The sequence below is a fragment of the Humulus lupulus genome, chromosome 1 (genome assembly GCF_963169125.1).
Source record: "Humulus lupulus chromosome 1, drHumLupu1.1, whole genome shotgun sequence".
Lineage (NCBI taxonomy): Eukaryota > Viridiplantae > Streptophyta > Magnoliopsida > Rosales > Cannabaceae > Humulus > Humulus lupulus.
The window spans coordinates 10,135,790-10,207,878 of NC_084793.1; the positions used below are offsets into that span (position 1 = coordinate 10,135,790).

Sequence of the window (72,089 nt, forward strand, 5' to 3'; positions counted from 1 at the left end):
TCATGGGGACTTGACTGAAACTGTTTATATGCAACAACCACAAGGTTACGTAGATGCTACTGCTCCCTCACACGTGTGCCAACTTTCTAAGTCGATCTATGGGCTGAAACAATCGCCTCGGGCCTGGTTTCTCAAATTTAGTACCGCTCTTCTTGCTTGGGATTTTATTGCTTCTAAGGCTGACTGCTCTATGTTCCTATACAAATCTGCCACGGCCATGATTATTGTGTTAGTTTATGTAGACGACATCATCATCACGGGTTCTTGTTCATCTACTATCTCTCGCCTAATGGATTATCTCAATACTCAGTTTGTTGTGAAGGATCTCGGTCCCTTGCATTTCTTTCTTGGTATCCAGGTCTCTCGGTCCACCTCCAGTCTTCATCTCTCCCAGGCGAAATATATTCGGGATCTCTTAACAAAAACAGGTATGATGGATTCGAAACCCGTGGCTACTCCGCTTGCACTTGGCACTCTTTCTCTACATGATGGTATACCTTTGCCCAACAGCACTGAATTTCGAAGTCTTATGGGTGCTCTTCAGTATTGCACTTTCACTAGACCCGACATTGCATACCCAGTGAACAAGCTCTGTCAGTTTATGCATGCCCCCACCGATACTCATCTTCAAGCTGCCAAACGCATCCTTCGATATCTGAAGGGTACCGCACATCTTGGGCTTCTATTACACTCCGATCCTCAATTTCACCTTCGCTGTTATACAGATGCCGATTGGGCCTCCTGTCCGGACGACCGCCGTAGCACAAGCGCCTATTGTATATTCCTTGGTATGAATCTCATTTCCTGGTCCTCTGCCAAACAGAAAATTGTATCTCGGTCTAGCACCGAATCGGAGTACCGTGCTCTCGCCAATGGAGCCTCGGAAGTGTCCTGGATTGAATCCCTTCTCTCAGAGATTGGTGTTCCCCTCTCCGCTGCACCATCGTTGCATTGTGACAATCTTAGCACTCTGCATGTTGCATCCAACCCAGTTCTTCATGCTCGCACCAAGCATGTTGAACTGGACTATCACTTTGTTCGTGAACGTGTTGCCCGTGGTTCTCTTTCTCTGGTCTTCACCCCCTCCTCTGATCAAATTGCTGACTGTCTCACCAAATCTCTGGTGGCTTCTCGGTTTCAAGAGCTCCGGACCAAACTCTCGGTGCTTCCTAGCCCCTTGAGTTTGCGGGGGGATAATAAACTATAATATGATATATACTTAATATTTTTGCTATGCCTTTTTGCATGTATGGACAGCTGTCCGTGTAGCCTCTTTTGGTTATATATACTCTGTAATGGACTCTGTACCACTTTGAGGAATATACACATTTTTGGTCATAACATTTCTGTCAGTACATGTACATATACATATATATTCTTATTTGTATGATATATTAAAGGTGCCTTTCTTTTGTCAATTTTGGTTTAATTTTTTTTCTTTCTGGTTTTAGATCATTTATTCGTTAATGACGACCATCACTTTATTGTAATATCTTTAACAACATAACTCATTTGTGAAGTAACAATTGGAGCAAAATGCTACAAGTGTTTCTCCTACATAATCATTGACTTTTCAGAAAGATGCTTTAACTAATTATAGATCAATTTCAACCAATAATTAATAAGTACATGTGCAAATAAAGGAGAGCAACAAAATTATTATAAACACACTTCTTTTTTCTTATTGTATATCATAATACTTATAGGAAACTTATAGCAATTAATAGCATACATTACAATAAAATAATGCAAGTAAAAAGAAAAAGAAAAAGAAAAGAAGCAAAATGAGTTTACTCCAAAAGCGAAATGAGAATGATAAAAGGACATAGATTTGCTATGGCCTCCATTGCAAAGTTTCTTTCGTCCAACTTCAATAGAGTTTCAGATGGTCTTCCTTCGATTAAAGTTCAATTGGATTGGGTGAAGGAGAATAGTTTCCCCCAACCAATGTGGAGTCCAAGAATACTTTAACAAGTCACACAAGAAAAATATTATATATCTAAGTTTTGGAAATTAATTTATTATCTTTATATATATATTTGCATGCATGAATCACGAGTTAATATATTTGCATATTATATAGTTATAGTGGGCGATCGACGTCCGTACGCCACTAATTGGATTATGAATATTTCTCCCTGCATGTATACATGGATCCGATTCAATTGGATTTTTTTTTATAAATATTTATTGCAATTGAAAATAAATTTATAAAATTAATTTATCATGATTATTAAACAAAAAATTAAATTATCAAAATTGATGTCCATATTGATATTAATAATAAAATATTTGTTTATAATGGTACCGTTTCAAATTACGTACTTTATTATTATTCCGCTCCGTACCATTTTCTATAGGTATTCGGCGAATAAGTATGTTTTTCGAGGAACATGTGTAGTATGCACTCGTATATGTACATATTATTATATGATATATTAAATGTGACATATATATATATATGTAGTTTTCAAAATAAATGATTAAGAGTTGATCTCCAACATGTTACGTACATAAGAGAAGTAGTCTTTTCCTACATGATCATCATTAAATTTTCAGAGATCGATTTCCACCAAAATCGGCGTAATTGTCATATATATACAACCATCTATGAAGGTAATTAGCCTAAAATCAGTATAATTGTGACTGAATTTGCCTAAAATCTCAAGGTAATTAGCGGCGGCCTAGGAGGCTGCACCGCTAATAATATTTAAATTAAAATATATATATATAAAATATTATTGGCAGATTTATAACTATTAGAGGTTGATTGTCTGCCGTTAATATTAAGGACTAAATACTCAAGAAAATTTCTAGGCTTTATTATTTAGAATTATTTGCGGCGGATGATTAATATTATTAGAGGCAGACTATCCGCCGCTAATAATATTAGCCGCAGATAATTAATATTATTAGAGGCAAACTGTTTACCACTAATAATCACTGCAAGAAAAAACATTTAGAATAACTCTGAAAAAGTGCAATAAAAAATAGTTTATAATACTTTATCAAATGCTAACATAAATCATGTTATTAAAATCTAGACTCTTTTATAATAATTTTTAAATATGTTATCAATAGGGCTATAATTAACTATTATATAACAATTTTTCTATGTTATAATATATATAATATCTATTTATCAGGCGCAAAAAATTATGCATACTTCATGACATTAAGAGTTATAAAAAATATTATTATAGATTCTTTTATAATATTTTATGCTTGTTATATTATATTAATGATAATGTTTGGTTATAGTTGTAATTTTCTAAACAAAACACTATAATATGTTGGTTGTGTTTGGTAAAAAAAAATTTAAATTTTTTAAACACAAAAATAGAAATATTATTTTTATTTTTGTTTTTTATTTTAAAAAAAATAAAAACATGTTTGATAACTACTTTTCTTTTTTGTTTTTAAAAATAAAAAATAATCAATACGTTTGATAACTTTTATTTTTATGTTTTGCTTAGCAATATAAAATGAGGTGATGATTTGAAGAAGAGAATAAAAAGAAAATTAAAAGTTAAAAACAATTTAAAATAATTTTGAAAGTGAAAATTTTCTATTTTCAAAATTTAATAAATTTAGTTTAAAATTTAAAAAAATAATAAATAAAAATAAAGTTACCAATCACTATTTTATGTTAAATTGTCAAATATTTATTTAATTAAATAAAAAACTGTTTTTTTAAAGGTTAGCAATCAGCACCCTTATAACTGATAAATTTATAACAATTTCTGTTTGTTATATTATAAATGTAATAGCATTTATTGTTGTCATATATTTTAAAACAAATTATCATTTTTTATTTATATCATATTTTAATAAATTTTATTATATATTTTGATAAAATATATTACCAAAACAAATATTGACAAAATATTAATATCATTACATTAGTAATTAAGTGCAGTACAAAACATTTCTAAAATAAAAACACTTCTAAAATTTTGTAGTCGAACTCGAATCTTTCATCACTGGATCATGTGGTATACTCTGAAGACAGTACCTCACCAAATTTAGAACACAAACTTAAAACCAATAAACATGTCTCAAGTAAAAAAAGTTTAGCATATAATTTTCTTTAAAAAAAAAATGTAAGGAGAAGACATGGTGAGCAATTCTCACAGAATTATAGATTGGTTTGTCTGTCCTGCATCAACCAGAAGGCAAAGGGAAAAAATTAAATAACAAGCTTAAAAAATATTAAACATTGATAAAAATCTTAGAGCATGAATATGTTCTAAACAACTTACCATAATTGTAGTCTCAGACAAAACCCTTGAGATCAATAAAGTTTGACTTTCATATAGGCACATCAAGCCAAGATTATTTACTGTTTCTAAAAGATTTTGCATAAACTGCTAAGGATTTCTACTGCCTTAATTTGATCGGACCTGAAATGCTTTAATTAAAACTGCTGAGGATTAGCCAAAGCATGCACATTCGGAGAATAATTAAAGCAGTAAAAATAATCCAAGCAAGAGGATATATAATACTATCCAAGCAAAAATAGACTCTCAAAACTGCATGGAAGAATTTATGTAACATAAGGATCTGTTGATATGATTCTAAAATTTCGAAAGAAACTTTTATATAAATACACACATGAAAACTATGAGTGAAAAACAGGGTGCACTTTCACCTATCATAACACAAAACAAATAACAACTGAGAAAGAACTTAATCCTAAGCTTACCTTCTCTTGGAAAAGCTTTGCTATTTACTTAGATTTAGAAACCATGAAAATCCCAGAACAACTCCTCCTGAACAGGGATGGGATGGTTGGTGGACTGTGAATGGTGATAATAGTGTCTCTTGCATAGCTTTGTCAAATAAAAAAAAAAACACACTGTCAAGAAGAATTGGAAAAAAATAAATCATTTAAAGTACTAAAGTTTCAAGAAAACAGGGCAGCAGCTACTTACATTATTCAAATACAATTAAGCCAATTGTAAATTTGGAATCTGAAATTTGTATGCGGTGGCAAGAGTTCAAATTTAGAGCATAAAGATAAACTTACCATAATTGTAGTCTCAATGCAGCTCTTGAGGCCAATCGAGTTTAACTTTCATATGTGCACATCAAGCAAAGACTATCTAATGTTTCTAAGATTATGCAGAAACTGCTAAGGATTTCTACTGCCTTAATTTGATCAGACCTGAAATGTTTTTAATTGAATGACACAGCATAAAGCATTGATCTAGAATAAGAACATTATATACTCTATAACACCAAGAAAAAAATATCTACTTATCCAATGCCTCCCTCAAGGTACTTTTGCTTTCAAATTTCAAAGTAGATGTTCATAAAATATGTTGACATCCATTCTGGTGAGCCCAGAAAGATACTTTTCAATCCAACTGGTCACAACTCTTCAAAATTCTTAAAGTTGAAGAAAAATTGATTCTCGCTCAAGCTCCAAAGTGAGATTTAAAGATAAAAAGCTTCTTTAAGTCTTCAAATAGACCAAGAAAAGAGAGAATAAAAACAAAGAAATATTTATTTATTTATTTATTATTTTGAGCTTAAAAAATATAACAATAATCAGAAATAGGCGGTATGACCATGTGAGTTCTTATACTATCGAAAAGATAAATCTGACCAGTGTTTTTCATGAGCATATAATGGCATTTTTACTCTTCTAAAAGTGAGATGTCACATTACCTTAATTGAAAGGCTTTAGCTTTAGCCCTATTCCTCTAAAACTACCCAAGCCAAAAAGACTTTCAAAGCTGCATAGAAGACTTTAAGTAGCATAAGAATCTGTCAGTACAGAATCTCAAATTCTGCAATAAATTTTGTATCCCACAGTGTTCAAATTTAGAAAAATCACCAATGAAGAGCCTGAATAAAGCTAACTATCATAAATGCTTGTCAAGGACCCAAAATCAAGTACAAGAACTCCTAAGTCTTTCTTCTCTGCTTCGACAAAGTATGATAAACCTTCAGAAGCATAAATTTATAAGCCATTTCTATGTATTATTATTGTTCAAAACAACATTTCAAATGCTGTAATATAATTAAAAAGTACCTAAACTTATAATTGATTCTCTTATAACCTATTATGCTATCATGCAATCACAACTCATCAAAGCAGTTCCTTATACAGATTGGTTTGAGGATTCTGACCTGATGGTTGATGTTATGCTTCTTCCAAGCAATTATCCCTCTCTGTTGCACAAAGTGAAAAATACTTGCAATAATGCAAACTATATAAAATAATTTAGAGACAATTAAGTGGTAAAATACAACCTCATCTTTTCTCATCATCATTTATTAATTTAAGAGACAAACACATTCAAAAGGTCTTCTCAATTACTATAAATATTTCACTTATGTCAATTGTGACCTCACACTCTCACCTCAAGTGTTGTGTTCTTTAATAACTCTTCTTCCTAAAGAAGTAGCGTAATATTACAGTGACAAATATCAGTGAGAAACACTACAAAACGAGCACTAGCTACATAAAGAAAATCACATCAGCAGTTAAGGTGGATACACCTCATTGTAATTGTCAATGACTTTATTTCAATCATTTTTGGCTTGATCCATCATTTCAAGCTCATCTCAAAAAATTACAGCAACAATATAATGAAAACAAAACCTAGAGGAAGAGAAAGAAACATACTTAGATGACTACATAAGAAAGTAGTAGCAATGATGAGGAAAAGGTTACAAGGAGAATACGAAAGCAGATCGGCGGCGAGGTCACCACTGGCAGGAAGAAGACCAGCCAAAGAAGCTAATTTTTCGTTCAGAGACAGAGGGAAAGTTTTTTTTTTATTTTGACAGAAGGTCTCATTTACTTTCCCTAAAGTGAAGAACTTATCATATTCATAGGCCCAATATTTATGAACCGGTGGAGTTAGTTACTAGCCCAATTCCTCAACAATGAAACTTTTTGAAAACCCTAAAATGTTGTAGTAGTGAATATTATTTCCGGCGGGAGAATGATAACAGCGGCTGCTCCGCCGCTAATACTCGTGTATATAGAAAAAAATATGCAGAGCCCCTCATTTGATCCGCCTCTTCTCTTTTCTTCTCCAAAATACGTTTTTGCAGCCGTCTGAGAAAGAAGGTAACTCATCCATTCTATTTCTCTACCTTTTTCTTTCTTCTTCTTCTTCTTCCTTTGTACGAAACTCACCGTTCGTTATCATTCTCAACAACCACGTCTGGGGAATCAGATCGTGCAATCCCAAGAAGCCAAGTGAGTAAACCCAAACCCTATTATTATTATTTTTTCTTTCAGAAAAATAAAAAAAAAGATTGGGAGAGAACTTGGAATCTTTCGACTGGGTATTTGAGGGGGAAGACCCTTTTCTCAGATTCCAAAGTTATGGGCTTTTTCAGTGACCAAGGGTCTGTGGTGAGGTTGGTTGTTGTTTCTGACGTTGAATTTTGTGATGACCAGGTTGATCTGTTGGTCTTCATTGACTGGTCACTCTCTCGCTAACGCTCTCAAGCAGGTAAATTAATTTGACTCCCTTCTCGGTGTTTGTGTTTTGTATTGTATATATAATTTATGGGCCTTGATCTGCATAACTCTCTTGGGTTTTTATTGAAATACTTTCAAGAACCATAAAGTTGAAAAATCCAAGGTGTATCTGCTTCTTTTTTAGCTATGTGGGGTCGCTTATTTAGGCTTTTTATTCTATTTCAATGTTTCAAAACCTGTATTTGATATTTATTACCAAAGTATTTTGGTGGTCTTGTTGTGGTTGGGGGAAGATCTCTTTGTTTTTGTAATTGTTTCCCTTTTTTGAGTGCTTGCTTTGTGATAGAAAATATGCTATTCTGGAATTAGAATCCGAGTTAGCATTTTTAAACTTTTTTTCCCACAAGAATCAGATAAATTAGAACAACAAAGGCTTCTTTACAGATAGTAATAAGTCAAAACTAGTTTCTATATATTATGGACATTTATGGTTTATGTTATTTGTGTTAAATATTTCGTATTTTTTGGACAGTATTTGTTTTGATTTGTAGGTTTAAGATTTTTGGGTATGTATAATATAGTCGTTATGCTGTTGAAATGTCGGTAGAAGTTTTATACATTTTAATAAAATTTAATTACAAATTAAAAGTTTGTAAGAAATGTTAAAATGGATAAAAATAATTTAAATTTAATAATGGTTATATTACATTAAATTAATAATTAGTTTAATATTTGAAAAACAAACTAAATTTAATTATAGTAATAAAATTAATAATAATAAAAAATGCTGGTATTTATTAAAATTATTAAAAATAGATAAATTATGGTAGTTTAATATAAATGTAATCATTATAAATAAATTTCGTTTATTTTACAATTATTAAATTATATTTATTAATTTGGTAATTATAAATTAAAAAACAATTTAAGTTTGTTTAAAATTAACTATAGTAATAATTAAGGATAACTTAATTAATTTTATTATTGCAAAATTAATGAATTAGGAAATAAATGTGTAAAATTTAAAAAGGTTTTATAATAAATTATCATAAATAATTTGTGAAAAATGAAGTCATTATAAAATAACACAAGTTATCATAAAATAACATGAGATAAATTTATATAAATTTTACCATGAATAAAAAAAAAATATTTGTTAACTATAGTAATAATTAAGTAATAAGATATCATAAAACTCAAGTTTGTCCAGGAATAGCACTTCTCATAAGACGTCATAAAACTTTTTAAAATGATAGGATTATGACACTTGCTCTTTTTTCTTTCCTTTCTTATACTCTCTTATATCACTGTAGATGGCAATTGATAAGTCTTGGACAACATTGAGAAATCGTGGTTGTCAAGAATATTGGAATGGTCTACAAGCTTTTTTGAGGATGGCGTCGGAACATAAGGATTCTGATGGAAGAATTAGGTGCCCGTGTGTCAGATGCATAAATAATAGATTGGAATCTTTGGATGTTGTGCAAGCACACGTATTCGATAAGGGTTTTCATCAAGCTTATGAGAAGTGGATTTATCATGGCGAGGAGGAAGAAATTGTTGCCAATGAGGTGGCTGATGAGAATGAAGACGATGAGATGATTCATGTTGTGGAAGACTCCCTTTTACCGACAACTGAGGAAGTAGAAACGGATCCCGGCACGAGTCAATCTCAACATCAGAGTGAAGGGTCTGGTAATGAATCTAGCATTGATTCGTCCCCGGCCGATCAACACGAGACACTAAATAAAGTACTCGTGGAGAAATCTGACTACCGAAAAGGTGTGGGTTATAGGGTGAAAGGGAAAGGGAGAATGTCAACCTCCAGCTCTACAAATCAAAGTCAGTCCCCAGCACATACTGCTCCTACGCTTCATGAAGATATGACTACAATGGCTCTGATGATGAAGGCAATGCGTGAGACGATTCAGATGAGGACACCCCAGCAATCCAGTAGTCTGTATAACCCACGGTTTGACAGCTTTCTGCAGAGGTATTTGCCATCACAATCTAAAGATGGTACGTCTTCTCAGAGTAACACCGCCCATCCTGACCTTCATACACCGCCACAACAACAGTACCAGCCTCCTCCACAGTATCCTCCATATATGTCGTCGCAACAACCTCTGCAATATCAAAATCAATACATGTTTGGACGCTCTTCCCAGTCTCATCCACTCTATTGTAACTTTACCGACTTTACAGGAGGATCGATGCAGCATCCGCAGCCTAATCTTAGGTATGGTGAGGTTGGAGGTCCGTCGCAGCAGCAGCCATTTTCTAGGTATGGTGAACTTGGGGGCTCCTCGCAGCAGCAGACATTTTTTAGATATGGTGAGTTTGGGGGCGGGTCGCAACAACAGGAGCAACCTTTTTTATCCACCCCGATACACCCACGACCACGGGATCAGTTTGGGGACCTCGCGCTTGGACAATCTTCACAGCAACATTTTATTCCTTCACTACCACAACCACTACCACAGCCACAGCCACCGCCACCGCCACCGCCACAGCCACAGCCACAGTCACCACCACATCAGAATGTTGAAGATGATGATAATTAGCAAATTAACCTTAATGATTATATTTAGTTATTAGTTTATGTATTTTGACTAAATTAACAGTGTAATTATTTATTATGACAATATTGGTATTAGTTAGTTTGTTTGATAAATATTAAAATTATGTATTAATTTTAATGTTAGTTATGTTTAAATTAATTAATTGTTTATTTTATTAAAAATTATTATGAATTAGTTTTTAAAATATTTAAATTTAATGATTCAAAAAAAAATATTTAAATTTAATTAATATTAATTTATATTGAAAAGTATAATAAAAAATAAAATTTTAAAAATCATAAGTAGCGGACCCCGCAACTAATAACTACCGCTAATTAACTTTATTAATCGGTTCTGACACATACATTAGCGGCAGGTTGTCAGTCTGCCGCTAATAACTCTTATTAGCGTCAACTTATTACCGACGGGAAAGTAGCGGCAGATTCTCGCCAATAATTGTTAATTACGACGGAGGGGTGGCTTAGTAGCGGTGGAGCTTACCACCGCTAATGCCATTAATAAATGTTGTAGTGTTATATATTTACTTAATTAAGTATAACATTTTAGACTAATTAATTATTGACTTTTGGCCAAAAAAAAAATTAATGAATTAAGTATAACTTTTTCATATTAGTTATTAACTTTGGGCAGAATTTTTTTTTTCATATGAATAATGTGATTATCTATATGATATAATAATTGTCCGATTTTCCAAAATGTCCCAAACAAAATATTGGACATGCATATGTTTAAATCTAATAATTAATACTTCTTATCCTATAGAATGAGAAGTTGTTTTGATCAGAGTTAAGGCTGCCCAATACTAATTTAATTGTTTTGGCAATAAGAAAACTTGTTTTGTTCAAGTATCTTCTGAAATTATAAGCGAGACATTATTTGAGCATAGGCGTTTCCTTCATTACATAAGAATATATGATTTCGAATAAAGGATATATATACAATATTTTTACTTTCAATTTTTATAAATGGAGTCTAATTATAGTCAGTTCATCAGTTTATTAATAATTCACCCGAAAAGAAAAAGAGTCATTCAAAAAAAAAAAAAAACTTAATAATTTATTTATAGATTTATAATTTAAACATTTTAAGTTTGGCGGTAGGTTTTGAATAAGATATCAGAAATTTATGTGTGCTACGGTGATAACCATAAGTCCATAGTTTGAAGTAACATTATCACGCCTTTTGATTGAGTAATGTTACTTTGAACTACGGGACTTATGAATACTGTCAAAATTCAAGGTAAACATTCAAGATGGAAAATGGATTAACATGAGTTATTGTACAATTGGAGACTAAGCTTTGCTTTTGGTATGAGGTCTCCTTTCAATTTCTGATAAACTTGACATGATTATGCTTATTTACTCTATGAACTGTTACAAATTTTCGTTGTAAATAGAATGTCAACAAGTTTGGGTTGTCATATTTATAGGGGAAATCCTGCTAAATTTTTTTTAAAAATATTTAATACTTAAGAAATTTCAATATTTAAAATAATTACTTAGGTGAACTTCAGATATTTAGTTATATGAACACTTGTAGATGTTTATGTGGTACTTAGCTTTTATTTATGTATGAATGTGTATATATACATAGGACAATTTTTTTATAGGGGCTTCACTTTAAGCCCTACCGGTAGGGCTCTCAGTGTTTCTCGACCCATGAACAGTTTTTGGCGCGACTTTTTTTTATGGCCGTGTATATTGTAGCTATTTATAGCATCCTGCAAATTTTCAGAAAATTTCGAATAGTTTACAATACCGAAAACTAGGTTCAAACATGTTGTTTTCCACTCGCATAAAAAAAATTAGTCACGCGTGCAACAACATATTTGAACCTAGTATTTGGTACTGTAAACTATTTGGAATTTTCTGAAAATTTGCAGGATGCTATAAATAGCTACAATATACACGGTCATAAAAAAAATCGCGTTGAAAACTATTCACGTGTTGTAAACACTGAGAACCCTATCGGTAGGGCTTAAAGTGAAACACCTATAGAAGAATTCTCCTATATATATATATATACACATTAAGTCTATATAGTTTGTAAATTTTATTTTATTTTAAGTTTATTGAAATATTCAAATATATTTATTAATATTAAAATAATTGCAAATTAGAATTAAAAAAATAATTATCAAAATATTTTATAAAAAACCAAAATTATAATACAAATAAAGTAAATATATATTTTTGTAAAGAAAAATACCTTTAACTTCGGTTTTTAAATACTTTTAACTTCGTTTGGATTAATTTCAGTTAATATTTCAGCGAGATCCAAATAATAACAAGCGAAAAAATTGAAATTAAAGTATATTTTTATAGTAGTATAGTGGCAAAAAGAAAAATTTACAGCAATATGGTACAATTGTTAGTCACTCTCCATTAAATTTAATGGAGTACTTATGAACTTGTGCATGACCAAATTAGTTTAAAATGTAACTTATCCAGCCAAAAAAATTATAAGTTAACTTAATTAAGTATATAATATTTCAGACTGACTTTTGTCAGAAAAAAATTATTTAATGACTTAATGAGTTAACTTTTTTAGATTACTTACTAATTTTCGCTCTAATTATTTTTCATATAAATAATGTGATTATTCTAATTGACTAAATTTTGGGAAGAGGTGGTGATATAATAATTGTCCAATTCTCCAAATTTCCTTAACAAAATATTGGACATGCATATTTGCTAAAATTAATCTCAATTTATGTATATTATTCAAATTGTAGTCCCTAAATATATACAAATTACAATATCAAAAATAGGAAACCCAAAGATTAATCACCCCTGATCATGCACCCCAAGACTCTCCTATAATAACTATACATAAAATTAGAAATAATTATAAATTACAATAATTACTGAATATTATTTCCTAATACCCCCTCAAGTTGGAGCGTGAAGGTCGCGAACACCCAACTTGCACAACGAAAATTCAAATTGTGATTGACCCAAAGCTTTAGTAAAAATGTCTCCCAATTGTTGCTTTGTAGGCACATACGAAGGAATAATTAAGCCATCTGTAATCGAATCTCGTACAAAATGACAGTCTGCCTCAATATGTTTTTTCCTCTCATAAAAAACATGACTTTGTGCTATATATAGCGCAGACTGACTATCACAATAGAGTCTCATTCCCTTATCATGTTGTGTGCCCAACTCCCCAAGCAACTGTTTGAGCCAATTCAATTAGCAGGTAATAGATGCCATCGATCTATATTCTACCTCTGCTGAGGAACGTGAAACAGTTGGTTGCTTCTTGGTTTTCTAGGAAATATGAGAATAACCAAGTAAAACAAACCAACCACTCAATGATCGCCTCAATAATGGAAAACTTGCCCAATCAGAATCACACCATCCTTCCAAGTTTAATTTGATATCAACACGTAATAATATTCCTTGGCCAAGATTCTTTTTCAAATAGCGAACAACTCGTAATGTCACTTCCCAATGCTCTTCCCAAGGCTGTTGCATAAATTGGGAAAGAATATGAACTGAATAAGCCAAATCAAAATGCGTAACACCCAAATAAATCAAACGCCTAACTAGTCGACGATATTGCTCCGAATCATCAAGGAATCGTTCTGCTGCCAATGACAAACGATGGTTTTGCTCCATAGGAAATTCGGTAGGTTCTGCTGCCAATGACAAATGATGTTAGTTATGATTTATGTTATTTGTGTTAAACATTATGTATTTTTTGAACATGTTATAATATAGTTGCTATGCAGTCAAAATGTTGGTAGAAATTTTATACATTTTAATAAAATTTAATCACTAATAAAAAGTTTGTAAGAAATGTTAAAATGGATAAAAATAATTTAAATTTAATAATGGTTATATTATATTAAATTAATAATTAGTTTAATATTTGAAAAACTAAACTAAATTTAATTATAGTAATAAATTAATAATAATAAAAAATGCTGGTATTTATTAAAATTATTAAAAATAAATAAATTATGGGTGTTTAATATAAATGTAATCATTATAAATAAATTTCATTTATTTTACAAATATTAAATTATATTTATTAATTTGGTAATTATATTTAGTATTTGTTAACTATAGTAATAATTAAGTAATAAGAAATCATAAAACTCAAGTTTGTCCAGGAATAACACTTCTTATAAGGCATCATAAAACATTTAAAATAATAAAACTTTTTAAAATGATAGGATTATGAGACTTGCTCTTTTATCTTTCCTTTCTTATACTCTCTTATATCACCGTAGATGGCGATTGATAAGTCTTGGACAACATTGAGAAATCGTGGTTGTCAAGAATATTGGAATGGTCTACAAGCTTTTTTGAGGATGGCGTCGGAACATAAGGATTCTGATGGAAGAATTAGGTGCCCATGTGTCAGATGCATAAATAATAGATTGGAATCTTTGGATGTTGTGCAAGCACATGTATTCGATAGGGGTTTTCATCAATCTTATGATAAGTGGATTTATCATGGCGAGGAGGAGGAAATTGTTGCCAATGAGGTGGTTGATGAGAATGAAGATGATGAGATGATTCATGTTGTGGAAGACTCCCTTTTACCGACAACTGAGGAAGTAGAAACGGATCCCATCGCGAGTCAGTCTCAACATCAGAGTGAAGGGTCTGGTAATGAATCTCGCATTGATTCGTCCCCGGCCGGTCAATACTAGATACTAAATAAAGTACTCGTGGAGAAATCTGACTACCAAAAAGGTGTGGGTTATAGGGTGAAAGGGAAAGGGAGAATGTCAACCTCCAGCTCTACAAATCAAAGTCAGTCCCCAGCACATACTGCTTCTACGCCTCATGAAGATATGACTACTATGGCTCTGATGATGAAGGCATTGCGTGAGACGATTCAGATGATGACACCCCAGCAATCCGGTAGTCTGTATAACCCACGGTTTGACAGTTTTCTGCAGAGGTATTTGCCATCACAATCTGAAGATGGTACGTCTTCTCGGAGTAACACCGCCCATCCTGACCTTCATACACCGCCACAACAACAGTACCAGCCTCCTCCACAGTATCCGCCATATATGTCATCGCAACAACCTCCGCAATATCAAAATCAATACATGTTTGGACGCTCTTCCCAGTCTCATCCACTATATTGTAACTTTACCGACTTTACAGGAGGATCGATGCAGCATCCGCAGCCTAATCTTAGGTATGGTGAGGTTGGAGGTCCGTCGCAGCAGCAGCCATTTTCTAGGTATGGTGAACTTGGGGGCTCCTCGCAGCAGCAGCCATTTTTTAGATATGGTGAGTTTGGGGGCGGGTCGCAACAACAGGAGCAACCTTTTTTATCCACCCCGATACACCCACGACCACGGGATCAGTTTGGGGACCTCACGCTTGGACAATCTTCACAGCAACATTATATTCCTTCACTACCACAACCACTGCCACAAACACAGCCACCGCCACCGCCACCGCCACCGCCACATCAGAATGTTGAAGATAAAGATAATTAGCAAATTAACCTTAATGATTATATTTAGTTATTAGTTTATGTATTTTGACTAAATTAACAATGTAATTATTTATTATGACAATATTGGTATTAGTTAGTTTGTTTGATAAATATTAAAATTATGTATTAATTTTAATGTTGGTTATGTTTAAATTAATTAATTGTTTATTTTATTAAAAATTATTATGAATTGGTTTTTAAAATATTTAAATTTAAAGATTCAAAAAAAATATTTAAATTTAATTAATATTAATTTATATTGAAAAGTATAATAAAAAATAAAATTTTAAAAATCATAAGTAGCGGACCCTGCAACTAATAACTGTCGCTAATTAATTTTATTAATCGGTTTTGACACATACATTAGCGGCGGGTTGTCAGTCTGCCGCTAATAACTCTTATTAGCGTCAACTTATTACCGACGAGAATCTAGCGGCGGATTCCCGCCAATAATTGTTAATTACGACTGAGGGGTGGCTTAGTAGCGGTGGAGCTTACCACCGCTAATGCCATTAATAAATGTTGTAGTGTTATATATTTACTTAATTAAGTATAACATTTTAGACTAATTAATTATTGAATTTTGGCCAAAAAAAATATTAATGAATTAAGTATAACTTTTTCAGATTAGTTATTGACTTTGGGCAGAATTTTTTTTTTCATATGAATAATGTGATTATCCATATGATATAATAATTGTCCGATTTTCCAAATGTACCCAAACAAAATATTGGACATGCATATGTTTAAATCTAATAATTAATACTTCTTATCCTATAGAATGAGAAGTTGGATTGATCAGAGTTAAGGCTGCCCAATACTAATTTAATTGTTTTGGCAACATGTTAAGAAAAGTTGTTTTGTTCAAGTATCTTCTGAAATTATAAGCGAGACATTATTTGAGCGTAGGCGTTTCCTTCATTACATAAGAATATATGATTTCGAATAAAGGATATATATACAATATTTTTACTTTCAATTTTTATAAATTGAGTCTAATTATAGTCAGTTCATCAGTTTATTAATAATTCACCAGAAAAGAAAAAGAGTCATTCAAAAAAAAAAAACACTTAATAGTTTATTTATAGATTTATAATTTAAACATTTTAAGTTTGGCGGTAGGTTTTGAATAAGATATCGAAAATTTATGTGTGCTGCGGTGATAACCATAAGTCCATAGTTTGAAGTAACTTTATCACGCCTCTTGACTGAATAATGTTACTTTGAACTGCGGGGCTTATGGTTACTGTCAAAATTCAAGGTAAACATTCAAGATGGAAAATGGATGAACATGAGTTATTGTAAAATTGGAGAGTAAGCTTTGCTTTTGGTATGAGGTCTCCCTTCAATTTCTGATAAACTTGACATGATTATGCTTATCTGCTCTATGAATTGTTACGAATTTTAGTTGTAAATTGAATGTCAACAGGTTTGGGTAGTCATATTTATAGGGGAAATTCTGCTAAATTTTAAAAAAAAAATTTAATACTTAAAAAATTTCAATAATTAAAATAATTACTTAAGTGAACTTCACATATTTAGTTATATGAACACTTGTAGATGTTTATGTGGTACTTAGCTTTTATTTATGTATGAATATGTATATATATATGTACATTAAGTCTATATAGTTTGTAAATTTTATTTTATTTTAAGTTTATTGGAATGTTCAAATATATTTATTAATATTAAAATAATTGCAAATTAGAATTAAAAAAATAATTATTAAAATATTTTATAAAAAACCAAAATTATAATACAAATAAAGTAAATATATATTTTTGTATAGAAAAATACATTTAACTTCGGTTTTTAAATACTTTTAACTTTGTTTGGATTAATTTCGGTTAATATTTCCGCAAGATCCAAATAATAACAAGCGAAAAAACTGAAATTAAAGTGTATTTTTATAGTAGTGCAGTGGCAAAAAGGAAAATTTACAACAAAATGGTACAATTGTTAGTCACCCTCCATTAAATTTAATAGAGTACTTATGAACTTTTGTCAGAAAAAAATTATTTAATGACTTAATAAGTTAACTTTTTTAGATTACTTACTAATTTTCGCTCTAATTATTTTTCATATAAATAATGTGATTATTCTAATTGCCTAAATTTTGGGAAGAGGTGGTGATATAATAATTGTCCAATTCTCCAAATGTCCTTAACAAAATATTGGACATGCATATTTGCTAAAATTAATCTCAATTTATGTATATCATTCAAATCGTAGTCCCTAAATATATACAAATTACAATATCAAAAATAGGAAACCCAAAGATTAATCACCCCTGATCATGCACCCCAAGACTCTCCTATAATAACTATACATAAAATTAGAAATAATTATAAATTACAATAATTACTGAATATTATTTCCTAATACCCCCTCAAGTTGGAGCGTGAAGGTCGCGAACACCCAACTTGCGCAACAAAAATTCAAATTGTGATTGACCCAAAGCTTTAGTAAAAATGCCTGCCAATTGTTGCTTTGTAGGCACATACGAAGGAACAATTAAACCATCTGTAATTGAATCTCGTACTAAATGACAGTCTGCCTCAATAGGTTTTGTCCTCTCATGAAAAACATGATTTTGTGCTATATGTAATGCACACTGACTATCACAATAGAGTCTCCCTTATCATGTTGTGTGCCCAACTCCCCAAGCAACTGTTTGAGCCAATTCAATTCGCAGGTAATAGATGCCATCGATCTATATTCCACCTCTGCTGAGGAATGTGAAACAGTTGGTTGCTTCTTGGTTTTCCAGGAAACAGGAGAATAACCAAGTAAAACAAACCAACCACTCAATGATTGCCTCAATAATGGAAAACTTTCCCAATCAGAATCACACCATCCTTCCAAGTTTAATTCGCTATCAACACATAATAATATTCCTTGGCCAAGATTCTTTTTCAAATAGCGAACAACTCGTAATGTCGCTTCCCAATGCTCTTCCCAAGGATGTTGCATAAACTTGGAAAGAATATGAACTGAATAAGCCAAATCAGGACGCGTAACACTCAAATAAATCAAACGCCCAACTAGTCGACGATATTGCTCCGAATCATCAAGGAATCGTTCGGCTGCCAATGCCAAATGATGGTTTTGCTCCATAGGAAATTTGGCAGGTTTAGCACCTAGTAATCTTGTCTCAGAAATAATGTCCAATGCATATTTCCTATGACAAATGAAAATGCCTTCCAAACTGCGAGCAACTTCTAGCCCAAGAAAATATTTCAATACTCCCAGATCTTTCATTTTGAAACATTTTCCAAGATAGTCTTTAAAGATTGCCAAGGCCATCGTATCATACTGGCAATAATCATATCATCCACATATACAAGCACATTAATCTGAATTGTTCCCTTTGTCAAGGTGAATAAAGAATAATCCGAATATGATTGTTGAAAACCACAATTTTGCAATGTCGTTGTAAGTTTGGCAAACTGTAACGCCCTGGTTACCCCAGAACAGTTACGGTGAACGGTGGATTGGAAATTTGACTCGCTACCCGAGTCCTTTGGTAAAAAACGTGCTCTAAGTGTAATTAACAGGCTAAGGTATAAAACCAATAAAAAGGAAATGGAGATTTTTATTACAAACTGCTCTGCAGAGCTAAGCAAAACATTTACAAGTGGTTCTCAGTTCAAAATAGTCATTACAGTTTAAGATTTACAATCCCACCGACCTAAGCGGCAAAAATAGGGTAAACCCCCTAGTTCCTCTGAGAACACCTTGGCCGTGGTGGTCAAGCGGCCGCATATGTACACATCACCACATCAGCTCTCCACTTAAGGCTAGGCGAGCTTTTCTTTCCCTTTACCTGCACCACATAGCACCCATGAGCCAAAGCCCAACAAGAAAACATAATACTTTTCATAACATTATCAAATGATTATCATTATAATCACACTGAACATAAAGCTTTCGAACAAACGAGTGAGCATCACATGATCTCAGCGGGGAAGAGTGGCTGCTAGGTAAGCCACTAGCCTCTAAGCGCTTATTTCAAGCATCGACCCTCGGGGTCGGTCTGGCATTAATGATCTTTGAGCCATTCAATGCCAATAGTAGATTAGATCTAATCTCTACTGGCTTGCGTGATCCACGCTAAGGCCGTCCTGACTAATGAGTCAGCGCTATGTGACCAGTGTCCAGTATCACTGCTGAACCTGACTAATAAGTCATAGCTTCACAGCTGATACTAACACCTTTGCCAATTCTGACTGATGAGTCAGTGCAACGTGACCAGTGCCCAGTACCACTGTCGAACCTGACTAATGAGTCACAGCTTCACAGTTGATACTAACACCTTTGCCAAATCTGACTAACAAGTTAGTGCTATGCATAAGTGTACAACATATTCTAAGCATTCCATATTCAATTCATGTCCATATTACTCAACCAACATGCCTCACAAATATCCATGCATGTCACACTCGGGGTGCAGTTTTCTTACCTTCGATTCGAGCTAGAATGAACAAAAGAAGGACCCTTGAGAATGGTTTAGCTTTTAGTCCTTTAGCGGTTACCTAATCACAACACATATGGGATACCATTAATAATCAAGATAATCAAGGGTTCTCAAACCATTATCTAGCCTCCAAGAGATCAATCCAAACTAATCCAAGTAGTAAGGATACTCCCGAGGCCTAAAACTAGGTTCCCGGGGTCAAAACGAGCAAACGGGGCGAAAACAGGGCAAGGGCTGCGGCCCTAGCACCTTGGGCCGCGGCCCCCAGGGTTCCCAGAGGCAAGGGCCGTGGCGCCCAGCAAGCACAAATTCCTGACACCTGCTTCATCAAACTAGGGCCACGGCGCTCAAGAACAGGGCCGCGGCCCTCAACCCTGGGCCATTCCCAACCGCGTTTTTAACACTCCAAAGCCTCCAAAATCATACCTAAACATTCCCCAATCATCAAAATAAAGTTCCCAAGCTTCCCCATGCATCAAAACCCTCAAAACTCAAGGTTCAAGCGAATCGAAACTCAACAATTCACAAAATCAATTCAAAGCTTAGAAACTCGGAAAAACTCAAAACTTAAACTTCGATTACCTTCAATTGGGTTGTTTTCCGTCGAATCCTTCGGTTAAGAAGCTTCTAATATTTCCTAGGATCACTATGCCTCGATCCTCACTTGATTTCGACTCCTAGAACTCAAGATTTCGTCAAATATGCTCCAGGTGGCAAAAATGAACTAACGAAGGGGAACGAGAGGTTTTCTATCGTATGTTCTATCTGATAAGCTACTTCAACCTTAAGTAACCTCAAATAAAACCTAATGCTCGGGGTCCCGAAAACACCCCCGGGGACATTATAGTCAAAACCTCCAGAATTTCACCCTGATCTCAAATATTCCCAATTTATCACCAAATGAACATTTCTATTACCCCAAAATTGACCCCGTTATGACAAAACCGCTAATCCACTAAAAATAACCGTCTCATGCCGAATAACTCGAGTATATCTCCATAATAATGGAATCTCATTCACAAATCACATCATGCACCCAAATACACAAATTACCCTCAACGGGCCAAATTATCATCACACCCCTGTAATAAGAAATATGAACTCACATGCATGCATTTCACATCATATCATAATATAATCAACATATACATGCATTTTATCAATTAATAACATAATTAAGCAAGTATGGCCCTCTCGGCCTACTATTCACGCCGTTAAACACATCGGAGAATTCGGGGCATTACACAAACTGTAATGCCCCGGATTCCCTAATGTGGTTTAACGGCTGGATTTGTAGGCCGGGAGGGCCATAATTGTTTAATTATGCCATTAAACGTGTTTATGTATGTTTATGAGAATTATATTATAATATAATGTTAATTGTATGCATGTCGGTGATATATGTTGAGACCACATTATGATGTGGGTTTGTTCGAGCTGTTCGACATGAGACGATCGTAGATGATTGATTAGCGGTTTAGTCACAACGGGATTAAGTGTTGGGACTTGGTTTGAGTCTCGGGGTGATTTTGATGATTAGAGCGTTACCGAGAAATAAAGGGTAGCGGGATGTGAATTATTGGTGTTTGAGATTATTGAGAATACCGGGAATTGGAGAGCGTTAATTATGATTAACGAGTTAGGAGGAAAGTACCAAAAATGCCCTTGGGAGTCTTTAGAAACCATTAATTGACCTAGGGGTAAAATGTTCATTTCACCCCTAGGATAGATATAACCTTATTTAGCTGAAAAGGTGATGGAAAAACAGAGCATCTTTGAGAGTTCTCCCGTACCTTCTTTTTCTCTCTGTTCTTTGTGGTTTTTGAGCCAATTTTGAGGATTCTAGCTTGGGAAGCAAGCCTTGGGAGGTTGGGAGTGTGTTCCATCATTGAAGAGCTTCATAAGCCAAGCTTTGGGTAAGTTTCTAACCATAGTTTCTCTGGTTTGCTCTGTTTTAGTTTTGTTTTGCAGCTGAGTTTTCTAGGGTGAATTCATGGGTTTTGTTGGGAGTTTTGGCTAGGGTTCCCATGCTTGTGATGTTTGGGATGTGTTGGGATGGTTTTTGGGTTAATTTGGCATCAATAATAGGCTTTGGAAGCTTGGGAATCGAGTTAGAATCGAAGGAGATGAAGAAGGTCGGTTCAGGGGTGTTCTGGGCTGGAGGTAGCGCTACAGCGCCCACCCTAGGGCGCTATAGCGCTCCTCAGGAGAGTTTCTGGCACTTGGGCGGTTCTGAGTATAGCGCTGTAGCGCTAGGGGTTGAGCGCTGTAGCGCTACCCTGTTCCTTCCAAACCCCGTTTTGAGTGTTTTTAAGGGTTTTTGACTTGGGGTTTCAATCCTTAAGGCCCGGGATCGAATCTACTCACCGTGTGGGCATGTTTCGAGGTCCCGAGGATGGTGCTTAGGTTAAGACCCTATTATTGTGGATTCTCATTAATGGAGGTTATAATTGGTTGTGATTAGGTAACCGCTAAGGAACTAAAAGACCGATCGTTCTCAGGGGTCGTCTTTATCATACTTCTCGCTCGAACTTGAGGTAAGAAAACAGTGTATGGACACAGTTGCACTCTGTACAGGTATATGACATGCATGGTTTGATATTGAGGCATGTTGTTTGTTATATGTGAACGTGGATTGCATATCAAATGCTAATGATTGCTAATCACCTGTTTAAGACACTGACTAGTCAGGGACCGACTCTAAAGTCGATGATTATGCATTGAGTGGCTCTATGGCATTAATGCGAGATCGACCTAAGGTCGACGAACCTATAAGCGCTTGCCTGGTCTATGACCAGATGACTATAGCCAAGGTATATGACCCCGGTGACCGTTTGTCACGTGGCTAAGGGACGTTGTCCATAGTTTCGACTCTAGAGTCGTGAGGAAGGTTATGTTGGTGACCAATCACCATGCACCTGTCCTGAACAAACTTATGAATGAAACACTTATCGATTAAGCCCTGGTGACCCTATCGTCACATGGCTAGCAGGGAGCGATGCTCATTACTGTGACTTTTGGCTATTGTCACCTATTTGTTGGACTGATAGTCCTGGATGATTATTATGATCGTTGTTGATAATATACCGTATCTTATTGTGTTTTCTTGCTGGGCCTTGGCTCATGGGTGCTACGTGGTGCAAGTAAAGGAAAGGAAAAGCTTGGCCAGCCTTGAGTGGAGAGCTTGGGCGATGTAATGTACATACAGGGCCGCTTGACCGCCACGGTCGAGGAGTTCTCAGAGGGACTAGGGGTTTACCCTATTTTTGCCGCTTAGGCCAGCGGAGTTTGCATATATGAAACTGTAGCGACTCTTTTGTAATACGAATTACTTGTAAACATTTTAAAAGGCTCATGAGCAGTTTATTTACTTAATGAAATGTACCCTTTCCTTTTACTGGTTTTCCACCTTAACCTGATAATAATTACTTAGATCACGTTTTTAGCCAAAGGACTCGGGTAACGAGTCAAATTTCCGGTTCACCGTTCTCCGTAACTGTTCTGGGGTAGCCAGGGCGTTACACAAACCAACACCTAGGCGCTTGCTTTAAACCATATAAGGACTTCTTCATTCTGCACACCAAATTAGACTGATTTTTCTCGAATCCTAGAGGAATTTTCATGTAAACCTCTTCAGCTAAATCACCATGCAAGAAAGCATTATGTACATCCATATGATGAATTTCCCACTTCTTGATTGATGTTATTGCAAGAAAAGTACGAACTGTCACCATTTTTGCATCTGGAGCAAACGTCTCGTTGTAGTCAATACCTTCTACCTGATGATGACCAAATATGACAAGCCTTGCTTTCAATCTCTGCAAATTTCCACTTTCATTGTGGTTTTCAGTATACACCCATTTACTTCCTAGAGCTTTCTTCCCTAGAGGTAATTTTTGCAGGACCTAAGTGCCTTGATCTTCCAATGCCCGTATGTCCTCAGCCATAGCCTTTCTCCAACCTTCATGTTTTACAGCTTCCTTAATTTTTTTTAGGGGGATTGCCTGCAGTTACTACTGCTATATATTTTCTATGGTTATTAGAAAACTTATCACAAGATACAAAGTGTGAAATAGGATATGGAGTTGCAGAGAAAGTTGGTGAATAAGATGAGTTTGCAGAGGACTTTTATTTTTCACAATGGTATGAGTCACAAAGTCACGATAGCGAGAATTAGGTAACTTTGATCCCAGTTCTATCACTGGCTCGACTGGTTGTTGCATTTCACCCGTAGGTTCCTCATTTGTAGCAGCCGCCGACACTAAACCCCCTTCACATTCCTGGCCATCATCACCTCTATCTCCGCATTACTCCTCCCCATAGCTTGCGCCACAGTGTCCTCCATGGCAGCAGGAAAAATATCATGACAAACCACCCCTTCACCCACAAAGTCATCCTCAGAAAAGGATTGAGTACCCATGATATGACTAGAAGCATTATTAGGAGGGCCAACTTGTTCAGACAATGGAAAAATATTTTCAAAGAATTTAACATCCCGTGAAATAAAGATCTCTTTTGTTTCTAAATCATACAACTTCCATCCCGTTTTAGCAAATGGATACCCCTAAGAAAATACACTTACGACTTCTACTAGCAAAATTTTCACCTTGATGTTTTTGATTATGAGCGTAACTAATGGGTGTCGTATGTCGTATCAAATTTAAATATATATTTTTTTATTCACTTACACCAGCTACTTTGCTATTGTGGTAAATAAGGATCGAACCCACGAGGACTATGATCAAATTATTATTCAAAATAAGAACTAAACTGAAATTAGAAAGAGGTCTTAGTTTTAACAACTGAAAACATAAAATGAAGTAAATATCAAAAATTGAATAACTAAGGATATAACGATATTAAAGAAATAGTCAAGAATCATTCTCCACCTTCGACAATCAATCTATCAACAATGATGAATAATATTCTATTTTCCCAATTAAACTATTAACCCCACAGATAACACTTAAGCAGTCAACTATCTCAGTTTTCCTATTATACTTAATTAAAGCTAAGCACTCTTAACTAACCATTTTTACCTAGCAATAAACTCATTAAGCATGCAATCTATTTAACCTAGTAAAAGTATTACGGTTTATGGAAACATGTTAATCTAGGCAACAAATTCATTAAGCATGCAATTCATTTAACCTAGGTTCTACTTTTCATCACAATCAAAATACCTGTCACAATAGCCGAATTGTAATTTATCACTCTACTTAGAATCCTAAACTATTAGGTGAATAAAAATCCTAAGATGATAGAAGAATGATGCAAAACCCTAATTAGTGGCCATCTAAACAAGATTTTATAAGATTCTTAACATTCAAATAGAAAAGTAGAAGCAATATAATATAAAGGGAATATAAGGAATAAAATTCATCAATACATTCAAGATCTCATTTCTAGGGTTTTGAAATAACCCTCAACTATAAAGAAAACTACTCCATAACCATATTCAACACGTCCCCGTCCCGTCAAATCATCGGCCGAATTCAACACGTCCTCGTCCCGTCAAATCATCATGTCGATCTTCAAAGAGCTGGGCCTTAGCCATAGCATCAGCAAGATCAAGTGGCTTGGCCATTAAGAGCTCACACCTAATTTCTAGCTTCAGTCCCCAAATAAAAAAATTCAGAAACATGGATTCTTGAACTCCTGTAATCCGCGACATAAGTGACTCAAATTCCACCCGGTAGTCCGATACTCTACCTGTTTAAGTTAATTTGGAGATTCGTCCCAAGGGGTCATCATAAATGGAAGAGCCAAAACACAGCTGTAGTGCTCGAAGAAATGACTCCTAGTCGGCAAATGCTCCTCCCTTTTCCATCCACTGGAACCAGGTGGAAGGTGCCCCATCCAAGTGAAAGGCGGCCACCGATAATCGCATTGCGGGTTCCACACGATGAAGATCAAAGAACTTGTTGATCTTATAGACCCAGTTGTCCACACCCGAACCATCGAACCGAGGTATCTTGACTCTTCAGAGTTTTGAGAATGGAATTGATATCTCTGTTATCCATCTCCGCATCCGAACGTCGTCCTCCCACACGGCCCGATTCCCGTCCAGTACTCCACTCCCGACCAGAACTTGGAGATGAAGATTGTGATACCTGGGCAAATTTTTCCTCTGTTTTCGCCGTGTGTTGCTCCAAAAGCAGCTTGAAATTCTCCATTTGAGACTTCGAACGTTGCTCCCATTTGAGGTTCAATGCTTGCAGAAGAGCTGCAATCTCGTCGTTCTTCATGGTGAAGAAGATCAATGAAAGCACCAGTAATACCAAGCCCTCTTCGAGACAGAGCAAATCTCCATCAGCAAAATGCTATTTCATTCAACAAGTTGGAAAATCCCATTGCTTACAAGAAAACTATTTATACTCTTATTGCCAATATACTCACCCCTAACCGATTCAGTTACACCTCTCTCTCTCTCTCCTCTCAACACTCCAAGAACATCATGTAATCCTTCATCCACCATGGCTTCACGCGTGCTCTTCTCTTGCTGCCTTCAGCCTCATTCTTTCCTTCTTCAATGCCAATGACCTCTTGTTTGGGCTACTCTTCTAACACTCCTTGGGTTGTGGCCCAGTCATGCTTCGAGTCCAGAGTAATTGGGCTCTCTAGTTGGGCTGGTGTATCAGGCGCATTGAGGTGTACACCTCAAATATTTAATTAAAAATATATTTTAATAACATCTAAAAATATAAAGTAAGATCAATATATTGTTTTGGTTTAAAGTCAATCCCAATCCTTCAACATTAACTCCGAGATCCTCATCATTTAGCCTTTGCAATTCTTCAACATTTTCATTTTCACCAACGGCCCATTCATCATCGGATGACAACTCATCAATCAATGAAGCATCATTTTCTTTTGATAGAGATGTCAACTTCACATGTCTATCTTTCAACATTTTGTTGAACATTATATATACCAAAAAATGCATTCTTAAGGTAGTCAGTCGCTTTCTTCTTTTTGTATGAACTTGATTGAAAGTACTCCAATTCCGCTCATATCCTGATGCCGAGCAAGTAAAACCAATACTTTGATGGAAAATTTTTGTAACTTTGGAGTGCCATCTCCAAATTGAGCCCACCATTCCACTAAAATTGAACATTAAAAGAACAATATTACTTTAGTATACATACTACAAATTTTCTAACAGTATTAGAAATAAATTTAGACCTTTACCTGGTGTCGTTTTTCAAATGTCTATTTAGCTTGGGTGAATCCAAAGAACCCTTCCTTGGTTTGAAAAATTCTACATTGAAGGTCAGCTTTCTCTGTCTTCGAGGTTCGGTATAAGTTTGTCTATTCAATGGAACAAACCTAACTTGATCTTTGGATGGTTGGAAAATCCTGGTGCATAATGACAACAGGGATTCAAAAAGTACACAACGGCATGCAAATGTCAATGCAACTAAAGTTCCCATTTCTCATCTATTATTTCCCATATCTCCTTGTAATCTTTTTCTTCCCCTCCCAAATTTTGTGCTATTTTTTCTTTTGCTGAATCCATGGCATTATAGAGATAACCCATAGCTGGATCTTTATCAGCGTCAACTAACCTTAGCACTTCAACCAAAGGTTTTGTGGTCTTAATGGCATAAACCACACTTAGCAAAAAATGTTTGTCCTTCAAAACTATTTTCCTTGCTTTTTTTCCTCCTGTTTTAGATGCCCAAGCACAACTTGTCCACTCTTCAGAAGTAAACATAACCTCTAAAGATTGCTTCACTTGATAAATGCTTTTCAGTGTAAGAAATGCGGTTGCAAATCTTGTAGCAACAGGTCTTAAAATATCTCTTTTGGAAAATTTTTGCATCAAGCTTAGGATCCATTAATGATTGTGAATAAACTTGCTCAATTTTTTTGCTTTCAGTAAGGCATTCTAATGTTGTGGCAACTCTCCAATTTTTTCAAGCATCAAATCAAGACAATGTGCAGAACATGAAGTCCAATATAGATGTTTTCTTTTCTCCATTAATAATGTACCCGCCGCTTTGTAGGCACTTGCATTATCGGTAACTACTTGAATGACAAGATGCTCTCCAATTTCTTCAATAACATCATCCAACATTTTAAACAATCTTTTTGCATCTTTGATAAATGAAGAAGCATCAACACATTTATAAAACACGGTACTACTAGGACTATTAACCAATATGTTAATTATACTTCGATTTCTAATGTCTGACCATCCATCAGACATAACTGAAACTCCCGTTTGTGGCCATGTCTTCTTAACATCCTCAACTATAGCATCGGTAGTCTTTAGCTCCTCCTTCAATATCCATGTCCTAAGCTCATACATACTAGGAGGTTTCAATTCCCTACAATAATTGCCAATTGAACGACACATATTGATAAACAAAGGACTCTTAGCTAAATGGAAAGGCAAAGCATTCTCAAAGAAATACCTCCCAATGTCCATACAAACTTTATTGCGCATTTCTTTTGTATTTTTTGGAGTTATTTGAGTTGGTTCAGTGGCTGTCTTATCAGCATTATCACCACCTACATTCATCATAAACCTATCTATTGGACCTCTTATACCTCTACTAGGAATGGGAGCATTTTGTGAAAATAAGAACCCGACTCAACCAACTCTTCAAATTTAATTTGACTCACATGTTTTTCCAAAGTTTTTTGTTTCAAGTACTCCACAAATTCATTCTTCACTTCTTCGGGGACCTTCGGACATGGTGCAACATCTTTCCTAGTTTGAGCAAGGTGATCTTTCAACCTCGTAACACCACCCTTAATAACTTTTTTGCAATATACACACTCAAGATACTTATAACTTCCAGGAGTATCAACCTCAATGCTATGCTTCCAAGCTGGATCTTTCCTATTTGAATGAGTCCCACCACTATTATTACTACCACTACCACTAGCTCCTCCAATACAACTTTTTTTAAGCTTCTAACCATTCTACTATCTGCACAAAATAAAGAGATAAACAAAATAAACACATTGAATCTATCTAAAAACTAAATATGGATTATAATATAAAAATAAATAATATTTACCTTAACTCTCCTCGAAAGGCAGAGCAAAGAAGTAGGGAAAGAAGCTTCAGCAGCTATGCAGAGAAGTAGGGAGGAAGGCAAGCAGGTTTCATTTTTTTTTCCTTTCTCTGCTTCAGCGGCTTCAAGTAGGTTTTTGGGCAGGAAATGAACGAAAGGCAAAGCAGAGGAGAGGGGATGAACGAGAGGGAGAGGAGAGGCTGAGTGAGTGAGTTGTTAGGGTTTGTAATTTTATTTGTTTTAAGTTTTATTGGACTTATTAAAATATAAGTTTTAGGTTTTATTGGGTTTGGGCCTATTTAAGATGAGTTTTACAAGGTTTTGGCCTATTTAAGATAAGTTTTAATAAGTTTTTTTGGGCTTATTTATACCAGTTTTTTATTTTGGGTCTTTTGGCATAAAAATGGCCATTACTCCTGAGGCGCACGCCTCAGTCCATTTCTGCCTCACCCGCCTCAACTCAACACCTCACCTCTGCTAAGCAAGGCGCACGCCTTGGTGCATTTTTTTTCCACCTCACATTGAGGCGCGCCTCAAAACCATTTTTTTAAACATTGGTTCCAATTGATTCTTTCGTTTCTCTGGGTTTTGTCTTTATATATGTGTTTTTTTGCTAAAATATATGTTTGGTTGGGTGTAATGCCAACAAAATGGAAATGAAATCATTTCAATTTCTTGGTTGTTTGTTTGTTTTTAATTATAATATTGGAATGCTATCACAATTGGAATGGTTATTTTACAGTGGAATGGCAGAAATATCATTTCAATATATAACTTATATTAAATTTTATTTCATTCCATTGTCATTTTTTTTCTTATTTGCATTCCAATTCTTTTGTTTTTGTTACTCCCAACCAAACTAATTTTTACTTATTTAAAACTCATTTGTTCATTATAAATTAAGGATATATACATCAAAATTACTCAAGTTATACAAAATATTACACTTAAATACCCAAGTTATTTTTTTGACGGCAAAAATACTCAAGTTCAACTTTTACTTGCATTGTTAGTACTCACCATTAACTTTGATGTTAGATGTAAGAGCATCTCCAATGAAATGCTATAAAAGTGGTGTATAACCATTTTTTAGGCTATCTTCATAAAATTGAACTCCAATGGTGGTCTAAAATAAGAGCTTGGTGCAAAATGACCTTTAATGTTGTGTGAAAGTAAGTAACTGCCATATTTTTAATTTTGTAGTAAAATAACCTAACTACATTTTTAATATTACATATTACCAAATATGTCTTTTACCAAATTACTATTTTATTCTAATATTTTAATATTATTTATATGTATATTAGTTTTGTTTAATTAGTATTTATTATAAAAACTAATTAAACAAAACTAATATACATATACAACTATATTAAAATCATACGTTTCCTAAATAAATAAAAAATGATAGAAAATGACAATTTAGATAATCAACAATGTAAAATTATCATTTCTCTATAATTTTTAAAAGGAGGACATTAGCTTCTTGATGCCAATATTTTAAATCATTTACTATACTTTTTTGTCTAAAATATGTGCCAAATTTGGCATATGCTAAAAGTTGTGCCAAATTTGGCATATGCTAAAAGTTGTGCCAAATTTGGCACAAAATATAGCATGAGCCACATTTAACTCACAATAAATATCACTTTTTTAATTACTTCTTTGTCATTCATTAATACAAATTATTAATTTTTTAATTTTTAATTTATCTTTTAATAAAAAAATTAATTATTTTTGTATATTTTCAATAAACATTAATAGCTATATTGACTTTTTTTAGCTAGTTTGCATCTTGTACATTGGAGTACAAATGCAAAAAGTAGGCCAAATATATTATTGACACATATTTTGGGTTAAATTTAGCACAAATTATACACCATCCATTGGAGATGGTCTAATGGTGGGTACTAACAGTGCAAACTTGAACTTTGATACTTTTGTCGCAAAAAAAAAACATGGGTCCCAAATATCTTTTTTTCATTAACTTTTATTATAAACTTATAAATTCATAATCTCAAAAGAATAACAAACCATTCAAATAAAAAAAAGATATCAATTTTTCTTAAACATAATCTTTTATAATATATGACATTATTTATTTATTTCAATTTTATATCACATTTACAAATATATAATAAAAAAAAATTAATATATTATCTAAATAAAACTAATCTAATCTAATGAGAGTTAATAAGTGTGTAGATAACGGAAATTCTTGTGTTATCCAAAATTTGAAGGTGATGATGTGGCAATAGGAATGACAACTGGCAAGGAATGGATGGGTGACTTGGGTTAGGAGTAGCCCAAAGTGCCATGTTAGACCAGTGTGCCATGTTAGACGAGATATGGCATGTTAGACCAGTGTGCCATGTTAGACGAGTGCCATGTTAGACGAGATATGGCATGTTAGACCAGAGTGCCATGTTAGACGAGACATGGCATGTTAGACCAGAGTGCCATGGTAGACCAGAGGAGTGCGTGTCTTACCAGCCAAGTGCGTGACTGTCCAGTAGAGGTATGGCCGACCAGAAGGTGATATTCATCAATCAGGTAGAACAGACTATGTCAAGATTCCCATAAACGGCATCAACAAGAATCGGTCTTGACATACGCGGGAATCTCTCATTCTTCCCACAAATTGAGTGTTCTGTTAAATTTTGAATATTTTTGTAATTTAAATATAATAAATATAATGAAATATCCCGATTCTAGGGGAGAGCAGGTGTATAATCCTAAGCCTATAAATATATGGCTTATGGGATGAGGAAATGACTTTTGGAAATTTGGAGTTCTGATTTGAATTTTCTAGAGAGAGAGTGTTTTTTATCAAGAGAACTCTTTTGTATTCTGAGAATTTACACTGAAGAAACTCAGTTGACACAGGTTCATCTGATTTTGAGTGTAGATAAATAATCATATCTCTAAATAGATTAGGCTATTACCAACATATTGAGGCTGAACCACTATAAAAATTGTGCGTGTTATTTACTTTCTTTATGAAACCGTCTGTGTCGTTTAAATTCTCTTAAAGGTTTTGTCATTTTTTACGTTCTCACGTCGTTGGCAAAAAACGCGGTCAACATCTTGGTTTTAACGGTTTTTTATTTTTTTAATGTTAACTTTAACGGAATATTCTTATATTTAACAGTAGTTTGTAAACACTTAAACTTAAATAAAATAAAATAAATAATTAAAAAATTAAAATATGATATTTTTGAGATATTTTACTATGATAATTATTTACAAATAATAAATAATTAACAAATTAAAATAGAATATTTATTAGATATTTTACAATGATAATTATTTAAAAATAATAAATAATTAAACAAATTAAAATAAGATATTTTTGAGATATTTTACGGTGATAATTATTTAAAAATAATAAAATCATATACTTTATAAATTAAATAAAATTGAATTAAACTTAAACTCATTTATTATAATAATATCATATTAAACATATAATATAATCTACTGTCAATTAGCAGCAAATTGCTTTTTTTTTTTTTTTTTAAAAAAAAAACTAGCAAAAAACTTAAATTTAAAATCCACGTATAATATTTAATATTACATTAAACATATAATATATAATGTATTGTTGTCACTCTCAAATTTAAAAACTAGAACAAACATAAACTTAAACATAGATAAATAAATTATTTAATTAAAATATAATATTTATTTGAAATTTATATGATATTAATATAAATTTAATAAAAATAATTAATAAATTTTATAAATAAAACTAAGCAAAACTTGCATCGTGCTTGTAACTAGTATATATATATATATAGATCTTGTTTTTAGGAGTATAAATTATTTAATTATAATTTTTTGGATCAAATTTAACGTTTGATTTAGCTAATAGTTCTATTAAAAAATGACCCGATATAAAGTTTCAAACTTCATATATAAAGTAAAATGTATTTTAAACATCTTAAAATTTTCCGAAAGCAATGAATATAGACGATCGAAGTCAAAAAAAACTCAGGTACGTAAGAGTTGAAAAAAATAAATTCAAACAAGGAATGTTTGACTTTGAGTCTTATTTGCGTGTGTTGTGTTCCCCATTGGGTGTCGGAGACTAATATTTAAGAGTATACAGTGGGCTTGAATTCTGTGTTTCAAAGTCATCATAAACTATACACATATATATATATATATAAATGAACAGTTTGTGGTGTAAAAGCTTGGCACACGTTGATAAGACGAAGCACATAAATTGAGAAACATATGAGAACCATTGCAGCCTTCGTTATGAGATGGTTCGTAGCAGCTTCGAGTGTTGTGTGGATTCATATCCAATGACGACCTCACTGAGACTGATCGACCGCGTAATACTAAGTTGAACATAAAGCAGTGAGTCTCAGGCGCCGTGCTCGAACCTCTTTCTTCTCTCTTCTGCACAAAAGACTGCTCTTGATGAGTTTCAAACTTACTGATTAGATAGATCACACATGGCACACATAATAAACACACCAACAACATTTTCAGGACTCGAGTCTACTGTTGGAATTACTAACTATTCTATGAAAATATCTCTCATCTACTTGGGCCACCACCCTACACACCCATATCTCTTATACCCTTTTGACCTGTTTTGTCCTGTTACTTGTTTGGACTTTGTATTTTGATAAATTATTTTTTTGATCTTATGTTTTGTAAAATTGTTAAAATAGAACTCTAAACCCGATTTTGATCAATGTTTTCTCAATTAAAATCACAAATAATTTACCAAACTAATAATTCAAAACAAAGATAAAATCATTCTGCTTAAAAATTGTGTTGTTATATTCAATTTTTTCTTCATCAAAATTGAGTTTAGGGTTCTATTTTAACTATTTTACAAAATATAGAATCCAAAAAGTAATTTGTCAAAACACATGGTTCAAACAAATATAAATCCAAAAATAAATTAAAAAAATTATAATACTTTTTTTTACATGGATGATATCACTATATCTTAAGATAGGAAAGGTGTGGAACAAACTAGGGCTAAAGTTAGGACCACAAATTATACCTATATGTACTAATTGTTTGAGAAATTAAGAGGAAGGAAAATATATTAAATTTGATTATTTGATAATTAATTTTGTACCATTTTATTATTATTTTAAAAACTTAAAATTAATTAGTTATAATTAGATTAACTCATTTAATATTCTCACATATTTTTTATGTGAAACATTTATAATATTGGAAATTTCTTTGGTAGGTGCTTCAAAAAGAGTCATACCGGTGGGACTCTTTTGTGTTCTCAACCTGTGAATATTTTTCAGCGCAATTTTTTTTATGAACGTGTATATTGTAGTTATTTAGAACATCCAGAAAATTTTCAGAAAATTCTGAATAATTTATAGTGCAAAAACCTAATTTAAAAACAAGTTATTGCATACAAAAGCCCCGTCACTAAGGCTATTTTTGAAACCCCTACCATATAATTGTACCATATAATTGTCCGTTAGTATTACATGTAGAATTGGAATATATATGGTCTTAAGAAAGTCAATGCTACAATTTGACAAAATTAATTACACTCTCGACACCTAACAATACATTTTCTTAATAGCAAGCTCGTTAGAATAGCTACATGATCATCATTAAATTTGCAGAGATCGATTTGCAACCAATTTCTCTTATTTTTCCTTGTATAAATTTTTATCTTCTCAATTTCTCTTTCACCATTTTCGTTTTTCTCCAAAAAAAAATTCTTTCTTTCTCATTCTTTATTTTTCATCAATTGTTCTTTCACATTACTTTATTTCATTCTTTATTATAAATTTTTAATAGATTTTTCTCTTTGTAAATATGTTTATTTAAGATTTAAAAAAAAAAAAAGTATTGTTTTTAAAAGACATTAACCAAACACCACTTATTTTTTGAAACATACAAAAATTATTTTCTATTGTCATTTGTGAAAACACAACTTTGAAAACAAAATGAACTGAAAACAATAAGCCCTATATATATATATTTGTATTGTAGCAATATTGTTTCTTGTGTGCAAATAAAGGAAGAACAAAAATATATATAAAATACAAAACCATCATTTTTCTTAATGTATGTCATAATACTTGTATGAAACTTACAACAATGTATAGCATATATATTACAATAATATAATTATTCATGTAAAAAAAGAAGAAGCAAATTGTGTTTGCTCCCATTATTTCATGGTGTTACTCTACAATATTATCTTCATCTTTCGGCTTATGGCGGAAGTCACTCAAAAAACCGAATTATGATGAAAATGAGAATGAGAATGAGAATGATTATGGGCCGGTATAGATTTGGTATGGCCTCCGCCAAGGTTCCTTTAGTTCATCTTCGATGGAGGTTCCGTTGGGTTAGGCGAAGGAGGAGTATTATCCCCCCGGTTCAATGTGGAGTCCAAGTAGAGATTAATTGGATCTGTTATTTTCTTCTTCTTCATCATCATTAATACTGATCTACCACCTTCACTTGGATGAACATTAAAAATAGTGATAATGAAAAGTATAGTAAGAAGAAGCAAAAACACTTTGTACACAATGTTATGCCTCGTAGTTTTGTTTCAGATGAGTTTGTAGAGATATATATGTAGATCAACAAAATGGATTATGGAGTATATTTGGTTAAGATGTTAGTGGTTTATATATAGATATAATAGGGCTGAACCCTTAAGAATAATTGCATATATGTATAAATATACACGACTCTTTTGTTTTCTTTATTCCTTCACGACGAAAAATTGTTTTGACTCTTGACTTAGTAATTATATATAAAACGTATGTTTATAAATTTGAACAAGTCGTACAAGAAAAATGTTATATATTTAAGTTATTTGGAAATTAAATATTGGTAAATTTTTTTATATAGGAGTTTTACTTTAAGCCTAACTAGTGGGGCTCTCAGTGTTCTCGACCCATGAACGGTTTTCGGCGCGAAGTTTTTTATGACCGTGTATATTGTAGCTATTTAGAGCATCCTGCAAATTTTCAGAAAATTTCGAATAATTTACAGTACCGAAAACTAGGTTTAAACATTTTGTTGCACGCGTGACTAATTTTTTTTATGCGCATAGAAAACAACATGTTTGAACCTAGTTTTCGGAACTGTAAACTATTCGGAATTTTCTGAAAATTTGTAAGATGCTCTAAATTGCTACAATATACACGGTCATAAAAAAAATCGCGCCGAAAACTGTTTACAGGTCGAGAAACACTGAGAGTCTCGCCGGTAGGACTTAAAGTGAAGTCCCTAAAGAAGAATTGTTCATTAAATATATATATTTAGGACAATTCTTCTATAGGGGCTTCACTTTAAGCCCTACTGGTGGGGCTCCCAGTGTTCTCGACTCGTAAACAGTTTTCAGCGCAATTTTTTTTTTATGACTGTGTATATTGTAGTTATTTAGAGCATCCTGCAAATTTTCAGAAAATTATGAATAGTTTACAGCCGAAAACTAGGTTCAAACATGTTGTTTTACACGCGTATAAAAAAAATTGGTCACGCGTGCAACAACATGTTTGAACTTAGTTTTCGGTACTGTAAACTATTCGACATTTTCTGAAAATTTGTAGGATGCTCTAAATAACTACAATATACACGATCATAAAAAAAAATCGAGTCAAAAATTGTTCCCGGGTCAAGAATACTGAAAGCTCCACCGTTAAGGCTTAAAGTGAAGCCCCAATAAAATAATTCCCCCATATATTTATACACTAATATATCTTGACATGTACATATCTGTACACAGTAAACTTATTTTTCATCTTTTATAAAAAAAAAATAAAAAAAAAGCTAACGATCGATAATATATTTGAAAATTTATCCATTTTCTAAACGTATAAAAGGTTCTAGTTGATTGACCTTTGATCCCCTTTTTCCTATGAAATATTATTTGACCCCCTTTTCTAAACCCGAATTTACAAGGTGCTTTCCAAAATATTTTTTTTCTTCAATTAAATTCTCTTTAAATGTATTATCAATTAAGTTAATATATATTGTTATATTTTTATATTTAAATTATACTTATTTCTGAAAGATATACTCTAAATGGCTATACTATATAAACGCATCTCACAAATTCAATATATTAAAAATAGTTTATTAATTACTTGATATTATATATTTTAAGTTTATTTACTTTTATCAACTAGTTTTCAAGGTTCACTTGCTGATGACAATAAATTAAGGGTAATAATATCATAAATCCTTTTCTGTGGTTCACTGTATATTTAGAGGCTATATAAATATATATATAATAAAAAAAAAAAATCAAGCATACATGTAGACCTAATACTTTAGTTAATTAACCATGCACGTTGGGCTTGCATGTGTTCATATTGGTTAATCTAACCTTAATTATCATACCAATATAATTATGACGTCATCTTTGTGACATAATAATGGAGTTTGACATTGACTCGCTATCTTACCGAGAAGCTCATGTCATTGGTCTATTCACGAATATATTTATTAGTCTACTCTTGGTATTTTTTTTATTTTAAAATTAAAATATATAAAAGCACTAATTAACAACTAATATTATTTGATCAATCCTCAACGTACGTATTTTCAAAGTTGGCTATTTTTAATTTTTATTGTGAATTTTTTAATTAATCTTGGACACTTTTTGCCCAAAATTTTGACTTTTGTATTTTCTTCTGTTGATTCCTTATTTTTGTTCAAACTTTTGAGTTGGTTTCTTCACTTTAATTTAATATACTATTGACTAATAATTAATTAATTAATACCCGAGCCAGCTGATTAAATCGACACGGTAGATTAATGCTAAGTTATGAAGACTGCTGCTTGGTATATAGTCAATTTCCTGTATGCCTTTGTTCAAGTCTACTTAAGGAATTAATTTGATGAGGATTTTATTGGAGAGAAAATCCCTTTTTTTTTAAACCACCCATGTGACCCATAAATTTTGTTCAATGAGAATTTAAAATACAAATTATATGTATTATAAATTATATTAATAAATATAAAAATTATAATTATCTACTTCAAATAAAAATTATAGTTATTTTTAGAAATTATATATATTTTTTTGTGAGGCTTAATTGTAATAAAAAATATTTATGAGGATTTTTTTATTAATATTTGTTAAAGAAATAATAAATTAAAAATACGTAATATATATTCTTAATGTGTTTTTTTTATTGGGACCCAACTGGATCCGTCCCTGCATAATCATACTTTAGGAAATATAAACATGTAACAAATTAAATTTTTTTAAAATATACAATTATTATCAATAGAAGAGAAGAGAAATTTTGTGTCAATTTTTGAATTTTTTTATGTACAATTATTAAAAAAAATATATATTTGAAATTTTTAAATATAATATTTTTTTTTAATTTACAATTGAAGTAGTTTAAAATGTTGTATTTGAGTTACAAAATAATTTTTTTGACGCTAAAAGTCACATTTTACACTAATTTAGTGTCACCATTAAAAATCATCTAGATCAATTAAATCCATTAATATACTACTTATTATATTTTGCAACTACTTATTAAATATAAAAATATGATAAAGTTTTTTTTTTTTCAATTTTATGATTTTAAGAAATTTTTTACATTTTTACGTGTTTCATCTTTTGTATTATTTTTTAGTTGTTTAAGTTTATGTATAATTGTTTTCATGTTGTTTTTTTAGTTATTTAAGTTTATATACAATTGTTCTATTGTTGTGTTGATGTCTAATTGGTGTTTATTTATTTTCACATATAAATTGAATTTTGTTTTTATTAAAACGTGTTAGTATGCAATTGGTTAATTTCTAGTTGTTGTCCAATTATTTTTTTAATTGTTATTTAATGTATTAGTATGTAGTAGGTTGATGTCTAGTTGTCGTCCAATTATTGTTTTTTAGTTGCTTTTTTGACACCGTATTTTTATAAATAAAAAACTTTGAAAATTATATTTTTGAAAACTTAAGGTATTATTTTTAAAAAAATAATTCAAAAACTGTAAAAAACATCACAAAATATATATATTTTAAAAAAACCCTTGTATATCTTTATACATAAAAAAAGTGTATTTAATAGATTATTGGTTTAATAACTTATAATTTTTTTCTGTTAATTTTAATAAATTATTCTTAATATTTACAAAATATTAATCTGTTCATTTAAAAATGAATAAAATACTATTAATATTTACAAAAAAAAGTAAGTCTTTCTTTGATGATACTATAAGAAAATAGTATCTTAGAAAGAAGATAGAAAGCAAACTTATATAGATCCTAAAACAAGTTAAATACAAGGATTTTCAATAAATGAATGAATCCTATATATAAATATATGGATCCGATTCAATTGGATCTGTTTTTACTTGAAGAGCTTTATTAATATTTATTACAATTGAAAGTAAATTTATAAAGGTAATTTATCATGATTGTTAAATAAAACTAAATTTTCCAAAATTAATGTCCATATATTGATATCAATCATTATTCGGTCGGCTAAGTATTTTTTTCTTGGTACATGTGTATTATGCACTCGTATACATATACATATATTCTTATTTGTATGAAATATTAAAGGTGCCTTTCTTTTGTCAATTATTTGCTGTGAATAATTAATATTATTAGAAGTAGATTATCCGTCATTAATAATATTAGCGACAGATAATTAATATTATTAGAGGCAGACTGTACACTACTAATAATCATTACAAGAAAAGCATTTAGAATAACTCTAAAAAAGTGCTATAAAAATTAATTTATAAAACTTTATCAAATGCTAACATAGATCATGTTATTAAAGTACAAACTATTTTATAATAATTTTTAAATATGTTATCAATAGGGTTATAATTAACTATTATATAACAATTTTTCTTTGATATAATATACATATATAATATCTATTTATTAGGCTTATAAATATAATGTCAAGAGCAACAACTTAGGACACGAATGGTAGAATTTTTATTTTTGAATTTTTTAAATACAAAAATGGAAATGAACTTAGGGCCTGTTTAAAAAAATAAAATTATGTTTGATAACTAATTTTGTTTTTTGTTTTTAAAAACAAAAAATAATAAACATGTTTGATAACTTTTTTTTTTATTTAACAATATGAGGTGTTGATTTGAAGAGGAGAAGAAAAAAATAAAAACTTTTTTAATTAAAATTAAAAAAATAATAAATAAAAATAGAGTTATCAAACACATTTTATGTTTAATTTTCAAATTTCTAATTAATTAAAAAAAAAAATTAAGTATTACCAAACAACCCCTTAATACTTCATGACATTAAGAGTCATAAAAAATATTATTATAGATTCTTTTATAACTTGTTATATTATATTAATGATAACGTTTGGTTATAGTTGTAATTTTCTAAACAAAACACTATAATATGTTATAACTGATAAATTTACAACAATTTGTGTTTGTCATATTATAAATGTAATAGCATTTATTGTTGTCATATATTTTAAAACAAATTATTATTTTTTATTTATATCATATTTTAACAAATTTTATTATATATTTTGATAAAATATATTACCAAAACAAATATTGACAAAATATTAATATCATTACATTAGTAATTAAGTGCAATACAAAACATTTCTAAAATATTAACTAAAAAGTGAAGCAAATATATAAAAGTAGTACACCACAAAATAAAAACACTTCAAAAATTTTGTAGTCGAACTCGAATCTTTCATCACTGTATACTCTGAAGAAAGTACCTCACCAAATTTAGAACACAAACTTAAAACCAATAAACCAGGTCACAACAAGTCTAATTAACATGTCTCAAGTAAAAAAACTTTAGCATATAATTTTCTTTTAAAAAAATGTAAGGTTCATTGTAAGGAGAAGACATGGTGAGCAATTCTCACAGAATTATAGATTGGTTTGTCTGCCCTGCATCAACCAGAAAGCAAAGGGAAAAAATTAAATAACAAGCTTAAAAAATCTTAAACATTGATAAAAATCTTAGAGCATGAATATGTTCTAAACAACTTACCATAATTGTAGTCTCAGACAAAAGATTTTGCATAAACTGCTAAGGATTTCTACTGCCTTAATTTAATCGGACCTGAAATTGTTTAATTAAAACTGCTGAGGATTTGCCAAAGCATGCACATTCGGAGAATAATTAAAGCAGTAAAAATAATCTTCACCTCTTGCATTCCCTAATAAACAAGAGGATATATCATACTACCCAAGCAAAAATGGACTCTCAAAACTGCATGGAAGAATTTAAGTAACATAAGGATCTGTTGATATGATTCTAAATTTTCAAAAGAAACTTTTATATAAATACACACATGAAAACTAAGAGTGAGAAACAGGTGCAATTTCACCTATCATAACACAAAACAAATACTCAACAACTGAGAAAGAACATGATCCTAAGCTTACCTTCTCTAGGAAAAGTTTACTATTTAGTTAGATTTAGAAACCATGAAAATCCCAGAACAACTCCTCCTGAACAGGGATGGGATGGTCGGTGGAATGTGAATGGTGATAATAGTGTGTCTTGCATAGCTTTGTCAAATAAAAAAAGAAACACACTGTCAATAAGAATTGCGAAAAAATAAATCATTTAAAATACCAAAGTTTCAAGAAAACAGGGCAGCAGCTACTCACATCATTCAAATACAATTAAGCCAATTGTAAATTTGGAATCTGAAATTTGTATGTTGTGGCAAAAGTTCAAATTTAGAGCATAAAGATAAGCTTACCATAATTGTAGTCTCAAATTTACACACCTGTTTTTTGAGTGTGATTTCAGCTCAAGATGTCTTTTAGAGATCAAACAATGGTTAGGCTGGAAAGTGAGAAATAGACCTTTGTTGGAGCTGCTGCGGTGTATCTCGAGGTCTAAAATGCAGCGTTTCAAGAAACAAGTTTTGAGGACAGCAGTAGCTGGTTTGGTGTACCAAATTTGGGTAAATAGAAATGATTGCTATTGGAACCAGAAAATGCAAACAATTACAGCTTGTGTACAGGGGATTAAATGCAATGTAAAGCATAGAATTACTAGCATTAGAGCTAACCATTTTACACAGAAAGAGAAGGAATGGTTTGATACTTTATAAGTTTTTTTTCTGTTGTATTTAGCTCTTGTCCAGGCCTTTGTTTATAGGTGCTGAATAGAATGTAATGGATGTTTGAAGCAATAAAATTGATCTGATTCATCAAAAAAAAAAAAAAATTGTAGTCTCAACGCAGCTCTTGAGACCAATAGAGTTTAACTTTCATATGTGCACATCATCAAGCAAAGACTATCTAATGTTGCTAAGATTATGCAGAAACTGCTAAGGATTTCTACTGCCTTAATTTGATTAGACCTGAAATGGTTTTAATTGATTGATATAGCATAAAAAGCATTGTTCTAGAATAAGAACATTATACACTCTATAACATCAAGAAAAAAATATCTTACTTATCCAATGCCTCCCTCAAGGTACTTTTGCTTTCAAATTTCAAAGTAGATCTTCATAAAATATGTTGACATCCATTCTGGTGAGCCCAGAAAGATACTTTTCAATCCAACTGGTCACTAACTCTTCAAAATTCTTAAAGTTGAAGAAAAATTGATTCTCGCTCAAGCTCCAAAGTGAGATTTAAAGATAAAAAGCTTCTTTAAGTCTTCATATAGACCAAGAAAAGAGAGAATAAAAACAAAGAAATATTTATTTATTATTTTGAGCTTCAAAAATATAACAATAATCAGAAATAGGCAGTATGACCATGTGAGTTCTTATGCTATCGAAAAGATAAATCTGACCAGTGTTTTTCATGAGCATATAATGGCATTTTTACTCTTCTAAAATTGAGATGTCACATTACCTTAATTGAAAGGCTTTAGCTTTAGCCCTACTCCTCTAAAACTACCCAAGCCAAAATAGACTTTCAAAGCTGCATAGAAGACTTTAAGTAGCATAAGAATCTGCCAGTACAGAATCTCAAATTCTGCAATAGCTTTTTTATCACCAATAGCTTTTTACCTCTTTACATGTACATCCCACAGTGTTCAAATTTGGAAAAATCACCAATGAAGAGCCTGAATAAAGCTAACTATCATAAATATGCTTGTCAAGGACCCAAAATCAAGTACAAGAACTCCTCAGTCTTTCTGCTCTGCTTCGACAAAGTATGATAAACCTTCAGAAGCATAAATTTACAAGCCATTTCTATGTATTATTATTGTTCAAAACTACATTTCAAATGCTGTAATATAATTAAAAAGTACCTAAACTTATAATTGATTCTTTTATAACCTATTATGCTATCATGCAATCACAACTCATCAAAGCAGCTCCTTATACAGATTGGTTTGAGGATTCTGTTGCAGAAAGTGAAAAGTACTTGTAATAATGCAAACTATATAAAATAATTTAGAGACAATTAAGTGGTAAAATACAATACCTCCATTTGTTGTCATATTATAAGCTTGTAATACATACAACCTCATCTTTTCTCATCATCATTTATTAATTTAAGAGACAAACACATTCAAAAGTTCTTCTCAATTACTATAAATATTTCACTTATGTCAATTGTGACCTCACACTCTCACCTCATGTGTTGTGTTCTTTAATAACTCTTCTTCCTAAAGAAGTAGCGTAATATTACAGTGACAAATATCAGTGAGAAACACTACAAAATGAGCACTAGCTACATAAAGAAAATCACATCAGCAGTTAAGGTGGATACACCTCATTGTAGTTTTCAATGACTTTATTTCAATTATTTTTGGCTTGATCCATCATTTCAAGCTCATCTAAAAAAATTACAGCAATAATATAATGAAAACAAAAGGTCTCATTTACTTTCCCTAAAGTGATAACCTTATCATATTCATAGGCCCAATATTTATGAACCGGTGGAGTTAGTTACTGGCCCAATTCCTCAACAATGAAACTTTTTGAAAACCCTAAAATGTTGTAGAAGTGAATATTATTTCCGGCGGGAGAATGATAACAGCGGCTGCTCCGCCGCTAATACTCGCGTATATAGAAAAAAAATATGCAGAGCCCCTCATTTGATCCGCCTCTTCTCTTTTCTTCTCCAAAATACGTTTTTGCAGCCGTCTGAGAAAGAAGGTAACTCATCCATTCTATTTCTCTACCTTTTTCTTTCTTCTTCTTCTTCTTCCTTTGTACGAAACTCACCGTTCGTTATCATTCTCAACAACCACGTCTGGGGAATCAGATCGTGCAATCCCAAGAAGCCAAGTGAGTAAACCCAAACCCTTTCATTATTATTTTTTCTTTCAGAAAAATAAAAAAAAGATTGGGAGAGAACTTGGAATCTTTCGACTGGGTATTTGAGGGGGAAGACCCTTTTCTCAGATTCCAAAGTTATGGGCTTTTTCAGTGACCAAGGGTCTGTGGTGAGGTTGGTAGTTGTTTCTGACGTTGAATTTTGTGATGACCAGGTTGATCTGTTCTGTTGGACTTCATTGACTGGTCACTCTCTCGCTAACGCTCTCAAGCAGGTAAATTAATTTGACTCCCTTCTCGGTGTTTGTGTTTGTGTATGTGTTTTGTATTGTATATATAATTTATGGGCCTTGATCTGCATAACTCTCTTGGGTTTTTATTGAAATACTTTCAAGAACCATAAAGTTGAAAAATCCAAGGTGTATCTGCTTCTTTTTTAGCTATGTGGGGTCGCTTATTTAGGCTTTTTATTCTATTTCAATGTTTCAAAACCTGTATTTGATATTTGTTACCAAAGTATTTTGGTGGTCTTGTTGTGGGTTGGGGGAAGATCTCTTTGTTTTTGTAATTGTTTCCCTTTTTTGACTGCTTGCTTTGTGATTGAAAATATGCTATTCTGGAATTAGAATCCGAGTTAGCATTTTTAAACTTTTTTTCCCACAAGAATCAGATAAATTAGAACAACAAAGGCTTTTTTACAGATAGAAATAAGTCAAAACTAGTTTCTATATATTATGGACATTTATGGTTTATGTTATTTGTGTTAAATATTATGTATTTTTTGGACAGTATTTGTTTTGATTTGTAGGTTTAAGATTTTTGGGTATGTTATAATATAGTCGGTATAAGATTTTTGGGTATGTTATAAGATTTCATGAAATGTCGGTAGAAATTTTATACATTTTAATATAATTTAATTACAAATAAAAAGTTTGTAAGAAAAGTTAAAATGGATAAAAATAATTTAAATTTAATAATGGTTATATTACATTAAATTAATAATTAGTTTAATATTTGAAAAACAAACTAAATTTAATTATAGTAATAAAATTAATAATAATAAAAAATGCTGGTATTTATTAAAATTATTAAAAATAAATAAATTATGGTAGTTTAATATAAATGTAATCATTATAAATAAATTTCGTTTATTTTACAATTATTAAATTATATTTATTAATTTGGTAATTATAAATTAAAAAACAATTTAAGTTTGTTTAAAATTAACTATAGTAATAATTAAGGATAACTTAATTAATTTTATTATTGCAAAATTAATGAATTAGGAAATAAATGTGTAAAATTTAAAAAGGTTTTATAATAAATTATCATAAATAATTTGTGAAAAATGAAGTCATTATAAAATAACACAAGTTATCATAAAATAACATGAGATAAATTTATATAAATTTTACCATGAATAAAAAAAAAATATTTGTTAACTATAGTAATAATTAAGTAATAAGATATCATAAAACTCAAGTTTGTCCAGGAATAACACTTCTCATAAGACGTCATAAAACATTTAAAATAATAAAACTTTTTAAAATGATAGGATTATGACACTTGCTCTTTTTTCTTTCCTTTCTTATATTCCCTTATATCACTGTAGATGGCGATTGATAAGTCTTGGACAACATTGAGAAATCGTGGTTGTCAAGAATATTGGAATGGTCTACAAGCTTTTTTGAGGATGGCGTCGGAACATAAGGATTCTGATGGAAGAATTAGGTGCCCGTGTGTCAGATGCATAAATAATAGATTGGAATCTTTGGATGTTGTGCAAGCACACGTATTCGATAGGGGTTTTCATCAAGCTTATGATAAGTGGATTTATCATGGCGAGGAGGAAGAAATTGTTGCCAATGAGGTGGTTGATGAGAATGAAGACGATGAGATGATTCATGTTGTGGAAGACTCCCTTTTATCGACAACTGAGGAAGTAGAAACGGATCCCGGCACGAGTCAATCTCAACATCAGAGTGAAGGGTCTGGTAATGAATCTAGCATTGATTCGTCCCCGGCCGATCAACACGAGATACTAAATAAAGTACTCGTGGAGAAATCTGACTACCAAAAAGGTGTGAAAGGGAAAGGGAGAATGTCAACCTCCAGCTCTACAAATCAAAGTCAGTCCCCAACACATACTGCTCCTACGCCTCATGAAGATATGACTACTATGGCTCTGATGATGAAGGCAATGCGTGAGACGATTCAGATGATGACACCCCAGAAATCCAGTAGTCTGTATAACCCACAGTTTGACAGCTTTCTGCAGAGGTATTTGCCATCACAATCTGAAGATGGTACGTCTTCTCGAAGTAACACCGCCCATCCTGACCTGCATACACCGCCACAACAACAGTACCAGCCTCCTCCACAGTATCCGCCATATATGTCGTCGCAACAACCTCCGCAATATCAAAATCAGTACATGTTTGGACGCTCTTCCCAGTCTCATCCACTCTACTGTAACTTTACCGACTTTACAGGAGGATCGATGCAGCATCCGCAGCCTAATCTTAGGTATGGTGAGGTTGGAGGTCCGTCGCAGCAGCAGCCATTTTCTAGGTATGGTGAACTTGGGGGCTCCTCGCAGCAGCAGCCATTTTTTAGATATGGTGAGTTTGGGGGCGAGTCGCAACAACAGGAGCAACCTTTTTTATCCACCCCGATACACCCACGACCACGGGATCAGTTTGGGGACCTCACGCTTGGACAATCTTCACAGCATCATTATATTCCTTCACTACCACAACCATTGCCACAGCCACCGCCACCGCCACCGCCACATCAGAATGTTGAAGATGAAGATAATTAGCAAATTAACCTTATTGATTATATTTAGTTATTAGTTTATGTATTTTGACTAAATTAACAGTGTAATTATTTATTATGACAATATCGGTATTAGTTAGTTTGTTTGATAAATATTAAAATTATGTATTAATTTAAATGTTAGTTATGTTTAAATTAATTAATTGTTTATTTTATTCAAAATTATTATGAATTAGTTTTTAAAATATTTAAATTTAATTAATATTAATTTATATTGAAAAGTATAATAAAAAATAAAATTTTAAAAATCATAAGTAGCAGACCCCGCAACTAATAACTGCCGGTAATTAATTTTATTAATCGGTTTTGACACATATATTAGCGGCGGGTTGTCAATCTGCCGCTAATAACTCTTATTAGCGTCAACTTATTACCGGTGGGGAAGTAGCGGCGGATTCCCGCCAATAATTGTTAATTACGACGGAGGGGTGGCTTAGTAGCGGTGGAGCTTACCGCCGCTAATGCCATTAATAAATGTTGTAGTGTTATATATTTACTTAATTAAGTATAACATTTTAGACTAATTAATTATTGACTTTTGGCCAAAAAAATATATTAATGAATTAAGTATAACTTTTTCAGATTAGTTATTAACTTTGGGCAGAATTTTTTTTTTTCATATGAATAATGTGATTATCTATATGATATAATAATTGTCCTATTTTCCAAATGTCCCAAACAAAATATTGGACATGCATATGTTTAAATCTAATAATTAATACTTCTTATCCTATAGAATGAGAAGTTGTTTTGATCAGAGTTAAGGCTGCCCAATACTAATTTAATTGTTTTGGCAACATGTTAAGAAAAGTTGTTTTGTTCAAGTATCTTCTGAAATTATAAGCGAGACATTATTTGAGCATAGGCGTTTCCTTCATTACATAAGAATATATGATTTCGAATAAAGGATATATATACAATATTTTTACTTTCAATTTTTATAAATTGAGTCTAATTATAGTCAGTTCATCAGTTTATTAATAATTCACCCGAAAAGAAAAAGAGTCATTCAAAACAAAAAAAAAACTTAATAATTTATTTATAGATTTATAATTTAAACATTTTAAGTTTGGCGGTTGGTTTTGAATAAGATATCAAAAATTTATGTGTGCTATGGTGATAATCATAGGTCCATAGTTTGAAGTAACATTATCACGCCTTTTGACTGAGTAATGTTACTTTGAACTACCGGACTTATGGATACCGTCAAAATTCAGGGTAAACATTCAAGATGGAAAATAGATTAACATGAGTTATTGTAAAATTGGAGACTAAGCTTTGCTTTTGGTATGAGGTCTCCTTTCAATTTCTGATAAACTTGACATGATTATGCTTATCTACTCTATGAACTGTTACAAATTTTAGTTGTAAATTGAATGTCAACAAATTTGGGTAGTCATATTTATAGGGGAAATTCTGCTAAATTTAAAAAAAAAATTAATACTTAAGAAATTTCAATATTTAAAATAATTACTTAGGTGAACTTCACATATTTAGTTATATGAACACTTGTAGATGTTTATGTGGTACTTAACTTTTATTTATGTATGAATGTGTATATATATATATATAGGACAATTTTTCTATAGAGGCTTCACTTTAAGCCCTACCGGTAGGGCTCTCAATGTTTCTCGACCCATGAACAGTTTTTGACGCGACTTTTTTTTATGACCGTGTATATTGTAGCTATTTATAGCATCCTGCAAATTTTTAGAAAATTTCGAATGGTTTATAGTACCGAAAACTAGGTTCAAACATGTTGTTTTCCACTCGCATAAAAAAAATTAGTCATGCGTGCAACAACATGTTTGAACCTAGTTTTCGGTACTGTAAACTATTCGGAATTTTCTGAAAATTTGCAGGATGCTCTAAATAACTACAATATACACGGTCATGAAAAAAATCGCGTCGAAAACTGTTCACGGGTTGTAAACACTAAGAACCCTACCAGTAGGGCTTAAAGTGAAGCCCCTATAGGAGAATTCACACATTAAGTCTATATAGTTTGTAAATTTTATTTTATTTTAAGTTTATTGAAATGTTCAAATATATTTATTAATATTAAAATAATTGCAAATTAGAATTAAAAAAATAATTATCAAAATATTTTATAAAAATCCAAAATTATAATACAAATAAAGTAAATATATTTTTGTAAAGAAAAATACTTTTAACTTCGGTTTTTAAATACTTTTAATTTCGCTTGGATTAATTTCAGTTAATATTTCAGCGAGATCCAAATAATAACAAGCGAAAAAACTAAAATTAAAGTATATTTTTACAGTAGTGTAGTGGCAAAAAGAAAAATTTACAGCAATATGGTACAATTGTTAGTCACCCTCCATTAAATTTAATGGAGTACTTATGAACTTGTGCATGACCAAATTAGTTTAAAATGTAACTTATGCAGCCAAAAAAATTATATGTTAACTTAATTAATACTACTACAAAATACCCTTTACGGGACACTTTTTTAGGACACGCACTTAAACGCAAGTCCTTAAAAATATTTATAAAGTTTTTAGGACACTCATTGAGAGTCCTGAAAAAACACAATTTAGGACTCGCAACGAGTGTCCTAAAAGAATATGCGAGTTCTAAAAAAATCGGGGCTATAAAAATAAGTGTTTTACTTAATAATTTTAAGGACTTGCTTTGGGAGTCCTTAATACTCTTTTAGGACTCGCAATGAGTGTCCTAAAAGAATATGCGAGTCCTAAAAAAATATGGATTAAAAAATAAGTGTTTTACTTAATAATTTTAAGAACTTGCTTTGGGAGTCCTTAATACTCTTTTAGGACTCGCAATGAGTGTCCTAAAAGAATATGCGAGTCCTAAAAAAATCTGAGCTAAAAAATAAGTATTTTACTTAATAATTTTAAGGACTCACTTTGAGAGTCCTTAATACTAAAAAAAACAGCCCATTTACCATTATTATTATTATTATTATTAAAAATACTAAAAAAAAGACAGCCCATTATTATTATTATTATTATTATTATTATTATTATTAAAACCCATCATCTTCCCTCTTTCCACGTGATATCTCTCTCCCTCCTTATCTTTTTCTTTCTGAATAATGAAGCCCTAGCCGCCAGCCTCACCATCTCATTCTCTTCCTCCTCCCATCTCATTCTCTTCCTCCTCTCTCTCACTAGCTTCCCATCCTTCATTACTCACGCCGGTGGCAACGGTGGTGGCAGACGAAGGCTTGCGGTGGTGGACGAAGGCTCACGGTGGTGGCGGACAAAGGCTCACGGTTGGTGGGGGCTTGCTGCAACTGTGGCTCACGAGGGGTTAAGGGCTCGCTGCAACAGTGGCTCACGGAGGTGGCTCGCTGCAACGGTGGCTCGCACGGAGGTGGCTCGCGGAGGCTGGCAGCGACTGTAGCTCGCGGCAGTGGTGGCTAACAAGGGCAATCTTGGATCTTCATTTTAAAAAATATATACAATCTCTCATTTTGTTGTTGTTGATTTATTTCTGTTTTGTGTTGTGTTTGTATTAGATTGAATCTTCATTACTTTGTGTATTTCTGGTTATGTATTTCTGATTTGATTTTGTATTAGATTGTATCTTTTTTATTTTGTTTATATGAACTGTATTTATTCATTTAATCATAGTAATGTTTTTAAAAAATTTTATAATATATTTATTAGTCATTAGACAATAGTGGGATTTAAAAAAAAATTTTGTGCATTTTACCTAAATATTGATTTATAAAATAAAATTATAATTAATTAAAAGGTACTCAACTAAATTTTTTAGGACACACATTGTGAGTCCTAAAAAGTCTTTTTTTTGTAGTAGTGAAAACTTTTTAGGACTCGCAATGCGAGTCCTAAAAACCTTAGTTTTTAAGGCTCTCAAATAGAGGACTCGCGCACAGCGAGTCCTAAAAACTTTTTTAGGACTCGCAATGCTAGTCCTAAAAAGTCTTTTTTGTAGTAGTGTAAGTATATAATATTTCAGACTAACTTTTGTTGGAAAAAAATTATTTAATGGCTTAACAAATTAACTTTTTTAGATTACTTACTAATTTTCACTCTAATTATTTTTCATATAAATAATGTGATTATTCTAATTGCCTAAATTTTGGGAAGAGGTGGTGATATAATAATTGTCCAATTCTCCAAATGTCCTTAACAAAATATTGGACATGCATATTTGCTAAAATTAATCTCAAGTTATGTATATCATTCAAATCGTAGTCCCTAAATATATACAAATTACAATATAAAAAATAGGAAACTCAAAGATTAATCACCCCTGATCATGCGCCCCAAGACTCTCCTATAATAACTATACATAAAATTAGAAATAATTATAAATTACAATAATTACTGAATATTATTTCCTAATACCCCCTCAAGTTGGAGCGTGAAGGTCGCGAACACCCAACTTGCGCAACAAAAATTCAAATTGTGATTGACCCAAAGCTTTAGTAAAAATGGTCTCCCAATTGTTGCTTTGTAGGCACATACGAAGGAATAATTAAGCCATATGTAATCGAATCTCGTACAAAATGACAGTCTGCCTCAATATGTTTTTTCCTCTCATGAAAAACATGATTTTGTGCTATATATAGCGCAGACTGACTATCACAATAGAGTCTCATTCCCTTATCATGTTGTGTGCCCAACTCCCCAAGCAACTGTTTGAGCCAATTCAATTCGCAGGTAATAGATGCCATCGATCTATATTCCGCCTCTGCTGAGGAACGTGAAACTGTTGGTTGCTTCTTAGTTTTCCAGGAAATATGAGAATAATAAAGTAAAACAAACCAACCACTCAATGATCGCCTCAATAATGGAAAACTTGCCCAATCAGAATCACACCATCCTTCCAAGTTTAATTTGATATCAACACGTAATAATATTCCTTGGTCAAGATTCTTTTTCAAATAGCGAACAACTCGTTATGCCACTTCCCAATGCTGTTGCATAAATTAGGAAAGAATATGAACTGAATAAGCCAAACCAGAATGCGTAACACCCAAATAAATCAAACGCCTAACTAGTCGACGATATTGCTCCGAATCATCAAGGAATCGTTCGGCTGCCAATGCCAAACAATGGTTTTGCTCCATAGGAAATTCGGCAGGTTTAGCACCTAGTAATCCTGTCTCATAAATAATGTCCAATGCATATTTCCTATGACAAATGAAAATGCCTTGCAAACTGTGAGCAACTTCTAGCCCAAGAAAATATTTCAATACTCCTAGATCTTTCATTTTGAAACATTTTCCAAGATAGTCTTTAAAGATTGCCAAGGTCGTCGTATCATTGCTAGCAATAATCATATCATCCACATATACAAGCACACTAATCTAAATTGTTCCCTTTGTCAAGGTGAATAAAGCATAATCTGAATATGATTGTTGAAAACCATAATTTTGCAATGTCGTTGTAAGTTTGGCAGACCAACACCTACGAGCTTGCTTTAAACCATATAAGGACTTCTTCATTCTGCACACCAAATTAGACAGATTTTTCTCGAATCCTGGAGGAATTTTCATGTAAACCTCTTTAGCTAAATCACCATGCAAGAAAGCATTATGTACATCCATATGATGAATTTCCCACTTCTTGATTGATGCTATTGCAAGAAAAGTACGAACTGTCACCATTTTTGCATCTGGAGCAAAAGTCTTGTTGTAGTCAATACCTTCTACCTGATGATGACCAAATATGACAAGCCTTGCTTTCAATCTCTGCAAATTTCCACTTTCATCATGGTTTTCAGTATACACCCATTTACTTCCTAGAGCTTTCTTCCCTAGAGGTAATTTTTGCAGGACCTAAGTGCCTTGATCTTCCAATGCCCGTATGTCCTCAGCCATAGCCTTTCTCCAACCTTCATGTTTTACAGCTTTCTTAAATTTTTTTTAGGGGGATTGCCTGCAGTTACTGCTGCTATATATTTTCTATGGTTATCAAAAAACTTATCACAAGATACAAAGTGTGAAATAGGATATGGAGTTGATATTAAACCCCCTTCACATTCCTGGCCATCATCACCCCTATCTCCGCATTACTCCCCCCCATAGCCTGCGCCACAGTGTCCTCAGGAAAAATATCATGACAAACCACCCCTTCACCCAGAAAGTCATCCTCAGAAAAGGATTGAGTACCCATGATATGACTAGAAGCATTATTAGGAGGGCTAACTTATTCAGACAATGGAAACATATTTTCAAAGAATTTAACATCCCTTTTTAGCAAATGGATACCCCTAAGAAAATACACTTACGACTTCTACTAGCAAATTTTTCACCTTGATGTTTTTGATTATGAGCGTAACTAATGGGTGTTGTATGCTGTATCAAATTTAAATATATATTTTTTTATTCACTTACATCAGCTACTTTGCTATAGTGGTAAATAAGGATCGAACCCACGAGGACTATGATCAAATTATTATTCAAAATAAGAACTAAACTGAAATTAGAAAGGGGTTTTAGTTTTAACCACTGAAAACATAAAATAAAGTAAATATAAAAAATTGAATAACTAAGGATATAACGATATTAAAGAAATAGTCAAGAATTATTCTCCACCTTTGACAATCAATCTATCGACAATCAATCTATCAACAATGACGAATAATATTCCCTTTTCCCAATTAAACTATTTAACACTTAAGCAGTCAACTATCCCAGTTTCCCTATTATACTTAACTAAAGCTAAGCGCTCTTAATTAACCATTTTTACCTAGCAATAAACTCATTAAGCATGCAATCTATTTAACCTAGTAAAAGTATTACAGTTTATGGAAACATGTTAATCTAGGCAACAAATTCATTAAGCATGCAATTCATTTAACCTAGGTTTTACTTTTCATCACAATCAAAATACCTGTCACAATACTCGAATTGTAATTTATCTCTTTACTTAGAATCATAAACTATTAGGTGAATAAAAATCCTAAGATGATAGTAGAACGATGCAAAACCCTAATTAGTGGCCATCTAAACAATATTTTACGAGATTCTTAACGTTCAAATAGAAAAATATAAGCAATATAATATAAGGGAATAGAAGGAATAAAATTCTTCAATGCATTCAAGAGCTCATGTCTAGGGTTTTGAAATAACCTTCTACTATAAAGAAAACTACTCCATAATCATATTCATAAACATAAATATTCAATGAAAATAAAAGAGTTTTGAGAAGAAAGAAAAACTAGAGTGAATAATGTTTTATGCTGATGTCTTTTCTCCTCATCTGCTGCTCTAGCCTCTAAAATTCGCAATCCACCATTGTATTCAAAGTTAACCCTAATCCCTTTTATAGCCCACCAAAAATTACATTTAAAAATTGAAATTTAAGGGAAAATCGATTTCCGACCGCGGCCACTACGCTTTGTCCACCAGGCAGCGGCTTGGAATAAGGCTGGCCGCGGCCGTAGCAATTTTTCCCGTTTTCAATTTTCTTCTACTGTAGCAACTGAAAGTATTTTAAGCATAAATTCATCGATATAACTCGGAATTAGACGATTCAAAAATATATGGAAATCTAAGAAAAAGATCTAAAACTTTTATTTCTAGGTATATTTCCAAAAGAGTATTGGAAAATTATCAAAATCAAGTGTAAAGTTTTACACTTGTATTTCGAGTTTAACCCTTGCTTGTAAAACCTCCCAAATTCATCTGTTTTCATCTAAATGTCTTGAAAATCCTAAAAACACAAAATAAACTAATTAAAAATATATAAATAAATAATCAAGTGCATAATCATAGAAGAATAATGAATTAAAAATAGAAAAATTTGGTACTTATCAGTAACATAAACAACCTAAAACACAAATGGCTTTTAAATTAGGAACTTTACCAAACAAACATTCATACGGTGTCTTTTAATTAAGTACACTAGAAGGTGTGCGATTTATTAAGTAACATGTCGCCATCACACACCCACCCCAAAACCGTATAGGCAGATGCCCTTGAAAATGCAAAGTACGTGCCATATTTAAAATATGTTGATGTTTACGCTCAACACGACCATTTTGTTGTGGAGTCCTAACACAAGAAGTTTAAAAAATAATTCCATGTTTCTCAAAATATTCAGTTAAGCATGTAAACTCAGTTCCATTATCACTTCTAACATGCTTAATATGCTGATTAAATTGCCTTTCAACTAATGCAAAAAAATTCAGAAACATGATGCCAACTTCCAATTTATTATAAAGCAAATAAACCCAAACTATTCGTGAGAAATCATACACAATAGTCAGAAAATAAGAAGCCCCACATGTAGAACGGGTCCAATAGGGTCCCCACAAATCAATACGAATAAGTTCAAAAATCCTACTAGCATGACTACTACTAATAGGAAAACTGTCTCGAGGTTGCTTTGCACAGAAACATACATCACAACCATTTTTATTCAAACCACTAAATTGACTCACAAACGAAAACTTCTGAAGAAATTTCTCCGAAGGATGCCCCAGATGCTTGTGTCATAACTCCATGGACTCACCACCATCAACAGCTAGGACCTTGGCATGTGGAACACCACGAAAAAAGAAAAGCCCATCCTCACGCTCACCCACCCCAATCAACTTCCTCGTCACTTGGTTTTGTATAACACACAAAGTATCAGTGATTTGAACGATATATTTATGCTCTTCTAAGAGTTGAGTCACATAGATCAAATTACAATCCAAATTGGGAACAAATAACATATTTTTAAGTCTCAAATTTCTAGATAACGCCACACTTCCCTCATGTGTGGCGATAGCAGATCAACCATTTGGTAATCCCACAGGACAATGACTAATGGTCTTCAGATCGATTAACGATATGTTAATGTACTCGTGACATGATGAGTGGCCCCGGTATCAATTATCCATAAACACTTACTTGTCAAACGATCTTTGGGCTTTGGAAAATTAAGAAGATCAAGAATGGTCTGCCATTGTGTAGGTGTAATGCCAGATAGGCCTGCTGCCACTGATGTGTTTGGCGATGCTTGAGAAGTACTCGCCTGTCCAGAAGAGCCAACAATGGTTTTGTTTGTGCGAACCAACAGGGCACCACTACTGCCTCCCCCTCAAGCACTTCGACCACCAGCCATACCACTACGGCCACCACCTGTGCCTCCTCGGTCGGGACCACGACCTCCACGAGGCCGATCCCCCCACCATTCCAAGAAGTCATGTAGTTGAAAACATGAACTCTGATCATGGCCTTCACTATTGCAATACACACTAAACTTGTCAGAATTATCAATAGAACGGGATTTACCTCGAAGATCCGTCTGAACCTTAAAAGCCATGATACTATCACGGTCATCCTTCTCAGAATGAAAATCACTGCCACGCAAGCACTCCTCTTGTATCAAAGTCTGGTATGCCTTGTCTAGCGAAGGCAACGAGTCTTGAGTCAAAAGTTGTTAGCATATGGAGACATAGGCGCTGTCCAGACCAATGAGAAACCATAGGACCCTTTCTTCTTGCAATAACTTTGTATATTGTGCAGCAAGATTGCACTTACAACCACCACAAGGACAAGTTGGTAGAGTAATATAATTGGTTAATTCATCCAAAATCTTACTAAGTCTTCCAAAGTATGGTGTGATGGTCTCCGTTTTCCCTTGCTTGCACTCGGCGAGAGATGCTTTGAGTTAACAGATCCGTGTTCCATTCACAACGCAAAATCGTCCCTTCAAGACCGTCCATTATTCTTGAGCATCCTCATAGTATGAGAGAGTGGATCGGAGTGACAAATCAATAGTGTTCATCAGCCATGCAACCAACATGGAATGCGCAGTATACCAATCATCAAGTTTCTCTTCATCTTTGGGAATATCAAGACCGTCCCTTTTAGAAACCCAAATTTTCTCTTCGCCTACAAAGTCGACGAATAGCTGTCGCCCATTCATCATAATTATCTCCTTTCAGTTGCACTAGGGTGATGAGATTACTTGGATTGTCATTTGATCAAAGAAAAAACACATCTATCTTTTTCTCACCTGGAGCTTTTGGTTATGGCAGCTGCATCATCGGCCATGTCGAAAAAAAAATCACCTCACCAAACTCTTGGTACAGAAAACTTCTCCTGAAACCTTAGGCTCTTGATACCATGCTAAAATTAATCTCAATTTCTGTATATATCATTCAAACCGTAGTCCCTAAATATATACAAATTACAATATCAAAAATAGGAAACCCAAAGATTAATCACCCCTGATTTTGCGCCCCAAGACTCTCCTATAATATCTATACATAAAATTAAAAATAATTATAATTTACAATAATTACAAAATATTATTTCCTAGCTAATAATATTCTAACACTACAAGAAATAAGACTTTTGCCGACGCAATTCGGAATTGCGTCCGCAAAAAATACATTTACCGGCGCATTTAGTGAAACGCGCTGGCAAAAACAAGGACTTTTGCTGGCGCAATTCGGGATTGCGCCGGCAAAAGTCTATCGAATTTTTTTTAAAAAAATGATACACTTTTGTTGGCGCATTTCACCTAACACACCGGCAAAAGTCAAACGTGTATGTTAACAAAATGCACGTTTTCAAGAAGGTTGGTGGGGGGACTTTTGCCGGCGTGTTTCGTTGCACCGGTAAAAGTTTAATTTTGCGTCGGCAAAAGTTGGACTTATTAAAATGGTGTCGTTTTGACCTAGGGTTTTAATACTGGCTTTTGCCGGCGCATTTTTAGACTTTTGCTGGCGTAACGAAACGCGCCGGCAAAAGTCATAGCGATATCATCAGCCGCCCGAGCCCTTCTTCCCCATTTTTTTTTCTTCCTTTTCTTTTTTCTCTCTTTCTTCAATCCTTCACCACCCCCCAGCCGCACCACCACCACCCCCAGCTACACCACCACCCAGCCACACCACCACCACCCCCACCAGCCGTACCATGAGCCCACCCACCCCGACGGCCACCCCGCTCGAGCCCCCACCTCACCCTACCCGAGCCCCACCCCGACACCACCGCGAGCCACCACTACCGCCCCCTTCCTCCTGCAAGTTGCCCACTGTAAGTTTTATAATATAGTTTTGTGTTTTATTTTATTTTATTTATGTATTGAATTTAATTTTTTTTGTTTCTATGGAGTCCCCAAGCCACTGCTGGAGCGGAGCCACTGCCAGAGCAGTCAGAGAGGAACCACTGCCTGAGCGGCGCCATTTCACCCACTGTAATATTTTTATTTTTGCTTGTTAATATTTATTATATTGTATTTTGTGATATATGTATTTTAGTTAAAGTATGAACTTAAAACAAAATCAGATTTATAATGTATGTTTATATTTTTAAATAGTTTTATATTAAATGTGATATGTTTGTAAATATGTATTTAATAATTTTTTTGTATTAATAAAAAAAATCAGTTTTGGTATATGTTTTTTTTTTTTGTGGTTAAATATTTTTATATGTAAATTGATGTATTTGTTAATGTATATATATGTTTTGTATGATCTGAGAATATTCTGGTTATATATGTGTTTAATTTGTAGGTTTTTAAATTTTTGGGATAGTTTGAAATATAGTCGTTATGCTGCCCAAATTTTGTTAGAGTTAATAAAATTAATAAAAGTTTAATAATTAATTAAATAAAAGTTAAGTATAATTAAAAAATACATCAAAAAAATAATTTTTAACTATAATTTAAATAAAATAAAATCACCAATCATAATAATTAATAATTAATTTTAACATTAATATTAGATGTTTTGTAATTGAACAAAGTTAAAAATATAAATGATTTAATAAAATATAATTAAGTAAAATATAAATCTAATAAAATTGTTATTAATTAAGTAAATAATCAAATACAAATTGAAGAATTTAATAAAAAATTACAAAATGAAATTAGTGTATAATTAAATTAATTTTAAAATAAAAGTAATAAATAAGTAAATGATTTAAAAAATTGTAATAATTAATAATTAGCTACATTTTCTTTGGTAAATATAAATAAGGGATATTTGCGGCTAAAATACCCAAACTTACAACTTACTAACACTTAAATACCCAAACTGATTTTTTGGTGGCAAATGTAATATCCGTTTTCTCGAAAGGGTCATTTTATAATTTCGCCACTGAGAGTATTCTGTCATTTTACATATTTATGGGTTTAGGTATGTATGGATTCCAATGATAACAAAGATTCTCGATTTCTTATGTTTGGGAATCTAGAATGAGATTCAAATCTCGGCATGTGCATAATGCCTAATAAATAATTAATTACGTGAGTGTTATACCCAGATTTCGAGCCGTAGCAAATATGACCTCGAAAGCTGAGTTCGCATTAAATGGTCTCGTGAGGGTTAGGGTATGCTCTACGATTGTAAATCGGAGCCTGCAAAGTATGGTACAGACCTCGAATAGGGGGTGACCTCGAAATGATCTCGATCTCGAAGGATAGCTCTGTGAGCCCCTCATCTTCAGAAACAACTTCGGAGCAGGGATCTCGAGCTCGATATGCCATCTCGAAAGAAATGTCAACTCGGGAAGTGTCAGTGGCTCGCACAATGACGTGAAGCCTTGGAGATACTCAATGGCTACCTTGAATATCTACAAGTGTTGTAGATATAGGATATGATCCTCATTTATTGATGTAAATCCCCAAAAATCGTGGAATATTATTTAGTCAGTTATGCGTTTCCTGATCTTTGGGGAACGTTTCCTTGTATATCTGATTATTGGCATTTAAGGCCATTTATTTTTTTATTCACAAAAGAGTAACTACCCAAAATGTGTGGGATAGTATTCTGCATCCTTCTCTATAAATAGAGAAGTGATGCACCATTGTAAAGGGCCGAATTTTTGATTCTTGAGAGAAAACTCTGGAGAATTCATGCTAAAGGATTGTTCAGAGATAATCTTGAGATTAATAACAGAGACTCGTGGACTAGGCAGATTTAACTGCTGAACCACGTAAAAACCGCGTGTCTGATTCGTTTGTTTGTTTTAGCCATTGTCTTTAATTGTTTACGTGCTCTCTTCTTTTATCTGTTGACGAAAAACGGCGTCAACAGTGAGTTAATTTAATTATTTATTTATGTTGTGAATGTTATTATTATTACGAGCATAATAATATTAATAACATGATATGAATTCATTTTATTTCATTATACGGTTTATTGCATTATTATTTAAATTGATTAAATAATGGTAATTGCATGTAATTATGAAATGACCATAATGTCCCTATGTTTGAATTTAGTTGAGGGGCATTTAAATGACATTAGAATATGATTTCAAATGCAATTAACTGATTAAATTCGAAATTTAAATCAGCTATAATAATATCTCAATTTCTTTTATTTTTATTTTAAAAGAAATACAAGAAATTCCTTAAACATAGGGTTAGAATCGATCAACAACAACCAAGTGGTTAAGCCTTCGTTTCTCTTTGTTTAAGCACGATTTAGAGGACCTCTCAACAGTTAAAAATCGTGGGAAGAGAGGGAGAGTCGCACTAGTGGAAGAAAATAGACATTCTTGAATTTTTCTAGAGAGAGAAAGGGAGAATTCAGGTTTGAGAGCTCTAGGAAATTTCTGGGTGGTTTTGAGTGTTTGAAATATCTTTCCTATGATCTAAAGAACGTTTTTGACGTGACAAAAGGGGCTAGAAGAGTCGTTTTCAAAAATCACAAGTTTTCACCATTAAAGTGGGTGTTCTTGAATAATTTCGAATCTAAGAGAACATGGGAGGTTCCGGGTTTGTTTGAAGTATTTAGAAAGCTTAGAGGGACCCTAAGAGGTGTTTTGGACGTGAAGAAACGGATAAAAAAATGCTCTGAAACAAAATCTTGTATTTTGACCACCATTTTTGGCGGTACACCGGCGACGGGGAAGACAACCATGATCCGGCCATCATGGGTCGATTTTCTTGAGCTTTAAGGGTTATTTGAGGTGCTGGGATCTTTGGGAACAAATTCCAACCGGTTTGGAGTGTCAAAAACAAGTAGAAAGAGGAGTTTGAATCTTGCCGGCGACGGAGAAGAAGAAGATTCCGGCGAGGCTCCGGAGAACCCGTTCTGGGTATTTATGGAGGTTTTTTATTTGATTTTTGAATCCTAAAAATTAGTATATTAATTTTAGAGCATTTTCCAAGTGGTTTGGTATTTTTCTGATTTTTCTTTGAATTACTATGATTTATTTAAGTTTAAATAAAGATTAATTATGAAAAATATTTTTGTTGTTCAGAAAAATATGATTTTATGGTTCAATGATATATGTATTATTTAGAATGGCTTTGTATGTTTAGATTTAATTTTTGATCGTATTTTATAATTTTCTTCAATTATTTTCTTTTAAATATGTGATTTAAGAAAATAAATGTGAAAAATTATTTTAAGTATTCTAAAAATTCTGAGAATTTTTTTATATGTTTAAAATGAGATTCTAAGGCTCTCTGTAATTTTATTTCGAATTTGTATCATTTATGTAATTTTCATGATTTATTTGGCTTATGTTATATTTTAAATATAAAAAAATATTAATGCTACTGTTCTGAACCCTAGGTAAATTTTTGTGTGTTACTGTAGGGTGTAGAAACTGATCTGTATAGTTAGATTCTATTTGTAATCAGTTATAAATTTTTCTTTAATTAATTAGTTTTTTCTATAAAATTAATTAAGAAAATTAGTTATTTTGCCCAGAAAATTCTAAAATAATTTTTATAAGTTTATTTTGGATTTTTTAAACAGTTCTGTATGTTAGTTTGATTTTTAGGCTTGGTTCTGTATTTATTTATATTATTTGGGTTTTATTTGAGAAATTGAGGGAAAATAATTTATAAATGTTAAAAATTATTTTCTGGTCGTATATGAGAATTTTCTGATTATTCAGGGTTCTGGAAAAGTTATTTATTAAATTTTGTTGTCATATGATAATTTTTATAAAATTATTGAGTCTTTAATGTAATTATGATATTAAAGGGTATTTTGGTAATTTTCACATAAAAAGTAATTATATGAATTCATGCGATATGTTAGAAACATCATTATTTGTGTATGTGACATGATGGTTTGAACCTTTTGTGGAAATTTGTTTTAATTTATGTGTCATGCATGTTAAAATGACGTAGTAAAATTATTTCGATAATTAAGGTTTCGAAATAAAACCTTAACGCCTATTTTATTTTTTCTAAATTTTCGCTGTGTAATTGGACGTCTAGGAGCTAGCGGTCATCGAGGTGACGCAGCGAGTGGTTCGAGACACGTCAGCGGAAAACACACTGTTTAAGGTAAGAAGAGTGGACATCTGCGTACAGGGTGTACGTTATGCGTGCGACCTTGTTTTCTTATTTGTTTACTTATGTAATTATTTTGTGACTTGAATTGTTGCATTAGGTATACTAGCATGAGGATAGTGCTAGAAATTTTAGTTAGTAGACATGCTTAGATGATAGAGTAGGCGTGCTACTAGATTTTAGCTGTTTGTGTGAGTATAGCACTTGCAAGAATTATCTTGGGTGTGCATAACTCAGGATAATAGGATGCCACCACGGAATTGTCGAGTGTGAGTACAGCGCAGGCAGGGCAACGATGTCTCGAGGGAACAGCCGAGTGTGAGTACAGCGCAGGCTAGACTATGTGCCACCGTGGGAATGCCGAGTGTGAGTACAGCGCAGGCAAGGCAGATTACATTTCATGTCCGATCAACATGACTTGTTAGTATTTATGTGTCTGAGTGTAACTCACATTATGTTAGTGTGATATGGTGTTTATATATCACACGATGATTATTGTGCTTATGATGTTTAGTTATGATTAGTTTAAAGTTTATGTTTCTTGGTTTGGGGAGTTATGTCCTACATAGCTCTTCTTACTGGGCGTTAGCTCACGGGTACTCTGTGTGCAGGTAAAGGCAAAGCAATGCAGTGAGTGGTGCGGGCTCGAGGCATGGACAAAACATGTTAGAGGTTGGGCTCCAGTTATTTTATGTTTTTAGAAATAAATGTTATGTTTTTAAATTTTCAGACTTGAATGGTTATTTTCTTTATGTTTCGTTATTAAACCTAGCATCCAACATTTTTATTTTTAAAATAATGAGATCTCATTGTCTGCTTAAATTTTAAATAAATATGTTCTCTTAGTGTCTTAAAATATTTATTGTTTATTATTTTTAAATGGACTCCCTAAGTAACGTCTCGGGAAATCGGGGCGTTACAGCAAAAGTACCAAAACGTTAAATTTACTTGCAATTAGAGATACACAATGTTAAATGTTAAAGTTGAGTGGTCAAAGGACACGTGGCACTACATGATTGGTACACATTGTTATTATTCTTAAAATAATTTTCAATTTATTTTTCAATTTAACAAAAAATAAAATTTACATTTTTTTCAAAAAAAAATTGAAACTTTTTTTCAATTTAAGATTAAGTATCAAAAATACATTTTTTAAATTTAATTTTTTATTGTTAATATCCTCAAATTTGTTTATTTATTTATTTATTATTATTATTATTATTATTATTATTATTATTATTATTATTATTATTATTATTATTATTATTAAAATCTTCCTATTTATCATTTTTTCTACTTTTTTTCAATTAAAGATTAAGTAATTTTGTTTAAAATCCAAATAATAATTTAAGATTAAATATTTTTTTTTACTTAATCTTAAATTGATTAAAAGCAACAAATTTGATTTTTTTTTAAAAAAATTATTTTTTGTTACTATTAAATTGAAAAACAATAAATTTGATTTTTTTAAAAAAAAAATGAAAAATATAAAATGAGATATTTTTTTTGAAAAATTATTTAAAATAATAATAATGTGGACCAATCATGTGGTGCCACATGTCATTTGATCGGTCAACTTTAAAATTTAACACTGTGTACCTCTAATTGCAAGTAAATTTCATGTTTGGGTACTTTCGCCACCAAAAAATCAATTTGGGTATTTAAGTGTTAGTAAGTTGTAAGTTTGGGTATTTTACCCGCAAATATCCCTATAAATAATCATTTTTGCCAGAGATAGGATATTATTATCACTTAGTGATAATTAGGGAGACAAACAGTCATGAAATATTTTGACTATCATTTCCCTCATTTTAAGACAATTATTAATATTTTCTGAATTATTTCGCTTAAAGATGGCGAGCGACGGAAGCTGGATGAGTGCGAGGAATCGTTGGTATCTGGAGTATAGAAATGGTGTTAAGGAGTTCTTTGAGATCGCTAAAAATCAAGTGAACGAACGGGGTTTGATTCGTTGTCCTTGCAAGAAATGTTGGAATGTTAAGTTCCAACCTATAAATGCAATTTCGATGCATTTATTCAACAATGGCATCATACAGTCCTACAAAGTGTGACATTACCATGGAGAGGCGCTGCTGCCGCCACCAGATGTGGTACGAGATCAGGATAGAGATGAGATAGCGGATATCCTAGAGGATGTTTACACTGAAGATGACGTTCCTGCTGGAAACTATAATGATCTTCCCCAAGATGATGTTCAACATCGCGACAAGTATGGAAATTTATTTAAGGAGATGTCAAGTGAATTGTACCCAGGTTGCCGAAAGTATTCCACGTTGAACTTCTTGGTGAAGCTTATGCATTTGAAAGTTATTAACAAGCGCATCAATCATTACTTTGATGGTTTGCTGGAATTGTTAGTCGACGCTATGCCTGACGGAACAATTTTACCTAAGTCTAACTATGAGGCGAAGGCAAAGTTGCGGAGTATTGGATTGAGATATGAGTCCATTGATGCTTGCAAGCATGACTGTGCACTGTTTTGGAAGGAGAATGCGAATTTGGAATTCTGTCCGGTTTGTGGTGACTGTCGCTGACAAGATAATTGTGGGAACGGGAAGAAAGTAGCTGATAAGGTCATGCGGTACTTTCTGTTGATGCCGAGATTGAAAAGGCTGTACAGTTCGAGATATACTGCAGAGGATATGAGAAGGCACTATTCTAAAAGGCCAAAGGAAGATGGTGTGATGAGGCACCCCGCTGACAGTAAGGCGTGGAAGCACCTTGATAAGTTGTACCCATCTTTCGTAGCCGAACCTCGAAATGTTAGGCTTGGGTTGGCTACAGATGGTTTCAATCATTTTGGGAACATGAGCAACTCTTACAACATGTGGCCTGTGATACTTGTCCCATACAACTTGCCACAGTGGAAGTGCATGAAACCACAGTCATTAATGTTGTCTATTCTTCATCTGGAAAAGATATCGATGTCTATATGAGACCTTTGCTTGACGAGTTGAAGGAGTTATGGGTGAATGTGTTGGGAAAATATATATTGCCTCAATGGAAATTGATAATAATATTACAACTCTATGCAATATATTACAAATAATATTGATTGATTTAAAAAGGGTTACAACTCTATAACTGAAAATTACAAATAAAAGGAGAAGGAGATGTAAGATGATAGAAATAGAAAATACAACATTATTACAAAAGATACAAATAAACAACAAGTGTTTGAACAAAAGGAAATAAAAAGATTACAACTCTTATACAAAAGGTACAAGTAAATAGAACAAGAAGAAATAGTAGAAAAACAAATGAAAGAAAATAAGAACAAGGATAAAACAATAAACTCTCACTCACACAACCAAAGTGAAGAGTGTTGGGGATCACCAACTTGAACAAGGTTTGAAACCTTTGTCCAAAAGCTTATTTCCCCCTAACTCAAGCACTAAGAGATCTCTCACAGATATTGGAAAAGTTTTATGGAATTATCAAGCCTCAAGGTGTTTCTAGCCAAGTGCTCTAATGGATAGAAATGTTGTGTCTTACAAGTGAGCTATAGGCTCCTATTTATAGAGTTTAGAGACACCCTTTGAATTTCAAATTCCACCAATCCCCATGGCTGTTACCAATGTTTAATTGGATTAATATGGAATTAAAAAAGAGATTTGGGAGTTATTTGGGTTTTTTGAGCCGTTCAACAAAGATTGAAAAAACTAAAAATTGGTTAGTTTTTGGCCTGTGGCCGCGACCAGAGACATTAGTGGCCGCAGCCACTAGTCTCTGTCCCTCAGGCCGCAGCCACCGACCAATTTCAGCACAAAAAATGTGCTATTTTTCCAAATGGTTCCAAACCATCCCAAATGATTTTGTAACTCCCAAAACACATTATTGGGGTTAAAATCATATCTCTAACAGCCATATCACATATGGCTTTATGAAATTCATCTCAATATTGTGTAACAACAAATTTACACAATAAAGGGTAATATTTGGAAGTTACAAATTTGTAACACCAAATATGTTACATTATTTGGATATATCTCATATATCTAAATATTGTAACTCTATATTTTATGTTACAATATGTGACACTCTTTGTCACATTTATTTAATCTAAAACATTATATTATAATATAATATAATATTACATTATATTATAAAATAATATAACAGAATGGTATCGAGACACGAGATGCATACAATAGTACCTTGTTCAATATGCGTGCAGCAATCTTGTGGACCATTAACGACTACCCAGATTATACTATGATGTCTGGGTGGAGCACAAAAAGGTACAAGGCGTGCCCCACATGCAATGAAGAAACTCCCTCTGTAGGGATTAGAAGTAAAATTGCATACATTGGCCATAGAAGGTTTCTTGATATGGATCATGAATGGAGGAGCAAACGAGCACTATTCGACAGTAACAAGGAACTCAGGCTACCACCGAAAGATTACTCTGGTGATGATGTGTTGAAGCAATTAGAGAATTTGTAGATTAGACATCCCGGGAAACACAAAGAATTTGGTGGTGTGAAACGCAAAAGGGCTCCGATTGAACTTAATTGGTCGAAGAAGAGCATATTTTTCGAGCTTGATTATTGGAAGGAATTATTGCTGAGGCATAACTTGGACGTAATGCACATTGAGAAGAATTTTTGCGACAGTGTCTTGGGAACTTTGTTGAACTTAGAGGGAAAATCTAAAGACACTGACAAGGCAAGACTTGATCTAGCAGACATGAAAATTAGGGAAAATCTCCACCTCCGCAAAGAGGGAAACAAGTGGAAGAAATCGTACGCCAGTTACACCCTCTGTAATGACCCAACTACTTTAGACTTTTGGACCATTAATGAAACTATGCATACAAATCCTTACTAAAACTTACATTGCGAAAATACCATAATTTTATTAGAAACTTGTAGAAATAAAAGTTACTTTCATAAAATAAGTAGAATATGGGATCCCATTGTCTTTAAAAACAAAACATGATTTAGAATGAAAGGAATTACAGAAGAAGTGCGGAAAATACATGTAAAGATCATAAAAAAAAAATGAGACTACATCCTCGAAAATCGAACTCTCGACTCCTTGAATCCATTCACCACCGATACACAATCCCAAGCATCCACGAACCTTACCGCCACTAAAGCTATTTTCCTGCACATAAAACAAAAAGGAATGAGCCTAATGCCCAGCAAGGAAAATCTAACACATACATCATGTACATAAATTTCATAATAAACATAAAGACATAGCATAACACATATTACATACACATACTATAATGGCCATTATTACTTGGGGTCCCATAGACTAAACAAGTCATATGCCCATGAGATTAGTGGGGTCCTACTAGCTAAGTAGGTCATATGCCCATAATCTATTTGGGGTCTTGTTAGTCATATGGGTCATATGCCCAAGCCTACAAACATACATATCATAACACTTATCATAACATAAGAAACATAAGATAACATATAGAACATATAACATATGCATTTCTATCCTATTTTCCTTACCAAAGTTACCGGGATAAGAGGACAACGTTGGGACTTTTGGAACACTCCTAAAACCATATATAACAGGGTGAGTAGATTGAAGAAAAAGTAATGAAAAGAATGGAAGGAATGGAATGACTAAACCTTTGAGAAACATGCTTACCAAAAACTTATGAGAAAGTTCATAGATTTCCTAACCAAAATAAGAATAAGGTTAGAAGGCTGGTAGAAGATTATGAGAAAGAAAATAACATAAAACCAATGAACTAGAGTTTTGGGTTACCTTGAAGACTTGTAAGACCAATCTACACCTCAAACCGAAATACTATAAAACCTTACTTCCCAAAGTGTTTGATAAGCTTATGATGTTTAAGCTTATGATTCCCTAACCCATGTGTTTACACTCTCACACTCACTTAGCACTTGCAGCCTCTGAACTTAGAGCAAAAGATGAATAATGGCTGGGTACTAGGTCCTATTTATAGAGTTTAGGAATGAAAGGATCTTAATTTCACTTGAATAAAAATAATGGCTTTTTAGGTGAAAATAATTTGAATAATAGTTCAGCAGAGGCTGAAGACTCGTTAAAAAAGGTGCTGGACTTATCAAGAGGTTGAATGGCTGAAAGGAAAAAGAATTCAAAAACTTTTGAAATATGCTGAAGGAGGCGATATATCGCCCCTTGTAGGCGATATATCGCCTGGGCCAGTATGCCCGAGGCAGTCGTGCATCGTCTCGTGTTTTCCGTATCTACGTGCTGCGATATATCGCCCCCTATAGCTGCGATATATCGGCACACGCTGATTAATTAAACACGAAATTACACATTTTTAGCTAAGTTTGAATAGAGTAAACAGCCTTGACTAAGCCCTCAACGTATTCAAAGCTGCTGACTGACCTTATAGCATTCAAACTTTACTCCTTATTAAATTTAATCCTCAAAATACTTAATCCTTAATCACCCATTCATAACATGTGCTTAAAATCCTATTGGTCCTTATTTAAACCTTATAGTATAATAAATATTATCCTTAATATCAGTCATATAATCAAACCTCAGGTTAACATTAATTTTCTTAAACTATAGATTAAACTTAGAAAATCTATAAGTACTACTATGAGTGTCCAAATAATTCCCGGTCTGAACCAAAAATCCACAGTTACAAAGATAATACTATAAATACTATAATACTACTATCTAACTAGCTAAGTAAAGTTCTTGGACTCTACACCCTCAGTGTCCTGGAGCGTCGAGTTTTCTGTGAATTTGTGAAGTCAGTTGAATTCCCAGACGGTTTTGCTGCAAACCTTTCGACGAATGTCAATGATGGCAAGATAACTGGGCTGAAATCACACGATTACCACGTGTTGTTTCAGCAGTTGTTGCCCGCCGCAATTAGATCGTTTTTTGTTCCTGAAGTTCAGAAGCCAATTATTGAGTTGTACAGTTTTTTCAAAATACTTTGTTCACGAACTTTGAATGTGAAAGACCTTGAGAAGATGGAGACAGACATTATCACCATTTTACGCAAGTTGGAAATGATATTTCCTCCAGCATTTTTCGACATTATGGTGCATTTGGTTTTGCATCTTCCAAAAGAGGCAATTCTTCACGGTCCCATGCACTTTAGGTGGATGTATCCCATTGAATGTTCGATGGAGGTTTATAAACAGTATGTAAGAAATCGTGCACGTCCGGAAGGTTCAATTGCAGAAGCTTACGTGGTCAACGAGGCCTTAACCTTTTGCTCAATTACCTCCAGGGGGTTGAGACTCGATTCAATCGACCTGAGAGGAATGACGATCGCGTTGAATCACTACAAGAATTTTGAGTAAATATTATGGTAAGATATTACATATTTTTTAAAGTGTTATTGATGATTTAGCTCTAAAATATACGGAGGGAACTTTTGGCGCCATGTGAATTAGTAATGCCTTTACTTTTTTTTTTTACTCAACACTCTCATTCTCTCTAATCTGAGAGCCCTAAGCCGCCACCCTCTCCTCCTCTCACTCCAATCCATTATTCTTCTTTTTCTTCGTTTCCTGATTCCCCTCAACCTCTTCTCTTTGGTTCTCTCTCTCTCTTTGCTACCTTGGGGCCTCTCTTTTCTACTCATGCTCTCCTGCTTCGAAACCATCCCCACTTCACTCTCTCTTGGAAGAATAGGTGACGGCGCCTGGCGGAGGCAAAGGCAAAGGCGAGGTCACGAGTTCGACGATGCGTGGGTCTTCTTCTCCTCAGCACACGACGAAGGCGAGATCTGGTATGTTTCCTCTCAACTTATTTTTGTTGCTATTTGTTGGTTCATGGTAGTCGAAGGCTTAGTATGGGGTATTTTAATTACTGTGTGTTTAATAATCTTATAGGTTTTCTTCATAGTACATGTTTTGTCTTTCATTTTAGTTATTATATGTGGATTTTTTAATATGAGTATGAGTTTATTAAAGTTTGAATCTAGGTGTTGTTCTTCTTTCCTAGTCACTCATTCCCTTGTCATCTTTCTGGCCTCTCTCCCCCGTTCCTCAACCTCACCATTCATCTCTCAATATTGCTCCATCAATTTTGATTTCTGCAATTTTTTGTCTCATGTATATATATACCTATAATTTTATGATTATTTGTGACGAGGAGGACGAGGAGGACTTTGGCCTCGTGGCTGTGATGAGGAGGAATTCATCTAGGTGTTTGGGGTGTCGCGGGGAAGGACAACTCTAGTTTGCTCTTGGGTTCGGCGAGGGGTTCGACTCGTCTTCACGGAAAAGTGCAACTGGTGTGAGGCAGAGGTTCTTTCTTCTACCCTCTCTTTTTGTTTTCTTTGTTTAGAGTCATGCATTTCTATTTTTCTCTGTGTGATGGGAATTATTTTTTCGAATTCATAGTTTATGGGATTTGCAACACAGTTTCAGTAAGATTTTTCTATGAGTTTTATTTTTTTGCTTCAGATTTACGATTATATTTCATAGCCATGAGTTTTTTCTATGATAGATTTTATTATATGTTTTGATTTGCAAATATCATATTTATGAATTTGTTTTATCTTTTGTTTAAGATTTGTGTATCAAAACTGGTTTTAGATTTCAATTTCATATCAGATCATCAATGTATATGTATATATATATGTGCGTGTATTTGTGTTGTTTGGCCTTGTTATTCTATTTTACTGTTTCAACTCATGACTTGTTGTCTTCTCAGTATTCTTATGAGCTTCTTCTGCAATTTCTGCATAAGTCTCAATCTACCACTGTACTTTGTATTATCAAATGAGCATATCAACTTTCAAGGTACACGTTTCTTCTTTTACCGCTATGTAAAAATGCTTCCTTTATTTTTTATATGATGTGTAATGTATGCATGTGTATTGGTTTGCAATTTCTCCTGGACAGCCCAACTCAATTTCTGATGATGCAGAGGCTGTTACATTGACTGGAAGCAGCCAGGATGCAGTCAGTCAGATTAATCAGAAGGAAATACATTGGGGGGTGAGTCAACAAAGTTATCTTGTTTCAATTGGGTTTGCTTTTTTCTGTTACCCCCTCTTTGTGCTCTGAGTATTACACTTATGATCCATTGATTCATGTTGGTATGTTGAAGTTAAAATGGACTCTAAATGTCTTTTATTCATTCCTTTTTCATTTGTCTTCTGATCTCAGTATTTATCACATGTTTTTCCCTTTTTCATTTTCATTCAAAATTATTTAGGAATGATAAGCATCGTTCTTCTTTTCTAAATTAATTATTTAAAACTTGGTCAACCTACAGAGAGTTATTTAGTAGCCTAAAAGAGGTTTTTTTTTTCTTTCTATACGACAGTTTCCCATATATGTTTGTTAGTAATAGGAAATTTAAGTAGTTGCCATATTTTTATAGTTGCTGGAAGACTCTTTGGAAGAACGCTTGGAAAAGACTGGGGGTTTGCTTTCTGATTCTGGAAAGGCAGAAGGAGAAACTAAAGAGTCAGAGTGGGAGGAAAATAAGGTACAAAAATGTTTGGTTATTTCTTTTACCATCCATATCTGTGTAACCTCTGTTTAGACTGTGTTTGTGACTGTCTAGTTATAGGATATTTATCTGGCATCCACTCTTGTGATGCTTAATATTAACTCGTGTGTTCAGAAAAGATCAGCAGAAGGAGGAAAGCAGGGCTCTTCAGTTAAAAAGCTGAAAAAAGACAAGGCAACAGGAGCAACAGGGAAAGCCACTCGTCCTGAGACAAACATTGTAACTATGGCACCAAGAGTCAAACTAGAGCTTCCTTTTCCTACAATGTATTCTCTCGCTTTCTCCCTCTTTCTCTTATGTAATTTATACATCTTTCTATCTATGTATTTTTGACCTAGGATGTGCCTATTATTAGA

General features: G+C 32.9%; 3 protein-coding genes and 2 long non-coding RNA genes across 12 annotated transcripts; 3 read left to right on the forward strand and 2 right to left on the reverse strand.

Annotated features, from left to right (window-relative positions):
• Nucleotides 1-4,094: 4,094 nt before the first annotated feature.
• LOC133785395 (uncharacterized) lies at nt 4,095-6,767 on the reverse strand. 3 transcript variants are annotated; one of them, XR_009871416.1, is made up of 6 exons: nt 6,638-6,767; nt 6,139-6,180; nt 5,674-5,741; nt 4,706-5,167; nt 4,263-4,403; nt 4,095-4,159 (listed from the first exon to the last, which is right to left on the reverse strand). It is a non-coding gene; the product is annotated as an uncharacterized LOC133785395 (long non-coding RNA). The 3 variants fall into 3 exon arrangements; XR_009871417.1 differs by having other exon boundaries at nt 4,706-4,832; nt 5,030-5,167; nt 5,674-6,180; XR_009871415.1 differs by having other exon boundaries at nt 5,674-6,180.
• A 182-nt stretch (nt 6,768-6,949) lies between these two features.
• Nucleotides 6,950-14,352, forward strand: LOC133785377 (uncharacterized). Of its 5 annotated transcripts, none has more exons than XR_009871413.1 (4): nt 6,950-7,087; nt 7,197-7,219; nt 7,424-7,478; nt 14,270-14,352. XR_009871413.1 is itself a non-coding variant. In XM_062224631.1 (4 exons), the coding sequence occupies exon 4, from the start codon at nt 8,761-8,763 to the stop codon at nt 10,009-10,011; it is 1,251 nt and encodes a 416-aa protein (XP_062080615.1). In that variant the 5' UTR covers nt 6,950-7,087; nt 7,197-7,219; nt 7,424-7,478; the 3' UTR covers nt 10,012-10,103. The 5 variants fall into 5 exon arrangements, 3 of the variants coding, with proteins under 3 accessions (XP_062080615.1, XP_062080613.1, XP_062080608.1); XM_062224631.1 differs by lacking the exon at nt 14,270-14,352 and adding an exon at nt 8,761-10,103; XR_009871414.1 differs by lacking the exon at nt 6,950-7,087 and having other exon boundaries at nt 7,106-7,219.
• A 496-nt stretch (nt 14,353-14,848) lies between these two features.
• LOC133777713 (glutenin, low molecular weight subunit-like) lies at nt 14,849-15,502 on the forward strand. Its single transcript, XM_062217459.1, has one exon. The coding sequence runs from the start codon at nt 14,849-14,851 to the stop codon at nt 15,500-15,502; it is 654 nt and encodes a 217-aa protein (XP_062073443.1).
• A 25,016-nt stretch (nt 15,503-40,518) lies between these two features.
• LOC133785410 (uncharacterized) lies at nt 40,519-41,527 on the reverse strand. 2 transcript variants are annotated; one of them, XR_009871419.1, is made up of 4 exons: nt 41,391-41,408; nt 41,150-41,214; nt 40,993-41,064; nt 40,519-40,889 (listed from the first exon to the last, which is right to left on the reverse strand). It is a non-coding gene; the product is annotated as an uncharacterized LOC133785410 (long non-coding RNA). The 2 variants fall into 2 exon arrangements; XR_009871418.1 differs by having other exon boundaries at nt 41,150-41,527.
• A 2,403-nt stretch (nt 41,528-43,930) lies between these two features.
• LOC133785404 (uncharacterized) lies at nt 43,931-47,200 on the forward strand. Its single transcript, XM_062224646.1, has 4 exons — nt 43,931-44,080; nt 44,190-44,212; nt 44,416-44,475; nt 45,813-47,200. The coding sequence occupies exon 4, from the start codon at nt 45,813-45,815 to the stop codon at nt 47,019-47,021; it is 1,209 nt and encodes a 402-aa protein (XP_062080630.1). The 5' UTR covers nt 43,931-44,080; nt 44,190-44,212; nt 44,416-44,475; the 3' UTR covers nt 47,022-47,200.
• Nucleotides 47,201-72,089: the final 24,889 nt, after the last annotated feature.

Coding starts and splice junctions, on each gene's coding strand:
- LOC133777713 (XM_062217459.1), top strand. CDS start 14,849: ATGGCTCTGATGATGAAGGCATTGCGTGAGACGATTCAGATGATGACA.
- LOC133785404 (XM_062224646.1), top strand. CDS start 45,813: ATGGCGATTGATAAGTCTTGGACAACATTGAGAAATCGTGGTTGTCAA.
- LOC133785377 (XM_062224624.1), top strand. CDS start 7,416: ATGACCAGGTTGATCTGTTGGTCTTCATTGACTGGTCACTCTCTCGCT. Junction 7,479..8,760: donor TCGCTAACGCTCTCAAGCAG/GTAAATTAATTT, acceptor ATATCACTGTAG/ATGGCAATTGATAAGTCTTG.